We start from the raw sequence: 72,089 nt of genomic DNA, 5'->3' as shown, positions 1-72,089 counted from the left end.
TCAGGGTCTTTTCCCATGAGCCAGTTCTTTGCATCAGGTAGCTGAAGTATTGGAGTTTCAGCTTTAGCATCAGTCCTTCCAGTGAATATTCAGGATTGATTTCCTTTAGGATTGACTGATTTGATCTTCTTGCAGTTCACGGGACTCTCAAAAGTCTTTTTCAACACCACAGTTCAAAAGCATCAATTCTTCAGTGCTCAGCCTTCTTTATGGTCTAACTTCTATATGCATACATGAAGAAAGTGAAAGTGTTAGCTGCTCAGTCGTGTCCGATTCTTTGCAACCTCATAGACTGAAGCCTGTCAGGCTCCTCTGTCCATGGAATTCTCCAGACAAGAATACTAGAGTGAATTGCCATGCCCTACTCCAGGGGATCTTCCCAACCCAGGGATCAAACTCTGGTCTCCTGCATTGCAGGCAGATACTTTACTGTTTGAGCCACTAGGGAAGTCCATAGGAAAAACCATAGCTTTGACTAGACGGACCATTGTTGGCAAAGTAATGTCTCTGCTTTTTTAATATGCTATCTAGGTTTGTCATAGCTTTTCTTCCAAGGAGCGTCTTTCATGGCTGCAGCCACCATGTACAGTGATTTTGGAGCCCAAGAAAATAAAGTCTGTCAATGGTTTCCATTGTTTCCCCATCTACTTGCCATGAAGTGATGGGACCAGATGCCATGATCTTTGTTTTTGAATGTTGAGCTTTAAGCCAGCTTTTTCACTCTCCTCTTTCACTTTCATCAAGAGGCTCTTCAGTTCTTCCTCACTTTCTGCCATAAGGGTGGTGTCATCTGCATATCTGAGGTTATTGATATTTCTCCTGACAATCTTCATTCCAGCTTGTATTATTCATCCACAATGTAGGGTGAAGAATAAGTCAGCTGGCTGTGGACAGAGAGAAGCAAGAGGATTTTGGGTATTTGCAGTATTATACTGATGGAAAATGGAATTTAGGGTAGATAGGAAGGAAAGAGAAGACAAAAATAAAGTGGAAAGGGCACAGGGAAAGCCAGTGAGCCAAAGATCTAGTGGTCCCATAAGACCAATGTAGCATCAGGTGACCAATAGCCATAACAAACACAATTAGATGACGTTTACAGGTTCCAGGGCTTAGAACCTGTTATCTTTGGGGGCATTATTCAGCCTACTACAGAGTACTTCCACAAGGAATTAGCAAGAATGGGAAGCTGTGGTCACAGAGTTGGTTATTTATGTGTTTTCATGACTTCACCTCCAGAATTACAGAGTTGTCATTTTTAGAAGCAATATAGGTTCAGGTGATGTGAAAGGCAAGAACAGGACCATGAGGGTGGTGGCTAAGCTAGAGAAAAGGAGGGGTTTATTGGAGATGAGGTTGAGGAGATTGGAGCCTGGATACCAGATGGATGTTCACACAGACCTTGAAGTCACTTTGGACGATGGCTGGAAAGGCAGTGGTCAGTTTCCAGGTCCACAGAGAAAGAGGAAATGCAATTGTAAGTCAGAAAAGTACAGAGCAAGAGGAGATATTGGAGTGTGGAATAAAACTCAAAGAGCAGAAGAGAAATTGTCTGAAAGCTATTTCCAACCTACATCATTCTCTTTAATCCCATATTTCAGCACTTACCCTCTTGTGATTTTGCAAATGATCACATTTTGGGCAGAAACATTAGAAGCTACATAATCAGTATGCCTTGACATTTGTTTGCCACAGTTAATCTTTGTATAAACTTTGTTTTTTAGCACATACTTTTGATGTTGGTTTATTTTGTCTTTCTTTGAATGATCTCATAAATCAGTTGGTATCAACTTGGATTGCTTTTAAAGATTTATTCTTTTGAAAAGTTTTTTGTTCTCCCCATTGCAAATGACACCAGCCATGAAATCTTGAGCACAAAGAAATATTGCTTAGTTCGCTTCACTTGAATCATGTGCTTTTCATAAGGCATATTCTCTTCTAGGGGCAGTGATAGAAGGGTTCAAATTGAATGTGGAAAATAGTCGACTCAGTTTTTACCTCAGGCCCCATTCTGTCAGTTTTCCTTTCCACCTACCCACACTTGACCATCATCTCTTCCTCCTTTTGGCTAATCCGGGCTCACAGTACCTGCCAAGGACACTAAATCAGCACATCCCTTTCCATACATAGGTCTGGTTAATAGGAGGCTTGGGAGCTGCTAGGACCAATGGAATCTGGTCTCCAAGTCCCGGTCTGAGAGATGAGGGTGTTCGCATGGTTACAGTGGGTGGCCGGCAACCAGGAACTTAGGTCGCTGTGTGTGTGTTAGCTGCTCTGTCGTGTCTGACTTTTTGCGATCCCATGATCTGTCTACGGAATTCTCCAGGCAAGAATACTGGACTGGATTGCCATTGCCTTCTCCAGGGGATCTTCCCCACCCAGGGATCGAATCCAGGTCTCCTGCATTGCAGGCAGATTCTTTACCATCTGAGCTGCCAGAGAAGCCCTGGTTGCTGCAAATCACTGCCTTATTTCCAAGCCACTGTGGATGGGACCCTACTGTTTCTCCTTTTCCTCTCTACAGCATCTCTCAGAAAGGTCATTTTTTCAGGCCCATGACTCTCGCATCTGTCTTTTAGTTCAGAGCTCCGTCTTGTGGTCCGGATGCACAGACCGAACATCCCACCAGGTCACACAGCACACCCTGACTTAGCTTTCCCTTCCCCAGCCAGTTTCCCAGGTGAGCACGGGTTACCATGCTGTCCATGTAGCTGCGGGCCACTTCTCAGGCACCCGCTGCAGGCTGAGCCCAGGCTCTCCTGAAGTTCTTGAGATTCGAAGTAGCTTCTCTTCTGGGTAGCAGCTCTAGAGCTTCCTAGAATCACTGCTAGCCATTCTTGAGATTTCATAAGCCTCTAGTTCCTTGTATTCAGGGCTTCCTTGGTGGCTCAATGGTAAAGAATCCACTTGCCAATGTCGGAGATGCAAGAGATTTGGGTTCGATCCCTGGCTTGGAAAGTTTCCTGAAAAAGGAAATGGCAACTCCCTCTAGTATTCTTGCCTCAGAAATTCTGTGGACAAAGGAGCCTGGCAGGCTACAGTCCATGGGGCCACAAAGAGTTGGACATGACTTAGTGATTAAACAACACCTATAGATTAGAGAGGACCAGGGGAGACTGTTAAGAGCCTGTTAAAAGATGACAAAGATGGCGATGAGTGGAAATGGAACACAGTGGGAGTTTCGAGAAACACTGAAGAAGTAAAAGGGATAAGGGTTGGTCCATAGGGTTTGGGGAAGACGTGGGGGTGAGAGGAGTAAGGGAGGAGCTACAGGCTGCTGGTCTGCTGTGCCAGTAGAGGTTGATGCTACACAGGCAGCCCCATGAAGAGCAAGAACCGACTTTTTGAAGAAGATGTGTTTGCGCTGGACAAGTGAAGCTCAAGTTTGAAAAACAAACAGATACATATGGAGAAACATATTTGAGCATCATCAGTGTAAGGCAGTAAAAATCAGAATCAGCAAAAAATAAAAAAAAATAAAACAGTAAAAATAAATAAATTTAAAAAATCAGAAAAATAAGAATCATCTATTTAGTGCCCAGAGTAGCTCTGTCTAGTAGGAATATATTGTAGGTCACATACATAATTAAGAATTTTCTAGTAGCTGCAATGAAAAGTAAAAATAAATGAGCCACATTAATTTTAATAATGTTTTATTTAACTCATTATCCAAAATATCATTTCAATGTGTGCTCAATAGAAAAATTATTAATGAGTTTCTTCACTTGCTTTTCTTTCTACCTGCATGTGCATGATTAGTCGCTCAATCATGTCTAATTCCTTGTGACCCTTTGGACTGTAGCCTGCCAAGCTCCTCTGTCACAGGATTTTTCAGGCAAGAATATCGGAGTGGGTTGCCATTTCCTTCTCCAGGGGATCTCCCCAACCCATGTCTCTTGTGTCTCCTGGATCTCCTGCATTGCAGGTGGATTCTTAACCTGCTGAGTCATCAGGGAATCCACTTTATACCTATAGTACATCCCATTTTGGACTCATCATGTTTTAAGTGCTTAGTAGTCACGTGTGGCAGGTGGCCACTGTATTGGACAGGGCAGGTGGAGAGCATGACTCCGTTTTGGCTACATAATAAAATCACTTGACAGACTTTTAAATATCCTGATGCCCAGATGCACCCAATCCAATTACATCAGGATATTTGAAGTGGGACCCAGGCATTAGTACGTTTTTAAAAGCTACCTGTTAATTCCAATATGAAGAGGGTCAAAGACATAACCCTGGAGGATGGTATAGAGAGTAAGGGAGTAGTGGAAAGGCGAACTGGAAAAGAGACTGTAGAGAGGCCAGAAAAGAGGAGGGAATCAGAGTGAAGAGTGTTATTTTTTGTTCAGTGAAGAGTGTTATTTTAGAAAGCAAAGTGGGGGACTTCAAGGAGGAAGCTGTCACGAGTAATGTTGTTCAGTGGATTAGCACCAGCTCGGATTGCATCTCTGATGTCCTTGTCAACAACAAAGTTAATTTACTTTTTCAACAGATTTGTACTGAGTGCCTGCAATGTGCAAGGCCACGTGGTTCCTGACTCAGTGGAGCTTACAGTGTAATGATCACAGTGTAAGATATTTTTGAGCACTAATTTAGGAACTTGGCACTGCTTAAGAACTTCCTGTGCATTTACCCACTCACATGATTCCAATAGCAACCTGAATGAGGTGGGTGCTGCTATTCTTCAGTTGTACGGATGGGTTAGGGTTAGTTGGCCAGATATTATGAGCGAATGTACGATTGCTGCCTCATCTGTGTCAACTCATTGGGCTATTGAAGGATTAAAGGAAATAATCCATTAAGTAGTCTGCTCACTGCCTGATATGTCTTAAGAATAAAATTTTAGTTGTTGCTAGTAATTAGGACAATATTAGCTTCTCAGGAGCCACAGGAAACCCGGGTTTGATCCCTGGGTCAGGAAGATTCCTGGAGAAGGAAATGGCCACGCACTCCAGTATTCTTGCCTGGAGAATTCCATGGAAAGAGGAGCCTGGTGGGCTATGGTCCATGGGCTCGCGAAGAGTCAGACATGACTTAGCAACTAAACAACAACAGAGACAGCTTCTACCACCAGCATGATACATAGCAACTAGTAGTAATTATTTTTTCCCCGTATCATTATGAAATGTAGCATGCTGTGTACATTCGGGACACTCACTGAGATTTGACTATGTAAATTATGTGAAAAACATGTAAAATGACTCAAGAGTAGAATTTAGGAATCTTGATGTGCACACTTTTTCTTTGTTAGTTCCTGCAACCATGAATGATAACAAAGACAGGGACTAAAACCTGTAGACCCTTGACTGTAAAATTAGAAGAGGCTAATTAAAACTGAGCTAATGTCTTCTAAGGGCTTGAATAAAAATAGTCAATATAGCAGAAATGCAAACTCTATGTGCTGTTCAAAAGCATGGTGTCCTTGGCATGGAGGAGACATAACAACTGAGAAGAGACTCTTTTATAGCTTAGATCAAAAGTCCTGCACATGTTAAATTGTTGGTGGGAGGTTGAAAGACCACCAGGTCCAATCTTAGAATGCCAAATAAGCTTTTATTTTTAAACTTTTAATTTTGAAATAGCTTTTAAAATTTCTGGCTTCACTGGGTCTTCATTGCTGTACAGGGGCTTTCTTTAGTTGTGGTGAGTGGTGGCTACTCTTCACTGTAGTTCTTGGACTTCTCATTTCGGTGGTATCTCTTGTTGTAGAGCACAAGCTCTAGGCCTTTGGGCTTTGGTAAGTTGTGGCACACGGCCCAATTGTTCCTTGATGTGTGGGATCTTCCTGGGCCAGGGATCGAACATATGTCCCCTGTATTGGCAGGTGGATTCTCAACTAATGGACTACCAAGGAAGTCCTTTGAAATAACTTTAGATTTGTAGAAAAGTTGGAAAAAAGAGTAGAAAGACTTCTGGAGTGTCTTATCCTTATGTGACTATCTTATATAGCCATAGGAGAATGATCAAAACTAGGGATTTTACATTGATACAATATTAACAAATCTAGAGACCTTATTTGAAATTTACCAGTATTCCCTCTACTGACTGATCCCACAGGGCATTTAGTTGTCTTGTCTCTTTAGTCTCATCTGTGACAATCCTCAGTCTGTCTTTGTCCTTTGTGACTTTGACATTTTTGAAGAATACTTATTTTCCAGATAAAGAATCCAAGACCCAGAGAGCACCATACAGTAAGGTAATAGTAAAAATCCTCAACATGTATCTGTCTTATTTTCTTTTTCATAAATAGATTAAAGTTAGGCAAGAAGTTTTGGCAAGAATACCATCTGAGTAATACTGTACCCTTCTCAGTATATGATATCAGGAGGTACAAGATGTTGGTATGTTTTATTCTTATCTCTGGTGAAATTATTTTAAAAATTTGGTCACTTAACTGATGCAGTAGCTTATGTGTGTCTCAAGTTTGTTTCCTCTTTTGCAATAAATGAATACCTTCTAGGAAGCTACTTTGAGATTATGCAAATATGCCTTTCATCATGCAACAACTGCTATGGAATTTGTCTAATAGTTACTTTCTATTTACATCATTCTTTCTACATTTATGAATCAAACTCTATGGTCTCTCTCATGCTATTTATTTATTTGGACTCATGAATATTTATTTACTCTTTGGGTTATAATGCATTACTATTGTAATTTATTGTCTTGCTTAACTTATTCCGATTTTCACCACTGGGGGCTCCGTTTATCTGTTTCTTACGTCCTTTTGACCACATCATTTTTTTGAGCACTTTCTGGCACCACAAAATGTTTCAGGCTCTGCTTTTGTCTTTTTCTGCCCCAACCCTTGAATCCACTATTTTCCTAAGAACCCTACTTGGGTGCCTACCTGCAGTAAAGCTTCTAGCTCACTCTGAGAAGCAAACAGAAATAGAATAGTGCTTTCCAAACAGTGTAAAGCACTGAAAATAGAGTATAAAATTAGAATAGATGATTTCGGCTGACAATTAATTACATTAGCCAAACACGAGTGTCATATTCTATGAAAGTAGCAAAGATCACATCATTTTACAGTAGCATCTTTTAATTCTGCATCTTGTAAATTGAGCTTGGATTAGCATAGCCTAATGTTTTATTTTTTGCTTTCACTCTGATAAATGAGCTCATCAATAAAGACCACACAAACAAGATGGAAAGAAAATATTTATGTCACTTATGCATAATCAACACCACTCATTTTACAGATAAGAGACAAATGTGTAGTTCATCAATAACTTCAGTGGTTATGAAAACCAGGGTCTCCAATCAACAATTGGGCAAACAATTTGAAAAAAGAGAAAAAATGGGTATGTACCTGTATTTGTTTCTTAGGGCTGCCATAACAAATGACCACAAACTGGGTGGCTTGTAACAAGAGAAATCTATTTTCTTATAATTGTGGAGGCTAGCAGTCTGAAATCAAGGTGTAGGCAGACTGCATTCCTTCTAGAGGCTCCTAGGTAAAGTCCCTCCTCATCTCTTTCAGCTTCTGGTGGCTGCAGCCACTGATGATACATTTTGCTCATTTATCCAAGAAGAATCGGAGATGTTCTGTTAGGCGCTCTAATTCAGGCAGCCAATTTTGCTTTGGAACACCCTGAAGAGAACAGAATTCTCTCTCTTGTATTGCCATCAACAGCCTATGTTTTGTGCTTCAGAGGGAAAAAAATCCTTTCTCAATCCTCTTATTTGCTTCTGGAATAAGAACAAATGTCTTTATGCTTTTAGTGTTCTTTATGCTAAATTTTATTGAGACGAATAAAGGTACAGCCCTCAAAGCTTCTCTGTTTGGCTCTGATTTCTTTATTTGTGTTTCTTTGTGTTTCACTGTCTGAAGGAAGCAGCATTTGCCTCAAGTTTCTGCAGGGAAGCCAACTCACAGGCACAAAATTGAAGGAAGCGAAGACATAGAAGCTGGTCCTCAGTCCTAGGGGTTAAGTGTTTTCCTGGGGTAGCCCAAAGATTGCTTGTGTATGTGTGCTTAGTTGCTCAGCCGTATCTAAGTCTTTGTGACCCCACAGACTGCAGCCTGCCAGGCTCCTCTGTCCATGGGGGATTCTCCAGGCAAGAATACTGGAGTGGGTTGCCGTGACTCCTCCAGGGGATCTTCCTGACCCAGGGATCAGATCCAGGTCTCCCGCATTTCAGGTGAATTCTTTACCAGCTGAGCTACTTAGGGAAGCCCCTTTTTCACTATGGATAATCTCAGTATCATAAAATCAGAGACTAAAAATGCCACCTCAGCCTGCTCTGAGAAAACAGTGTGCCTGTGATAACTGAATGCCTAATGTATGGGGGAGATACATGTATCCAGGGAAAGAGATATACATTGTTTTTTGAGGGCTAGATGCATCACAAGACTGGGATATTATCCGCAAACCTACTGGTGTATTACCTGATCTTCTTAGAAATATGCCACACAGTGTGTATCAAAAGCTAAGTCCATAGTCTTTTGCAGAAGAACACATTGTACTTCATAAGGGCAGAGCTCAATGGATTCCATCAACTGGGCATGGAAAGGCAAACTACAGGCATAGCTCAGAGATACTGCTGCAAGTTTGGTTCCAGACCATAGCAATACAGTGAATACGGCAGTAAAGCCTGTCACACGAATTTTTTGGTTTCCCAGTACATGGAAAATGCTTTCTATATAGCATTATGTCTCTAAAAGCCATGTAACATCTTTATTAAAATACTTTATTACCTTTGCACAGCATAAGAAACCACTGACAAAATGAAAAGAATGGGAGAAAATGTTTGCAAATGACATGACCTGTAAAGGGTTAACATCCAAAGTCTATACACAGTTCAAACAACTCAGTATCAAGAAAACAACAAAAATTGAAAAAGAAAACAAAAAAATTGTTTTTAAATGGGCAGAAGACCTGAATAGATATTTTGCCAAAGAGGATATACAGATGGCCAGCAGGCACCTGAAAATATGCTCAACATCGATAATCATCAGAAAAATGCAAATCAAAACCGCAATGAGGTATCACCTCACACCTGTGACAATGACTATTGTCAAAAGACCACAAATAAGAAATGTTGAGGATTAGGAGAAAAGGGAACCTTCGTGCACTATTGGTGGGAATGTAAATTGATAAAGCCACTATGGAAAACAGTATGAAGCTTCCTCAGAAAACAGAAAATAGAGCTACTATGAAAAGTTAAAGTGTTAGTCACTCAGTCATATCTGACTCTTTGTGACTCCATGGATTGTAGCTCACCAGGCTCCTCTGTCCTTGGAATTTTCCAGGCAAGAACTGGAATAAGTAGCCATTCCCTTCTCCAGGGGATCTTCCAGACCAAGGGATCAAACCTGGATCTCCTGAATTGCAAATAGATTCTTTACCATCTGAGCCACCAGGAAGCCCATAGAGCTACCATATGATCCAGTAATTCCTGGAGAGAGAGAGAGATATATATATATATCTGAAGAAAAGAAAAACACTAATTTGAAATGATACGTGCACCCAATGTTCATTGCAGCATTGTTAGCCAAGATATGGACCAACCTACTTGTTTATCAACAGATGAGTGGATAAAAAAGATATGGTATGTGTGTGTGTATATATATATATACACATCCATACATACAATGGAATATTACTCACTTATAAAAAATAATGAAATTTTACCATTTGTAGCAACATGGATGGACCTAGAAGGTATCACGCTTAGTGAAATAAGTCAAACAGAGAAAGGCAAAGCACTGTATGTTTTCACTTATATATGAAATCTAAAAATTAAAACAAATGAATATAACAAACAGAAGCAGACTTATAACAACAAGCTAGTGGCTATCAATGGGAAGAAAGAAGAGGCGAGGGGCAAGACAGGAACAGGAGATTAAGAGGAACAAATTACTATATGTATAGTAAATAAGTTACAGGGATATACTATACAGCTAATGAATATAGCTAACAGTTTTTAATAAAAACAGTTTTTTGCTAAAAAGTGCTAACCATCATCTCTGACAAGCAGGGTTGCCACAAACCTTCAATTTGTAGAACACAATACCTGTGAAATACACTAAAACAAAGTGTGCCTGAGAAGAACCTTGTAAATGGTGGTTTAATTCTAAAGTTAGCCTAAGATGTCTGCTTGCCATGGGGTAAATAAGCATTTCCTCCTGAATTTACCTGATTCAGTATTCATTTCTGACTGGCTGTTTCAAGCGAAACTTAATGCCATGAATCAGAGGTAGAGATGGGGGTTGGGGGGAAATAGCAAAACATGGGGGGTTGTTCCCTCTTCCCCTGGGCTCCCATAGCCCTCCCCAGGTCCTTCAGCTTTAGGAGCTTGCTGTCTCACTTTGTACTGTCACGTGTTTTTCCCTCTCATCAGACCCATCATGGTACCTGGCACATACCAGACTCTCTGCATGTGTTAGCTGATGGAATAAATGAGTGAAGAGCTAAAAATAAAGTGTGACCAAGATAAAGGATGCAGTTCTGTTGCACTTTGAGAAAGGAGATAGGTATTCCTTGCCTTTCCCTGGCTTATGCATTGAGGTTGTTTTGATGTCTTGTGAAAGGCTGTAATGAACTTCAGTCTTAGTTATGTTTGGGTCTGCCATTGCTCTTCACACATCACCAAGGGAGAAGATGGATATAGAAAGGAGAAAATTACTTAGGAAGCATTTTGTTAGAAGGGTATTCAGAAGGAAACATGTGACTGAAAGAAAAACACAGGCGATGTGAAAGTTCAGTTGGTTTCTTTTTTGAGATCTTTCTCATGCAGGATGATTTTCCAGGGGGGCTGGCCTAACTCTGGTTTTTTCTTCTTTCTTAATAAGATCTTCTAACACCTCTGCAAGTTGGAATTCTTCCCAGTCAGCTTGGGAATTTTTATTTGTAAAATTTGGGAATCCGACCCTGACTATAATCTGAAGGGTCCACTTGAATTTTGGCAAACAGCATGCCAGCATTTGGCACAGGGGTTTTGAAGTCTGGCTGGCTGCCCCAGGGCTCTCGGTATCATGGTGATCTGGGATTGTTGGGAAAACATCCTGAGATGGTTTGGCTGGTGTACAGTCAGTCATTCCACTGAATTGATGACCTTTAGAAATCTCTTAGTAATCATAGGTTGCAGTAGGTCTTTGGTTCTGTTTTGATTTCACACAGTGTTTAATCTTAGTGCTTTTGCAGGTAAAAGGGATGCTCAGCGTATCAAGTCCAAAATATAACACACATAAATATCTTCTCTCCTTCACTTCTATGCCTTAGTGCATCCAAGTGCTGTACCTTTTGACCAGTCCATACTTGAAGAAGATCGACAAGGTCTGTACCTGCCATTGTAAGATCTCTGAGATGGGTGGGAATGTTGAGAACATGCCAGAATCCGTTCCAAAGACAACTTGTATAGAACACACCTCTTAAGCTCCAAGTTGATTCATCTGGATTGCATTTAAGGGAGTTCAGAAGAAGATCAAAAGATAGAGTTGGGAAACAGCAACATGTCATTGAAGATAAAGTGAATGCTGACGACGGAGTGAACAGGGGATGAGAGAGGCATGGAGAAGTGTCAGTTGGCAGTGCGCCGAAGCGTGCCGCATACTGTTCCTACCTGAGAAGAGCCGGTTGTCTGACCTCTTTTCTACAATAGATTCTCTTCGCCCTGCAGAGTAACCTTTGCATGAATTTTGAGGAGGTGCCATAGTAAATTATGCATGCGTGCTAAGTCGATTCAGTCATGTCCAACTCTTTGAGATCCCATGGATTGTAGCCCACCAGGCTCCTCTGTCCATAGGATTCTCCAGTCAAGAATACCTGAGTGAGCTGCCATGCCGTCCTCCAGGGGATCTTCCCGACCCAGGGATCGAGTCCACCTCTCTTACCTTATGTCCCCGGCATTGGCAGGCAGGTTCTTTACCACTGGCGCCACCTGAGAAGCCCAAATTATGTATAACCAGATTTAAAAGCAATTTCTCATAATTGAAACGTGGAATCAGACATGATTAAATCAAATAAAACTTCTTATTACTCCGGAAAGGTTTATACAGTTAAACCACGTTTCCCTCTCCTCTGAGATACTTTCATATCCTCTCTCCTCTACAACTGTGGTGTGATTAATATAATTATTTTTAATTGCAATAGCTAACAATGAACGTTTAACAGAAATCTTACAATATTAGTGTTATGAGATATTTCATGACATAAAATATCTCATGTGATAGTCTTATTTTCGCTTCAAATTTTTGCATCTTGCATTTTGACAGGCAATTTCCAACCCACTAAGATTTAAATTCTGATGATAATATGTAATACATTTTTTCTTTATGGTTTGGCCTTCATGATGGATTTATTTCTTGGACACTGACATGCTATGCTTTTTGGAAGTACGAGAGTCTCCACTCTCTTTGGTCCACACATGAATTGTTTTCACAATCAGATGCACAAACATTCCAAGCACAACGACCTTCCCCTGCCCCTTCCCTAACCACCCCTCTGTGACTGCTGTGTTTTTAGTATGACTGATGTAGTTTTGATGGAGTAAAGCTTTCAGCTTTGCTTTTTCAGCTTTCCTTTCAGCTCTCTGTTTTGACAGAGGCAAATTATGGAAAAGTGTTTTTCAGCATATAATGAAATGTAGGATAAAGGTAGATTATAAAAATGTGTATTCTATAATTCCAGTTTAAGAAAAGACTGTTGAAGGAATGAATAATTGCACTCATCTGGAATGATAAGCAGCAAAAGATCAATTAGAATCATTTCTGGATGGTGAAATTATGAGTCATTTAAATTTTCTTCTCTGTACTTTGCTGTGTTTTTCAAATTTTCTGGAGTGAATGTGTATATTGTTATTAGAAATAGTGTGAAAAAATTTATATTAAACCCCCACTGGAGCTTTTGATTTGCAAGAAATTGCCAAGTTATTTGGAATAACTTCCTACCCCCAACTAACTAGAACACTAAGGCAACAATAGTCACTGTTCATCATTTATTATTCATTCATTCACTTAGTCCTTCAGCAACACTTACTATTCATTTGTTACCTGTCAGGCTCTATGTTAGAGGCTGGATACAAAGATGAACACAATACCAGTCCCCCTCCCTTGGAAAGATTTGTCTTCAGCCCATCAGTTATTCAGGTCAGTTTACTGATTTGAAGAAGTCAGTCAAGTTGGGGGGCAGGGCTGGGTGGTGGTGGTAGTTAAGAATTCAACTAGGAAGCTGGTTTTGATAGCAAAGAAGTGTACTGCTCTTGGTACCCAAGAGTATGGAATCCATTCCAATGACAAATGTCATTCAGCATGATTGTATTGACAACTCCATCAGTGAACTGGAAGGGTCATTAAGTACTTGAATGCAGTAGCAACTGTGCTTCCACCAATGTGTTTGCTGATTCCATTATTCTAGAGATTTTTGACAGTTAACTTGTTACTTTGCAATGATTTTATTTGAAATTTTTAAATTTATATTTTATTGGAGGATAATTGCTTTACAATGTTGTTTTGATTTCTGCCATGCAACAACATGAATCAGCCACAGGTATACATATATCCCCTCCCTTTTTGCAGTGACTTTATTTTATTTTATTATTATTATTATTTTTTTTGCAGTGATTTTAGATTCATATGCAGTAGCAAGAAATAGCACAGAGAGGTTCCGTGTGCCCTTTACACAATTTCCCCCAATGGTGACATCTTGCAAAACTATAGTACAATATCGTACATTCTAGAGATTTTAATACCTAGGAAAATGAAGAAGAGGGAAGTACAGCCTCACAACTTTGTATATAGCAGGTTTGTTGTTGTTTAGTCGCTAAGTTGTATCTGACTTTTTTGTGACCTCATGCGATGGCAGCCTGCCAGGCTCCTCTGTCCATGGGATTTCCCAGGCAAGAATACTGGAGTGGGTTGCCATTTTCTTCTCCAGGGGCTCTTCTGGACCCAGGACTCGAACTTGCATCTTCTGCATTGGTAGGCAGATTCTTTACCACTGAGCCACTAACGAAGCCCATATAGCAGGTACCCCTACCTTTCTTGGTGGGATTCTGCAACATTGACTTTTTCTCTCACACTTTAATAAAGGCCTCCCTTAAGGTAGATTTTTCTTTATATCTTAAAAATAATCATTCCTTTAAGGGTTACTTGGCAATCACCTTAAATTCAGATTATTTTCTTGACTGAAGTCAGTATACAAATGTGAAGGACCAGCTTCTAGTCATCAGGTTTTGGGAATTCTGTGAACAAAAAACTTAGCCGATGATCGTTAAGGATGTTTGTAGTGGTGGGAGGAAGACTGTTGGAAGGATTATTCCCGAAGGAGACTGCTGAGCAGTGTGCAGTCTCACAGGGGCCTCAACCGGGGCATATGGAAGTGAACCTAACCTCCAGCCATGGAGCCATATACAAAGAGGCTTCTATTTCTTCTACAACAAGACAAATAGCCATATTCAGAGATTCGAGCAACTTAAATTCAAGGGAAAAATCTGAGAGGGGAAGAGATGGTAAGTTTTCCCAGGAGGAGCCAAACCACATCCCAACTCAGAAGGAAGCAAAGGAGCTCCTTGGATCTTTCCTTAGAGATGGAGAGGTCGGTAAGTCAAGAGACCACCTGGGCATTCAGCTAAAAAGGTTATCCTTAAAGGCACAGTGCTTCCCTGTTGACATTCATAAACTCATTTAATAAATATTATCAAGCACTTTTTATCTGTCCATCCCTAACTGTTGAGTTGGCAGAAAGATGAGAATTAAGAGTGACTTTTAGGGACTTCCCTGGTGGTCCAGTGGCTAAGACTTCATGCTTCCAGTGCAAGGGGCCCAGGTTTGATCCCTGGTCAGGGAACTAGATCCCACTTGCCTCAAGTAAGACCCAGGGCAGCCAAATAAATAAATAATACATAAATAACTGAACAAACAAGCAGGTTTTTTTTTTTTTTTTAAAGAGTGACTTTTAAATATAAGACATTTGAGACAAAGGTGAGAGGGAAAAAAGTATCCATGTCAGGGAAAAGATATCTCATATTTTACTCACCCTGGTTGCCTAGTGTCAGAAAAAAGCACTGTAACCATAAGTCACGTGACTGAGATTCTGTTGCTAACTAGCTCTGTGGTCTTGGGCAAGTTATTTCTGACTCTGGTGAGCATTGTGTCTGACTCAGTCTGTCCGACTCTTTGTGACACCATGAACGGTAGCCCACAGGGCTCCTCTGCCCATGGAATTTTCCAGGCAAGAATCCTGGCATGGGTTGTCATTTTCTCCTCCAGGGGATCTTCGTGACCCAGGGATCAAACCCACGTCTCTTGCACCTCCTACACTGGCAGGCAGATTTTTTGACCACTAGCGCCACCTGGGAAGCCTGTGGGCATGCATGGTTTTCTCAAATGACTGATCCAAATAATTTTTGAATTTCTCATCAGATCAATAATTTATGAGATAATGTGGCTCAAAGAGACCATGTGTAGGACTAATTGTAGAATAATAGGAGCTCCTGGTACTGCCTGACAAATGCTAACCTTTACAGAAGTAGGCTGCCTTCACCAATTGGGAATTCCCCATGAGAGGAAACAGAATTGTTCACATCTGTAGAAAGCAGCTAAATCCTATGGTGGTGTCTCCTCAACATCTCTTCAGTGTCTCTCCCCCAACCACACAACCCACACTGATGGTCCTCCTAAAACCAAAAGTTTGAGGATGTGTTGAGCGTGACCTGCTTGTGAAAAGAGGTTGAATTTATGAGTTTTGATGTCTAGTTTCACCATTTACCATCTGTTTTGAGCTGAACTGTGTTCCCTCCCTGTTTCCCAACAAAACATACGTGTTGAAGTGCTAACCCTAGTACTTCTGAATGTAAGCCTATTTGGAAATAGGATTGTTGCAAATTTAATCAAACGTAAGATGAGCTCATGTACTTCCATGGTAGCTCAGATGGTAAAAGAGTCCTCCTGCAATGCAGGAGACCTAGGTTCGATCCCTGGGTCAGGAAGATTTCCTGGAGAAGGAAATGGCTACCCACTCCAGTATTCTTGCTGGAGAATTCCATGGACAGAGGAGAATGCTGGGCTACAGTCCATGGGGTTGCAAAGAGTCGGACATAATTGAGAGACTAACACTTCACTGGAAAGATGAGGTCATGCTGGAGTAGGGTGGACCCCTAGCCCAATATTCCTGTGACCTTATAGAAAGGGACATTTGGACACAGAGGCACACAGACACAGAAGTAAGTAATTAGAGCTATGTGAGGACTGGAGTTAGGTTGCCACAAGTCAAGGAACTAGCTGAAGCTGGGAGAAAGTCTGCAAAATGTCCTTCCCTCTTGCTTTCAGAGGGAGCTCGGCACCCTGATCATCACTTCAAGAACTGTGAGACAATACATTTCTGCCTCTCAGTTTGTGGTACTTCATGTGAAAGTAACCAATTCAAGGAGGCCATTGGTCTGAAGTGGCTCTAATGCTTTGGTCGTCTGTGTAAGCGAATCAAAACCCAAGCCAGGGTGAATTCCTGTAATAGCCTCAAGGTTAAGGAACAACCAATCACAAAACAGCCAACTATGCTTTACCCCCCAAACAAAACCACTTAAACTCTAACCAATCAAATGATTTCCTTGCTTTGTTTCCACAGCCTCTCTATAAAAAAACCTTGCTCCCAGCTCCTGTTCGTGGAGTACTCCTAATCACTTCTGGTTTGGGGCTACTCAATTCAAATTGATTTTTGCTTAAATAAACTCTTAAAAGTGTAATATGCTGGGACTTCCCTGGCTGTCCAGTGGTTAAGACAGCGCTTTCAATGCAGAAGGTGCAGATTCAATCCCTGGGTGGAGAATAAGATCTCACACATGGCATGGCCAAAAAAGAAAAAAAAATATTATGCTTTAGTTTATCTTTTAACAGTTTCTTATGATAACAATAGCAAGCTAATATACCATTTGTGTGATGTTGAGCAACTCAGACAAATTCTATGAGCTCAAATTTCCAAGGTGGAAACTGAAGGCATAGAGGATGGTGTATTTTTTTTTTTAACGTAGATATTTTTTGAAGTGTGTTTTACTCCCTAACGCTTCACCCTCTCTAGTTCCCAGGCCCCACGTGCACTATGACTTTGCGTGTTCTCTTATAGCTTTGTATTTCCTCAAGTCTTCGGTGAGGACAAACACATTTCCACTGAGAAAACTCTTCACCCTTCTATCGTTTCTGCATCTTCTGCTGAGTTTTGACTTGGGCTTCAAATCGTCCTACTCAAGATGAAATTCATTTCTGTGGCATAAATAGACAGTTGGTGTTCATAAATTTCAGTTTATATTTGTTAGTATAAAAATATTATGTTATCATAAGCACCTCTTATAATTGAAGTAAACCAAAATCTCCAAGAAATGATCTTGTTTTGCATACTTTTCAGTCTGTTCATCTTATGCTAGAACAGTTTTTAGAAATAAAGAATTCACACCAGCAAAATTTACATTTAGTAGGTAGCTGTCTGCCATGATTTATAAGAACATATTTCTTTTTTATAGCTTATAAAATGAATTGGAAGTTTAGAGTTATTCTTGTGGGCTGTGTGTGTGTCTGCACACACTTGGCCTATTAAAAGTAACTGAATTAATTCAGATGAGATTAAACGAGAAGGAATCATTTCCAAAGACAGTGTCAAGCACCATGGTTAGATGCTTTTTGACAGCGGTGATAAAATAATGAGCTTGGTATAAAGCATCAGATTCAGGTCAAGTATTTTTTTGAAGAAGATTTACTTTTTATTTTATGTTTCTTATTTTTAATGACAGAATTCATCTTTGTCAGCTCTTGAAATTAATGAGTTGCCTCAAATCTGGTTTACCCACAGTCTCTGGGACTTATTTAACTTTTTGTCCACATTTCTGTTATAATTAAGGATGGAGATTCCTAAGTTCTAAGGCTAAGAGACAATAGCGTACCTGAAAATACCACATCATCATTTAATTAATTCAGCAGAATCCAGATAAGAAATGTTAACCTCCATTTCTGTGTAGTAATGTTACATAAAGGTTAAGAATATTTTCCATATACTGAAGTTAGAAGTACTGATTTGGTTCCCAGAAAGAAAACTATTTTGAAAAGTACTTCTAATTAGATTGTTGGATTAGAAGTGTGTATGCATGTCTGAAAAGGATACCACATTGTTCAAGGCTATTGAACTAGTAAGTAGCAGGAGCAAGATCAAGAAAACAAATCTGAGTTGTGCCAAAATCATATTCTTTTTAGTACTTACAGGAAGTTCCTTTATATAATGTCAGTCTCATAAGTACCCATCATTCTGAATTTTTAACTTAAATTTTTAAATTTATGAATAAAAATAAATATGTTCTTGGCTCATTGTTCAAGATGTGTAAAAATATGGAATGAAAATAGATCTTCTTTTTTCTCTAGTTCCCCAGATCTTTAGGCCCCCTTCCCAGAGACAGCCACTCCACCAGTTTCCTGTATATATTCTATATGTTTACACATCCAGACAGGCAGGTGTGTGCACACGTGCACACACTCCTTCATTATGTTAGCACAGGGAATTCACTGTAATGTATCTTATGTTTTTCTCTTGATATTATATTTTGATGATCTTTCTAGATCCCAAACTTCCTTAAGTTTATAAATTGCACACTTATAAACTCTGGTGGATCTGTGTTAGCATAGTGAATTCAGTTATGTATCTTGTTTTTCTCCCGACATTGTATTTTGGTAACCTTTCTAGGTTCGAAATTTTCTTTTGTACTTATTTATTTTTTAAAATATTTATTTATTTATTTATTTTTGGCTGTGCTGGGTCTTTGTTGCTGGGAGGGCTTTTCTCTAGTTGCAGCAAGCAGAGGCTACTCTCGAGTTGCAGTTCATGGGCTTCTCATTGCAGTGGCTTCTCTTGTTGCAGAGCACAGGCTCTAGCCACATGGGCTTCAGTAGTTGTGGCTTGCAGGCTCCAGAGCACAGGCTCAGAAATTGTGGCACATGGGCTTAGTTGCTCTGTCGCATGTGGGATCTTCCTGGATCAGGGATTGTACCTGTGTCTCCTGCATTGACAGGTGGACTCTTTACCACTGAGCCACCAGGGAAGCCCCAAACTTTCTTAATTGCACAATTTATAAACTCTAGTGGACTAAAATGGTCTAAAAATTACATTTTCAGGCCATATAACCTCTTTGTAAATGTATAGGTGGTATTTGCTAGGTTTGATCAGAAGTGGGTGGAGAGGGGAGCGAATCCTCTCTTCCACAGATCTGTATTTTGACGTAGGAGTAACTATATTGTTTATCCAAGTCAGTCATTAAATTACAGGGGTATGTATAAAAAATTCAAATTGAATACTCATGACCAGGATGAAGGATAAAAACCAAAATGATAAAATTAGAATTATAAGGCACAGGTGTGCATAACAAGGAATGGAGATGGATATAAAGCTCAGTGATGAAAAATCTGAAATCAAAATGGCTGTTTGATGTATAAACACAGCCTTAAGAACAGACTATCAAAAATGCATGCAAGACAGAAAAAAATGCATCCAATTGAAATACCAGAAGCCACACAACCCGTTCCTAACCCTTGATTCCTCTGAAGAACAATTTACAGCAACAAGAAGAGAAAAGCTCTTAGATGGAGAAAGCAAAACCCTTATCAGGAAACATGCCCAGCATTTAGGAAACAATTTAGACACAAGGAAAAGAATAATCTCTTTTTCCTATGATGTGACTGCAGAGAATAGATCAAAAAGCACTGGACAGAGGAGTCCAGCAGGGCTAGAAACCAGGAGGGTTTTCACATTCAGCGGTGTAGAGAAAAGAGCAGGAACTTGCTGAAAAGCAGAAGTGAGAGGCAGATGATTGATTTCTTTGTATTATTTTTAGCAAGGGCTCTAAAATGTTTACTACCCCATTAGGTTGCTCACCAGGCTCTGAGCCATCACTTTCTCTTTTGAATATAGGGTAGGCACGGCTGGCATCCTGCCTCCAAAGTTTTCCATGTCTACCCAGCATGGTCCCCTCACAGATTCTCTAAAGAATTGTACACTGAATCCTTCTTGAAAGCAAGATGGTACAAGATGCTGAGATGCAAAATCAAACTATACAGAACATCTCTTTTCATTCAGAATCTTTCCTCAGTGGTAAAAGGACAGGGTAAAATATATTGTTTTCTGATAAGGCACTTTTCTATTCCAGATTACTCTGCGCTGTGATACACAGGTGCCTCTCTTTACTGGCTTTCAGAACATTCCTTAGAATAATAGTCTTTGATCTTATGGCTTTCATTGTCAATGGTGGGCTTCCCTGGTGGCTCAGTGGTAAAGAAACCGCCTGCCAAAGGAGAAGACGCAAGAGACGCAGGCTTGATCCCGTGGGTTGAGAAGATCCATTGGAGGAGGAAATGGCAACCCACTCCAGTATTCTTGCTTGGAAAATTCCACGAACAGAGAAGCCTGGTTAGATATAGTACAGGGAGTCTCAAAGAGTCAGACATGACTGAGCATGCGTGCGAACATGCACACAGACACACACACAGACACACACACACACACACACTGACAAAAGTGGTATTTCCTCCTGGATTCTGCTATTGGGTTTTTTAGCAATGACTTAACCTTTCATAAATAAGGCACTGTTTAATTATAGCCATACTCATGATCTGAGCTCCTCTAGGCTTATGCCCTTAGATTTCTGATTACGTACACTTACTTCTCAGAAATTCTTTTTGAATTCTTCTCTAAGCCCCCAGCTTGCTTACAAACATTTTGGCTAGGAGTGTACTATGCTGTACTTATGAAGAAATACATGTGTGCATGTATATATTTCTCTGCCTCCTTTTTCAAACAATTTGAGATACATAAATACATAAATTCACAAAAGGATGAACTAAGAATTCCCATACCTAGGAACATGTGCTTAGATGCTCAGTCTTGTCTGATTCTTTGTGACTCTGTGAACTGTAACCGGCCAGGCTCCTCTGTCCATGGATTCTCCAGGCAAGAATACCAGAGTGGGTTGCTGTTTCCTTCTGCAGGGAATCTTCCTGAACCAGGGATTGAAACCTGGGGTCCTGCTTCTCCTACTTTGGCAGGCAAATTCTTTACCACTAGTGCCACCTGGAAAGCCCATCTAGGAACATATGTAAGGCAACTATCAAACAAAATAATGTGTGAATCAGTTGCTGGACATGGAGCTGTGAATTTGGTTCCAAGCGTCGTAAACGGCCAAGGCCAAGAAAGAAACGCTGTCCTAAGATTCATAAGATCTAGATGCTACGGGGGAGCACAGCTTTTCTAGTTATTGAACTGAGAGAAATCTCTCCCCTGGTTCCTCATAAAAATGACATTGTGATGTATATTAGATGACATAAAAATGTCTTACAAGTTTCACATGATACTTCTCCGTGACACGCCTTAATGTAGGCCGATGGCTTGATATTAAAAGATAATTCAGTTAGTGTAAGGGGAGGAGGGACCCCAAATTATTACTTTATCCAGCCTCCTGTAGCAAGATGGGGATTTCTTAACTCTATTCTGAACTGCTTAGATCTTTCACCTAGGGTAGCAATGTTAAAGCACAGAGAGGAGGCGGCCATGCACTGTGGCAGAGATTGGGATGATGTGGGCTCAAACAGAGGAAGCTGAGAGATGGCTGCAAGCCACTGGAAGCCAGAAGAGGCGAGAAGGTTCTCCCCTAGAACCTTCAGAGGTGGCCAGCCCTACCGACGACACACTGAGCTTGGACTTGTGGCCTTCAGAACTGTGAAAGAACCCAAACCACCCAGTTAGTAGAAATTTGTTAAGGCACCCTGAGGAAAGCGCTAAGTCTCTTTAGTCACGTCCGACTCTTTGCGACCCTATGGACTGTAGCCCACCGGGCTCCTCTGTCCATGGGATTCTTCAGGCAAGAGTACTGGAGTGGGTTGCCATGCCCTCCTCCAGGGGATCTTCCCAACCCAGGGACTGAACCCTCGTCTCTTGTGTCTCCTGCCTTGGCCAGGTGGGTTCTTCCCACTAGCTGTACCTGGGAAGCCTAAGGAAACGAATACAAGTGGAATATTTCAGTTGACTTGATGCCAGCATTTCCTTTGGATCCATGCTTTATTCTGACCCAGTGATTCTCACCTTGGACTGCCCATTAGGATGGCTTAGAGAGCTCAGAAAAAAGGCTGAAATCTGAGCCACACCCACAGGGATTCCACTTCAACAGGCTTGGGTTATAGGCTGGCGATGGTAGTCAGAGTTAATGCTGCCATTTAATCAGTCACAGCAATTTAATGTCGTGAGGGTGACACAGAAGTACATAGGGCCGGAACAGCTGTATAAAGTAATTTTTAACTTAGGAATTTGCTTTGGAGCATAACATTCTATATCTCTATTCTGAAATAGAAAGCATTCTTAGACACTGCCTGAAGCAGTTTTGCATCAGCTATCTGCACTGACCTTATGACACTAAGAGAATCCTGTTTCCACCATGAGAGAATACGGATGCTCTGACAGGTGAACCACTGTTGCCCATCTGGATGCTTCCCAGAAGGACCGGCGAGGCATTGCCCTCTAGATCGAAGTTGGACAATGCTTAACTTTAACATAAATCAAAAGATGTCACGTGTGGGCCCTCACTCCAAATTGTCCACTGCCTCTTGACAACCAGATAATTACAACTTTGAATCCCTGATGGAATGGTTTGCTCTTGTTGTTCAGTCACTAAGTCGTGTCCAACTCTTTGTGATCTCATGAACTATAGCACGCCAGGCTCCCCTGTCCTCCACTCTTTCCTGGAGTTTCCTCAAATTCATGTCCATTGAGTTGGTGATGCTCTCTAGCCATCTCATCCTCTACTGCTCCCTTCTCCTTTTGCCTTCAATCTTTCCCAACATCAGGGTCTTTTCCAATGTGTTGGCTCTTCGCATCAGGTGGCCGAAGCATTGGAGCTTCAGCTTTAGCATCAGGCCTTCCAATGAATTGGGAAAGGAATACGTCAAAGTTCCAAATTGGAAAAGGAGTACATCAAAGCTGTATATTGTCACCCTGCTTATTTAACTTATATGCAGAGTACATCATGTAAAATGCTGGGCTGGATGAAGCACAAGCTGGAATCAAGATTGCTGAGAGAAATATCAATAACCTCAGATATGCAGATGACACCACCTTTATGGCAGAAAGTGAAGAAGAACTAAACAGCCTCTTGATGAAAGTGAAAGAGGAGAGTGAAAAAGTTGGCTTAAAGCTCAACATTCAGAAAACTAAGATCATGGCATCTGGTCCCATCAATTCATGGCAAATAGATGGGGAAACAGTGGAAACAGTGGCTGACTTTATTTTGGGGGGCTCCAAAATCACTACAGATGGTGACTGCAGCCATGAAATTAAAAGACGCTCGCTCCTTGGAAGAAAAGCTGTGACAAATCTAGACAGTATATTAAAAAGCAGAGACATTACTTTGCTGACAAAGGTCCGTATAGTTAAAGCTATGGCTTTTCCAGTAATCATATATGGATATGAAAGTTGGACCATAAAGAAAGCTGAGCACTGAAGAACTGATGCTTTTGAACTGTGGTGTTGGAGAAGATTATTGAGAGTCCTTTGGACTGCAAGGAGAAAAAAACCAGTCAATCCTAAAGAAAATCAATCCTAAATAGTCATTACAAGGACTGATGCTGAAGCTCCAATACTTTGGCCACTTGATATGAAGAACTGACTCATGGGAAAAGACCCTGATACTGGGAAAGATTGAAGGCAGGAGGAGTAGGGGATGACAGAGGATGAGATGGTTGGATGGCATCACTGACTTAATGGACATGAGTTTGAACAGGCTCTGGGAGTTGGTGATGGACAGGGAAGCTAGGCGTGCTGTAGTCCATGGGGTTGCAAAGAGTCAGACACGACTGAGAGACTGAACTGAACTTCCAGTGAATATTCAGGATTGATTTCCTTTAGGATTGACTGGTTTAATATCTATTCCCAGTCCAAGGTTCTCTCAGAAGTCTTCTCCAGCATCTCAATAGGAAAGCATCAATTCTTTGACACTCAGCCTTCCTTATAGTCTAACTCTTACATCCTCTGAACACTACTGCTGGAAAAACCATAGCTTTGACTATATGAACCTTTGTTGGCAAAGTAATGTCTCTGCTTTTTAATATGTTGTCTAGATTTGTCATAGCTTTCCTTCCAAGAAGCATGTGTGACATGGTACTTTATGTATTATACAAAGAAAAACCTGCTGCAGAGATGCACTGAATAGAATGGGTGCTAAGTCACTTCAGTCGTGTCCAACACTTTGTGACCCCACTTTGTGTAGCCCACCAGTCTCTTCTGTCCACGGGATTCTCTAGGCAAGAATACTGAAGTGAGTTGCCATTTCCTTCTCCAGGGGATCTTCCCAACCCAGGGGTCAAATCCACTTCTTTTAAGTCTCCTGCATTGCCGGGCAGTTCTTTACCACTACCACCACCTGGGAAGCCCTGAATAGAATAGGACATTATTATTTGAAGGGAAGAGGATCCCTCATTGTGAATTGTGGAACAAAGCAATTCCTTGTACATCAGCCCTCAATAAGTGTTTCTTTATTTGTGAAGTTGTGTGACGGCCTGTAGCGGTCTTTGGAATCACGTCAGGGAGCAGTCAGGAGTGAACGGCTGTTAGCCGATCTCTGAACGGCTTTTGACGACAAGCTCACTGCATCTATTGACTCCCTAGGAAGTCTGAGGTCACAAGCTTGGCCAGAGCACATGAGCCCAGATAATGAAGACGGTTTTGCCCTCTTGAAACAAAGCCAGAAATTTTATCTACTTCATTGTGCACTCTGGGTCATGTGCTAACGATGGGGATTTGTCTAATACTAATCCCGCTAATGACGGCTTCTCCCAGCCCTTACACAAACCCCACCAGGCCCCGTGATTTGGCAAGCCAGACAGAATAAAGGCAGCATAGCATTTGGCTTTTGAACTGAGTTCAAGGCAATTAAAGTCATGGACTAAGAAGGGAAGGGAGGGGGTTCAGAAATACCAGTATAATAAGTAGTATGACTGGAGCGCTCCGTCAATTAACTCAATTAGACAGAGCCTGTTTTAACGGGGGAAGGCGGTGAGAAGCGCTCCCCTCATTAAATCTGGCTGTTAGAGGCGCTTCTGATGGAGTGAAATTTGTTTTAGCGGTTTGCATCACATAAAGTCGTCTGTGCGTGTGCAGGTACACACAAGCACACATGTGGGTTCTGTAATTTTTGTGGGTCTTTTTTTCAAGAGGAGAGGAATAGAAGAAGGCGGATCCAGAATATACCCCCTAAAACGTAAATTTCCCCCAAATCAAAAAGCGGGTGAATGCTCAAGAGCCCAAGAGTGGAAGACCAGGAGAAAGCTGGAGAGAAGCAAGGAGTGGAAGGCGAGAGGGAGTTCTCCCGGTTCTAAAGCCATGAGCCCCCTCGGGTGGGGGCTTCTGCTCGGCTGCCTGGGCTGTGCGCTCCCGCTGGGGGCCCGGGCGCAGTTCCCCCGGGTCTGCATGACGGTGGGCAACCTGCGGGCCAAGGAGTGCTGCCCGCCGCTGGGCGCCGACCCTGCCAACGTCTGCGGCTTCCGGGAGGGCCGGGGCCAGTGTGCAGAGGTGCAGACCGACACCAGGCCCTGGAGCGGTCCTTACGTCCTGCACAACCAGGACGACAGAGAGCGATGGCCCCGGAAGTTCTTCGACCGGACCTGCAGGTGCACAGGTGAGGGCGGCAGGCGGATGTGCGCATGCGCCCAGCTGGGTGGGGCTGGCCCGCTGATGGAGGAACGCCTTCTAAGGCAGAGATGCTCAGCCTAGGCTTTGAAAGGCAAACCAAGTTGGTCCATTGGCATTAAGTAAGGCCGATGTCTGGGTATATTCTGCACACCCTTTAGTAGATCTAGTTATGAGAACTAAATAAATATTCTGTGGGCCACGCTTAGTTCTATGAACGCGTGCCAGCACACCATGGGCTTGTCTGTTGGAGAGGGAAGCTAAAGAGCCCCAGAGACAGCTTTGAAACTCAGAACAAGTCCTTTCAAGATGGATTCAGTGCCTTCTCCTTCTGAGATGGGTTGGCACTTGTTGAAGAGTGAGGGTGGGTGATTCTTGGCATCGGTAAGACAGACGTCGGGGGGGTAGGTGTTCTGTAGTTCGAGTCTCTTTCTGACGATCTGAACAGGTCTCAAGCAGGATATATCTTGCTCGTGAAGGTTGTGACTGGCTTGTAACTTTGCCAGCCTTGGGGAGATGGAAGGACAGAGCTGAAGAAGAAAAGGTAGTTTTTAGATAGCAATGGCTTTTTTCACTCCTGTCTGGGTGTGATGTGAGCATTTCAGAATTTGTGTAGTATCCCTCTTTTAGGCCTTATTAGACCTCTCTTCGGAGAAGGCAATGGCATCCCACTCCAGTACTCTTGCCTGGAGAATCCCATGGATGGAGGAGCCTGGTGGGCTGCAGTCCATGGGGTCGCTAGGAGTCGGAGACGACTGAGAGACTTCACTTTCACTTTTCACTTTCATGCATTGGAGAAGGAAATGGCAACCCACTCCAGTATTCTTGCCTGGAGAATCCCAGGGACGGCGGAGCTTGGTGGGCTGCTGTCTATGGGGTCGCGCAGAGTCGGACACGACTGAAGCGACTTAGCAGCAGCAGCAGCAGACCTCTCTTATTATCTGTTTCTTTGAAATCTCTGTGCACTTCTTACTTCTCCCACTCTTCTGAGCCTTCTCAAAGCCTCTTTAGTGGGGCTCCCCTCCAGTGTTCAGCAAACATGCACAGCAGTGATAAGCACTCAAAGGCTGGCAGGGCATGTGAAACACACACACACAGACACAAGCAGCAACTTCAGCAAAGCCCTTGGAAACTGTTCTAGAGTATCCAGCTGCCTAGAGGTTTTCCTTTTTAATTACGTTTTTATTGATGTTCTTATATGATGCTAGAACATAGGAGAATATAGATAATTGAGCTTGGTAAGGACATAAAAGGTAAGCTAAGAGAATGTACAGAGGGCTGTGATGTTGATGTAAGAATGAGATCAGATTTCTTTTCTAACTGAAAATTCTGAAGCTATTTTATAGAGAGTGGATAAACAAGGCCCTTTGTATAGCACTGCTGCTGCTACTAAGTCGCTTCAGTCGTGTCCGACTCCGTGCGACCCCATAGACGGCAGCCCACCAGGCTCCCCCGTCCCTGGGATTCTCCAGGCAAGAACACTGAAGTGTGTTGCCAACTATATTCAATATCGCATAATAAACCATAAAGGAAAAGGAAAAATTCTGGCTTTGTAATCATTATTTTGTCATCATATTTTTAATTCTGTAATTCAAAGGATTTGTTAGTTTTGTCTTGGGGTATTAATTGTGACAAAATGTTTGTAATAGCATGTTCAATGTATACTATTCATTTTTTTCAAATCTAATTGACCACTTGCTTTTGTAGACATCTCATAGATTCACATGGCTTTTTTAATCTAATGAGATGCAGCAGGTTTCATATTACTTGTGGGATTGGAAACCACATTACACAGTGACTTCTTTGTTGGTGACTCAAAAATTCTTCTAGAAAGCTTATTTTCAGGTCAGTCAATGATAGAGTGTCACAAGTTAGAAACTTTGGGAGTCTCCATTTTATGGGATCTTGGCAGCAGAAAACATTAGGAACTCAGGTATAACTGATAACTCTCCTTATCACCACCCATACCCGGGCTTCCCAGGTGGTACAGTGGTGAAGAATCCACCTGCCAATGCAGGAGGCGCAGGTTCAATCCCTGGGTCAGGAAGATCCCTTGGAGAAGGAAATGGCAACCCACTCCAGTATTCCTGCCTGGAAAAACCATAGACAGAGGAGCCTGGTGGGCTACAGACCATGGGGTCCCAAAGTGTTGGACAGAACTGAGGACATACACACACATCACCATCTACTCTATCTTTCTGACATGACTAGGAAGTTTTTAAAATTTTTTTAAGTGAGATGGAATGAATCAGGGGTGGCAGAATAGAAGAGATAATTGCAGTCTCCCTGTCCTGAGAGAGTACTTATAAATATTCCCTCTAGAAGTGGCAGTAACTTTGGGTCACAGTGACCTACTTTCAAAATGTTCACAGAAGGATGTGTGCGCTCAATTGCTCATTCGTGTCCAATTCTTTGCTACCCCATGGACTGTAGGAGCCACCAGCCTCTTCTGTCCATGGAATTTTCCAGGCAAGAATACTGGAGTGGGTTGCCATTTCCTACTTCAGGGGATCTTCTTGACCCAGGGATTGAACCCGTGTCTCCTGTGTCTCCTGCATTGACAGGTGGATTCTTTACCACTGTGCCATCTGAGCTTCCCAGGTGGCACAGTGGTAAACATAACTAAGAAGGCAGTGGGCCAGAAACAGGGCCTGACCTGTAAGTCCAGAAGGACATCATGTATCTGTAGACCAATCAAAGGAAGCAGGGTGTATGGTCTCCATCTCCAGCCATTGTCAAGGCCAGTACTGCTTCTTAGAACCCCTTGTCTCTCTCCGCCAGGATTTGATCTGTCTAGACTCATTCAGGACCATAGCTCTTTCCATCCCAGCTTTGGATTGACTGCACTTAGGTTGGCTAGATGGTCTTTTTCTTTGAGCCTCAGGACACCAGACTAAGTCCTTAGTGATTGGGCTGTACAGGTATTTAGTATATCCAGTAATCACTGTGATGTGTCATATGCCCCAAAGCAAGACACATGTTTTTCAGTTTATTCTCCCTAAAGAGTGAATTGCTTGCTTTCTTAGGCTAATTTCTTCATGATTTAGGAGGCAGTCTTCAGAAGTTAAACCTGATCTTCAGTGCCCAAAGTACTCCCCCCGCCCCCGCCACCGCCATAACCTCAAAATTCTTTGGCAAGTAGATTCTTCTAGTGTCACCACAAATTTATTAATGAAATGTAGATTAGCAACAAGACTGTTGATGACCTTGGAATTTTGTTAATTTTGTGGAAATATAAACACACAATTCATCTGTTAATGGACATTGAGATTGTTTCATCTTGGTCATTGGGAATAATGCTGAAATGAACATGGGAATCTCACTATCTTTGTGAGATCCTTATTTACGTTCCTTTGGATAAATACTCAGAAATTGGATTGCTAGATTGTATGGTTGTTTTATTTTTAATTTTTTGAAGAACCTTCATACTATTTTCCACAGCAGCTGCATCATTTTGCATTTCCATCAGTAGTGTGCAAGGGTTCCAATTTCTTTGCATCCTAGTCAGATGGTACTTATTTGCAATTTAATGCTATTCAGCCCTAGAAAAGAAGGAAATTCGGCAGTATGCAACAACATGAATGAACCTTGAGGACATTGTGCTAAGAAGATAAGTCAGCCACAGAAAGACAAATACTGGATAATTCTATGTACGTGAGGCATCTGAAATAGTCGAATTCATATAATCAAAGAACAGAATGGTAGTTACCAGGAGCTGGGAGGGAGGGGAAATAAAGATTTAGTAATCAGAGGCCATAAAGTTTCAGTTAGTGAAGACGAATAAGATCTAGAGTTCTGTACAACATTGTACCTAGAGTCAGCAGTAATGTTTTAAACACTTAAACGTGTGTTAAGAGGGTAGATCTCATGGTAAGTATTCTTAGCACAGTAAAAAAAAAACAACAACAAAAAAACACCCGTAGTCTCCACGATCTTGCAGTTGGTAAAGGATTTTAGCTCAATAAAAATAAATAAATGTGAACTCTAATGGAAAAAAAACCTAAGTTATGTACTCAAATTCTCTAGAGAGAACTTGGTATTCTCTGTGGGGATAATTTCAAACTGAAAAATTATTGAACTTAATTTTCAAGAAGAGCTTAATTTCAGGAGATCTTGGCATCAACCATTTACCTTCCAAATCTTACCTGCCAATTGGCATTCCTGAGAAAAGACCAGTTGCAGCTGTGTCTTTGGACTTTTGAAAAACATGTGCACCAAATGGTTTTTGAACAATTGTCTGAGAACTTCTTGTCGTACAACTAAGTGCCTTCATCTTCCAATCTCTAAAATGGGGATAATGATGAAACCACACTTGTAAAATCCTTTTGAGCTCGGTAGATGAAAGGCCTCATGTGAGTGTAAAGTATTGTTATTAATATAATAGAATCTCTAATTAAAAGGAATAGGCTATTTAGAGCTCCTTGTAAATTCACTAATCGGTGGTCTTTAAACTTATTTAGTCTAATAGCCTTTGGAGGTTGAGCTGATGTGGTTCATGCAGGAACATGCATTGTTTCCTTGTTCTCATTCTTTTTCCATTTTTATCCTAGTCCTAAGTAGGTATAAGACTTTGTTTTTTTAAATTTCATTTTTGCTCAAGGACATACTAAATAATAGATAGACTGATATCTAGGGACCTTTTACTTTTTCTCTCTCCATTCCCCAGTGAAATAATGCAATCCTTCCTAAAGGGCATCCTTTTTTTTTTTAAACTGTTGCTATTAGATTAATGGAAAAACTCAACTCATTAAATTAGCCCCCAACTAAAATAAATAAATTTATAAAAAAAAATAAAAAATAAAAAATAAATTAATGTAAGGGACTGCTAGGAAATCTGAATTAAAGAAATAAACATTTTGTGTGGTAAGCTTTTATGTTACTGCATTTTTCAGTTGTCAATATTTAACAAATTCTTTAGACCAGGTTTAGAAGCACAAATATGAAAGGGAGCTGACTGCAAAGCTGTGGGGTGTGTTTTCTCTGCGACATGCTGGAAAAGCAATTTTGTAAAAGTCAAATATGTTTCTAGGTAATAGGTGAGCTCAAATCCACACAAACACTTTCTTATTAGCATTTCTGCATTGCTTTGGGGGGACAATTTTGACTTTGTGAGAAGAGATGGCTTTGTTCAACACAATTGTGAACCATCTCTGATCTTCTGAGTCAGAATGAATCATTTCATCTTCTGTCATCCACGGTGCTCAGTTAATTCTTGTTTTCACTTTTCCCATAGTTAGGCTGGTGTTGATATTTCATCGCACTCATGTTCCTCATACCACTGGATGAAGGCACTGAGCCTGATTTATATTTATATCCTCTAGCACTTAATGCCTTTCATTCAGTTATTCATGACTCCTTCATCAACCACCTAACCAATGTTTATTTAGCGCCAATTATGTTAGGTCCTTCAGATACTAAGGGGAAAACCCCAATGTGATTTTTAATACGTCCAAATGTGCTGGTTGAGTAAGACAGATATGAAAACAAATACTTAAAGACTATGAGATTTGATCAGTGGTAACTTCTAAAACTAGTAAAGGTAATGCTTCATATAGAACTTACTATGTACCAGTACTGTGCTATGTTACCATGACTGCTTCCTGTAAGAAGCCTTTATTCCAATAGGACAGGTTTTGAGAGGTCAAGTCCACAGTAATCGAGTACGGCAGTTGTATGAATGTACATAAATATGTGGGTGTGCAGAGAAGGGCATGTTTAATTTTGACCTTTCTTTAGGTAATAGGTGCTAATAAATTATTTGTTGAGTAAATGAATGAGGGAGATAGTTATTGGCAATTTAGTTTCCAGCAACCAAAAAGAATATTGGTAGAGAAAATGCAGAGATCTTAAAACTCATGGCCTAGGTTATGAATTACTCAATTTTAATAACGAGACAGCAAAATTCAAAGACGAATTTTATTCCTTTAAATCTAGAAATGTATTGAATTTATTATTTCAAAATTTGTGCATGCTATTTCTTAGCATTTAGAAAGAAGCAATTGCTCTCCTGTTGCAGAGTTGTAACTGCATATTCACCTCTGATCATCTGGTCTTGGGGAAACAACTGGAAGTTTGGGTATTCAGTATTCTTCACATGCATTTTGTTCAATCACTTCTCAAAAAATACTCTGCTCCTATGCTGCTGCTGAGCCACTTCAGTTGTGTCCAACTCTTTGCAACCCCATGGACTGTAGTCTTCCGGGTTCCTCTGTCCATGGGGATTCTCCAGGCAAGAATACTGGAATGGGCTGTTATGCCCTCCTCCAGGGGATCTTCCCGACCCAGGGATGGAACCTGCGTCTCTTATGTCTCCTGCATTGGCAGGCATGTTTTTTACCACTGGCACCACCTGGGAAGTCCACTCTGTTCCATTAGAAACTGCGAAAGTGGAGGGATGTATTTCAATCAAGATGTTTTAAAAATAGATATGATTCAATTATAGTAGGCACCCCAAGGGAAAATAGATAGACTCTAAGTTCCACGAAGACTGAAGTACCTTGCATAATATCTGATACTGTAGTAGCCATTGAATAAGTATTGATTAAATAATTTATATTTAATAGCTTCATCTGAGTGATCAACATAAATTTTAATGTTTAATGTAAACTGTTCAAAAACTTGACTTCCCTGGTGGTTCAGACGGTAACGCGTCTGCCTACAATGCAGGAGACCCGGGTTCAATCCCGGGTTCAAAAACTTAATTTTCAATCTTGGGACTAGTAGAATTTTTCCTTTTAACTATTATTTTAAACTTATTTTTTTTCATTTGGTGTTGAAACAGGAAAATGCAAATAAAGCTAAGTAAGGGTAGGTAAGGGGCTTCCCAGGTGGTGCCAGTGGTAAAGGGCCCGCCTGCCAATGCAGGAGACATAAGAACTGTGGCTTCTATCCCTGGGCTGGGAAGATCCCCTGGAGGAGGGTATGGCAACCCACTCCAGTATTCCTGCCTGAAGAATCCCATGGACAGAGGAGCCTGGTGGGCTACGGTCCATAGAATCGCAAAGAGTCGGACACGACTGAAGTGACTTAGCACATACGCACGCAAGGGTAGGTAAAATATTTTGTTTATTACAAAGAACATAGGACTACCCCCCCCTCAAATTCTTCCTACTTATATTTTTAAGGACATTTCTTTTAACCATTGAAAAATAGCAGACTGTATTTTCTTTATACAGGACACATGCTCATTTTGTTTTCATGCTGTTGGAAAATTTTCTTTTCCTTTAGAGATCCAAATAACCCTCTTTTTTATATTTTGATTTATGTATTTGGCTGCATTGGGTCTTAGTTGTGACTCTTCACTGTGTCATGTGAGACTCTCGAGTTATGCTACACGGGCTTAGTTGCTCCTCAGTATGTGGGATCCTAGTTCCCCGAATAGGAATTGAACCTGTGTCCCCTGCATTGCAAGGAGGATTCTGGGCCACCAGGGAAGTCCCTAACCCTCTCTTTACCGTGGTCATAGTATGTTTTACTTACATGTATTTTGGTACTTGCAGTTTATCAAAATTACTTGCAGGGCCTGCTTTTCCTTCTAATTCACAAGGACAGGGAGAGAAAGGAAGAAGAAAATTGAGGATTATTGAATCCATCTGCTACATGCTTTTTATATCCTTTTTTTAATTTAAAAATTTTAAATGTCAACTTTATTGACGTATAAATGGCAAATAAAATTGTAAGATATTTAAAGCATCCATTGTGATGATTTGGCTTTTTGCTCCTTTCATTCATTAAATGAAGATGCATTCGTCCAAGGCCCAGCATAGGCCTAGGCAGCAGGATAATTGCCTTCCAGGTGCCTGTAGCTGAGCCAGTAGATGTCTACGATCGCCACAATTGATTCAATGAAAAAAGAAATAAGAGGTGTTACAGGAGCACAGCTTGGGGGTCATCTGACCCTGATGTGTGGGATCAGGAATGACCTTGTAGAGAGCCCATTGTGCAGCTTAAAGGAGGAATAGGCAAACCAGGTGAAAAGGAAGATAAGAAGACTATGAGGGAAAAGTGTTCAAAACAGAAGGAAGAGCAAGTAAAAAGATCTGGGAGGAAGAGGAGGAGGAGAAGGCAGGGAGCTGACATGTTAAATGTTTCACACAACCCCTAGGAGGTAAGTTATTGCCCTCTTTTGTTTCAACACACAAACAATATTTAAGTGTTTACTCTCTAAATTTCACTACCTAAGGAATGAGGTGCTGGTCATACCAAATGCAATGAAAGTGAAAGTCAAAGTGTAGTCACTTAGTCATGTCTGACTCTTTGTGGCCCCATGGACTGTAGCCCACCAGGCTCCTCTGTCCATGGGGATTCTCCAGGCAAGAATACTGGAGTGGGTAGCCATTCCCTTCTCCAGGGGATATTCCTGACCCAGGGATTGAATTGTGGTCTCTGGCATTGCAAGCAGATTCTTTACTGTCTGAGCCACCAGGGAAGCCCAAATGCAATAATCAAGGCTAAACAGGGAAAAGTCAACCTAAAATAATTTCAGTTTTAGACGCTAATCAGAAAGAGGCCTGGAGCTTAGTATGACTAGTACTCAGTCCCCGGGATGATAAAATGGAGGAGCAGTTTGTGCAGAGATGGGGAACCCTGCAGTGATTTGCACTTTCTGACACTAGGGCCACTAATTCACCTTTATGACCTGCCAGCCTCCATTGATTTTGTCTTAACTCTGTCTCCTTTGTAAAATAAACCAGCTTTTTAAATGTTGGATTTCACCTAAATTCCTGGAAATCAGTTTATTTATTTTGGTTCCCCCTTTAGCTTGGTGTATATTCTCTTCCTTCTGTAAATCAATAACCTTCTGCATGTGTTTCAGGGGAGAGGGGCCCAGCAGTGATGACATTTGCGGCTGCAGCTCTGCCCCAGGAAGGGACACCTGACATGATCCATGAGTGGAATGGATGGCAGCACTTGTCTTAGTCTCCCAGGGCTTCCATAACAAAGGGCCACAGACTGGGGACCACACAGAAACTCATTCTCTCACAATTCTGGAGGCCTGACATCCCAGATCAAGCTGTCAGCAGGGTGTGTCTTGAGGTCTCTTTTGTTGGCTTGTTGTATCCTGACACCCTTCTCTGTGTCCAAATTTCCTTTCCTTATGAGGACACCAGTCATGTTGGATTAACCACACCCCCGTCCCTGCCCCATCACAGTTCAGTTCAGTTCAGTTCAGTCACTCAGTCGTGTCCGACTCTTTGCGATCCCATGAACCGCAGCTTGCCAGGCCTCCCTGTCCATCACCGACTCCCGGAGTCCACCCAAACTCATGTCCATTGAGTCAGTGATGCCATCCAACCATCTCATCCTCTGTCATCCCCTTCTCCTCCTGCCCTCAATCTTTCCCAGCATCAGGGTCTTTTCCAATGAGTCAGCTCTTCGCATCAGGTGGCCAAAGTATTGGAGTTTCAGCTTCAACATGAGTCCTTCCAACGAACACCCAGGATTGATCTCCTTTAGGATGGACTGGTTTGATCTCCTTGCAGTGCCTTCATTTTAACTTACTTTTTTAAAAGACCCTATCTCCAAAAATAGCCACCGAAGTGCTAGGGGTTAGGACTTCAGCATATGAATTTGGTGGGGATTCAGTTCAACTCATAACACCATGGAATTCATTTCATGTCCTGTATCTTTGCTGGGACTATTTCTAGAAACTCTCTGGTGTTCAGTCCCCTTGGAGAGACAAACATTTCAAGCAGAGTGCAAGGAAAGGCAACTGACCTTCTCTTCCGTTCTACTCCAGAAATTTCTTCCAAGCTACATAAGCTTACTTCTTCTTCCATCTTTCCCTTAATTTCTCAAACGCACTAGGAAACTTCGCCGGCTATAACTGTGGAGACTGCAGGTTTGGCTGGACTGGCCCCAAATGCGATCAGAAGAAACCACTGGTTGTCCGGCAAGATGTCCATTCCTTGACCCCGCAGGAGAGGGAGCAATTCTTGGGCGCCTTAGACCTCGCAAAGTACACTCCGCACCCCGACTACGTGATCACCACCCAACACTGGCTGGGCCTCCTGGGGCCCAATGGGACCCAACCACAGATCGCCAACTGCAGCATTTACGATTTCTTTGTGTGGCTCCATTACTATTCCGTCAGAGATACATTATTAGGTGAGCTTTTCCCCCTTTACCTTAAGGCATCTTAGGGGCGTCCTAGGTGGTTCTGTGGTAAAGAATCTGCCTGCCAATGCAGGAGCTGCAGGAGACTCAGGTATTCTGAAATTGTGCTCTGTTTGCAATTATCCTCACTTTTGAGGCTCTTCATTGGAGTTAGGGTGAGTGAAGACACAGAGCTCACTTTGAATAGTAAGATTCTGATTTGGAATCGGTCCTTGTGTTTGGGCTTTCCTGGTGGCTCAGCAGTAAAGAATCCGCCTGCAATGCAGGAGACTTGGGTTCCATCCCGGTATTGGGAAGATCCCCTGGAGGAGGGCATGGCAACCCACTCCAGTATTCTTGCCTGGAGAATCCAATGGGCAGAGGAGCCTGGCGGGTTACAGTCCATAGTGTCACGAAGAGTCAGATGCGACTGAGCACAGCACAGCCCTTGTGTTTATTGCTCATTCCCCCTCCTCATTTTGTTTTGAGAACTTTAAACTTTGTTCTGCATTAAAACATTTACAAAGGGCTGTCTAGCCAACAGCAGCAATAGCAGTTTTTCCCCTCAGTGTGCGTCTTTTTAAAACATGCCTCACAGGTAAGCATCTGTCTTTCTGTATCGATAGATACGGAGGCTCTTCTGGTTATAAACCTTTATAGTTTTCCTGTCATCACTCTGAAGAATTTTTGCTTTATGAGAAGGTAGTCTCTCAAGAGGAAAAGAAAACTATAGTTTCTGGTCGCATCTAGGAATTAAATTTATATTCATGTCTGTTCATCTCTCTGAAGTTATTATGGGGACTTCGAAAAAGAACTAAAGTTAGCTCAAGTTTCTACATAACAATCAAAAGCTGTTATGAGATGGAGAAGAAGGATTGGAAAGGTAGTAAGGAGGTCATTAAATCGCCCAAAGCTTTTCACTAAAATTTGCAGTTCCAGAGGCCAGCCAAATTGGTTTCAATGTATTTTCCCTCTCTTATGGTCTCAGCAACCATGCTTGTCAGCTAATAATTGTAACTGATTGATGGCTGAGGCAAAACCCGTGAAAGTTCCTTTTGATTCCAAATGCTGAATTTGGACTAAGTGTAGTTGAAGTTGCTTTGTTATACATTAATCCATTCCTATAAATGCAGGCATTTGTAAGGAATAGGTTATAAAATGTCTTTCAAAATATATTTCATTTAGATCTTAATGATCTCTTCTTTGGGATACTTATTTTATCTTCCTGAAGCACTGGTTAAAAATTAAATTTATAACAGGAGCTCTTAAGATGACCTGAGTTTCTCCAGATCTCTGCTGTCCATCAGACTTTCGAGAGATAAAGGAGAATTTATCCTGAAAGTGCTATTTGCCTCTGAGATTGTTTTGTTGTGGTTGTTCACAGGGATAAATGACAAAAACAGCTGTTTTCCCTTATGATTACCAAAGAGGAAAGGTGGGTGGGGAGTAAACTAGGAATTTGGAATTAACAAACACACACTGCTGTATATAAAATATTAATAGATAAACAATAAGATCCTACTGTATAGCACAGGGGACTATATTCAATATCTTATAATAAACCACAATGAGAAAGAAGAAAAATACATATATATGCTTCCCAGGTGGTGCAGTGGTAAAGAATCTGCCAATATAAGAGATGTGGGTGCATTCCCTGGGTCAGGAATATCCCCTGAAGAATGAAATGGCAACCCACTCCAGTCTTCTTGCCTGGAGAATCCCATGGACAGAGGAGCCTGGCGGGCTACAGTTCATGGGGTCCCAGAGTTGAATACGACTGAGCATGTGGGTGCATGTGTGCACGTGCGCGCACACACACACACACACACACACACGCATTCAGCAAACTGAATCACTTTGCTTTCCCTGAAACATTATAAATCAACTATTACTTCAATAAAAATTAATTAATTAAAAAAATCCAGTTGTTTTCCAACTAAAACATCATGGACTTACTGGCTCTCCAGAACAGCCCAGGTAAGGTTTACATTAAACATTCTATTCTGTGACCTCTAATATGCTTCCCAATTGTTTTAGGACCAGGGCGCCCATACAAGGCTATAGATTTCTCACACCAGGGACCTGCCTTTGTTACCTGGCACCGGTACCACTTGTTATGGCTGGAAAGGGATCTGCAGGTTGGTTAAAAGTTTCTTTTAGTTTTGCTATGTATTTGGGCAAGACCTGTATAAGTCTTTGCCTCCTGCATTTTCTTGTTGTTTCTTATGACATGAATTGAATGTCTGGTCATGCCCTTTGCTTTTAGCGTCTTACTGGCAACGAGTCCTTCGCTTTGCCCTACTGGAACTTTGCCACCGGCAGGAACGAGTGTGACGTGTGCACAGACCAGCTGCTCGGTGCAGCAAGGCAAGATGATCCGACTCTGATTAGTCAGAACTCCCGATTCTCCAGCTGGGAGATTGTCTGTGATAGGTAATGACATGGGTACCTGCTGTGGAAATCCAAGAGACTGTATTTCCTCATGTCTGAGAGATGGACAGTCACTTTACAATTCTGTTACTAATGCATGTTGAATTCTGTTTATATGTTTCTGAAAGTTATTTTCCTGCAGGAGGTAGGAGTTTTAAAAATCCTGAGTCCTCTATTAAAAAAAAAATATAGAGGTATGGAAATCACACTTATAAACTGAGTAAGCTTGGCCATCACTTTGAGATCCACTGTTTTAAAATGAGAGGTAGTTTCTGTATTCAGCCAACATGTCTAAAGCTCCAATCATATTCTAAGCAGTTTAATAGTGCTGGGAATACATGGATGAATAAAATACAGCCTTCCTTTGGAATATCGTTTTATACTTGCAAAGGTAGATGGCTGGCAAACAAATTACAGTACAACGTGAGAAGCTATTTTAATAGGTGTGTGTGCAAAGCCAAGAAGAGAATCAGGGAAAGTCTTTAGGAGGTGGAGATGATTATCCTGAGACTTCAAGGAGGCACAAACCTCTCAGCCAGAGGTGAGGGAGGGTTGTGTGTCAACCAGAGGTGAGGAGGGAACATTATCTTATGAAGATGGAAAAGCCTCTAGAAGCTGTCTGGTGTGGCTGGACCACAGGGTTCTGGGGAATAGAGAGGAACAGGAAATGCAGTGGGGAGATAGGTCTCTAAAGTACTAAAACTGGGTCATGTGCAGCTGGTGTAGGAACTTTTTTTATACCATAAGTTATACCAACAAATGTTGGTTATTAAAAAAATAAAATACTAAAGTACACACAAGCCACCAGTAGCTCATGAAGAATTCTGTCCTTAGTGATTCCTTGAATATGTCTCTTTCCTAGCACACATCTCAGGAACAGATTCCCCAAGCAGCTCTTCTGTCTCCCTGTTTTTGTTTGTTTCCTCCACAACCCTCCTTTGTTGAACCCTGCTGTACTAACGCCCTTGTCCTGTGTCTTTGGACTGCTCCAGGGCACAGAGCATTGCCATCCACACCCCAGGCTGGGCATGCGCATGTTTTCGGGGTCCAGCTCACAGGGACCCCATCTTCTCCATCCTGAGCTTTTCCTACAGCCCTCCAGACAGTGCCCATGGGGATGTAGTAAGTGCTATGCATGTGACTCTGAGTCATTCTATTTCTCATAGTGTCCTGGGATATTAGTGGGTGGTATGTGAAAAGAGATTTCTCTGATCAGATAAATTTAGAGAATGCTGAGCTTAAAAATTCTTTAGAAGTTTTAGAATGTCTCAGAGCCTTTAGGTAACCGTATTCTTATTTTTCAAGAGGGGCTTAAACTTACCTGACCCTGACACCCTTAATTTCACAGGCCGTCTCACTGGAACGCTCTGGGAAAGGCAGCTTTTAGAGGCTGTTTCTGCCTAGTCTTTAGGCACCAGCCTATTTCATCTTCCTGTGTGTGCTGATTCTATTCTCACATACTCAGTATGATCCCCTCACCCATTAAAATCCACACAGGAACATCTTTAAAAATTTATCTCTACCGAATGAAATACTGCTCTGATGGTGGAATTCCAGGCCACAACAGGCACGTGGGATATAATCTTCCAGGCAGGGGTCCCCAGCCTCTGGGATCTAATGCCTGATGATCTGAGGTGGAGTTGATGTAATAATAATAGAAATAGAGTGCACAATAAATATAATGTGCTTGAATCATTCTGAAACCATCCCCCCACCCCCACCCCCTACCCCAGTCTGTGGAAACATTGTCTTCCCCGAAATCGGTCTCTGGTGCCAGAAAGGTTGGGGCCCACCTTCTCAGCCTCCATGTTTACCAAGTAACCATCCCGACCTTAGAACATTTTCTAACACGGCATTTCTCCTAATTCCTCTCCTCCAAATAGTATCACCTGTTTTGACTCTGACCACCTCCATTTTTCTTCAGTTTGCCTGGAATGCTTTCCTAGCTTCACTTCTGCCAAACTGGCTTAGTGAAAATCTCTCAGTCGTGTCCAACTCTTTGTGACCCCAAGGACTATACAGTCCATGGAATTCTCCAGGCCAGAATACTGGAGTGGGTAGCCTTTCCCTTCTCCAGAGGATCTTTCCAACCCAGGGATCAAACCCAGGTCTCCCACATTGCAGGAGGATTCTTTTCCAGCTGAGCCGCCAGGGAAGCCCATGTGTGCTGGATGCTTGAATTTATCAGATCAAACTGGCTTAGCTCACTGTTAATACAGTCTACCCTGGTCTCTCTTCAGTTACTCCAGATTCAAATGCATGTAAGATAGGAGTCACCATCTTGCCTAGTAAACCATCTTACTGTCTTTCCAATGGAATGGTAATTTTCCTCGTTATTTATGTGTTGATTCATATTTCATGCATCTATGTTTTCAAAACTCCTTCATCCATAACTGCTTTTGGAAGCAGTTCTTTTATCACATATGTTTGACCCTTGTAAGGTAACTATAGTAAAGTTTTACCACAACTATGACCTTGATTGGTTTGTTGGGCTCAAAGTTATGATAGTATCCATGAACTAAGAGGTATTATTTCTAATCTCCTTACACATTTTAGCTTGGATGACTACAACCGCCGAGTCACCTTGTGTAATGGAACCTATGAAGGTTTGTTGAAAAGAAATCAAGTGGGAAGAAACAGTGAGAAATTGCCAACTTTAAAAGACATACAAAATTGCCTGTCTCTCAAAAAGTTTGACAGTCCTCCTTTCTTCCAGAACTCGACCCTCAGCTTCAGGTTGGTGCTCTGATAACTATATTTTATAGTCCTTTTTAGATTTCCTTGCTTGTAGTTATAATGAATGGGAAGGAAAGCTAGATGTTGGGAGACATCAAAGCTCAGTAATAGGGAAGCACTTTGTAAGAGGATAGCAAGGCGTAGTGTTACCTATCATTAATTGTGGTATAGTTGCTTAGTCGTGTCTGACTCTTTTCGACCCCATGGACTGCAGCACGCCAGGTTTCCCTGTCCCTCACTATCATTAAGAGCTTAGTTTTTATATCTTCTAACTCAGCTATTCAAAACCACCTTTTGCATTTCTAATTTCTATACACATATAAGTACAGTCTTCAGAATGATTAAATGGAGTATTTTTTAAATATTTTCTTGTGTTCTTTCTTTTTCTTTTCTGCCTTAATGAAATTTCAGTCATAGACCTTCATGTTTGGTTCTGAGATCTTAGAGGAGTAAAGAATCTGCCTGCCAACCCAAGAGACAAGAGACTCGGGTTTGGTCCCTGAGTCAGGAAGATCCCCTGGAGAGGGAAATGGCAACCCACTCCAGTATTCTGTATCCAGACATTATGATACTTGATACTTGATACTTTAAAGGCCAACTAATACTTTTCTCCCTCTTTTCTCCCTCTAAAAAGATTTTAAGTATTATGAGAAATATATATGGCTATGGGCTTCCCTTATAGCTCAGTTGGTAAAGAATCTGCCTTCAAGGCAGGAGACCAGGGTTTGATTCCTGCATTGGGAAGATACCCTGGAGATGGAAATGGCAACCCACACCAGTATTCTTGCCTGGAGAATCCCATGGACAAAGGAGCCTGGCAGGTTACAGTCTGTGGGGCTGCAAAAGTCGGACCCGACTTAATGACTAAACCACTATGTGTGGCTATAAATAAGATTTTTTTAAAAATTTGTTTGTTGTTTATTTGGTTGCACTGGGTCTTAGTTTGGGCATGTGGGATCTAGCTCCATGATCAGGAATCGAACCCAGGCCCTGCATTGGGAGCGTGAAGTCTTAGCCACTGGACCATCAGGAAAGTCCCTATAAATAAGATTTTAACAAGCATCTTTGAAGATCCAGAAAGGAATGGCAGATAGATTCATGGTTTTCATGACTAAACCCTACAGTAACTGTTCAACTCTGAGCCCCTTGTGTTGCTCAATTGTGTCCGACTCTCTGTGACCCCATGGACTGTAGCCCACCAGGCTCCTCTGTCATGGGATTCTCCAGGCAGTACTAGAAACTGTGTCTCCTTATGCATTTAAAAGTGTGTGAATGCTCAATTGTGTCCGACCCTTTGTGACCCCCTTGACTGTAGCCTGCCAGGCTCCTCTGTCCATGGAATTTCCCAGGCAAGTAATACTGGAGTGGGTTGCCATTTCCTTCTCCAGGGTATCTTCCTGACCCAGAAATCGAACCCATGTCTCTTATGTCTCCTGCATTGGTCCCATTTCCCTACACAATCTGAAATTAGAAGACTGTTACCTAGGCTGGAAACAAAAAGGGAGCTTTCTTTGTCAGTTCATGACTGTAGTTGCTGAAATGCTGATCTCTCTCAGGAATGCCCTGGAAGGGTTTGACAAAGCAGATGGGACCCTGGACTCTCAAGTGATGAGTCTTCATAACCTGGTTCATTCCTTCCTGAATGGGACAAGCGCTTTGCCACATTCTGCTGCCAATGATCCCGTTTTTGTGGTATGTTCAAAGACTCAGACCAGATGAAAAATGTTCTAGATCATGTGTTGGATTTACTTGCTTTTCAACAAGATTAAAGTTTGGTGTTTTATTCTCTGTGTGAACAATGGGATGTATGCATATGTCAATTAATTTTAATGTACATCATGTGGGTGGTTAGATAGTGTTTGAAGTCCCCTCAGCTGTGCTTTAGAGATGGTTAGCTTTGGGATGACCCTGGATGGGAGTTTACAGTCCAGAGGTGGATTCATAAATTAGCATAATAAGGTTATTCGTGCATGCATGCTAAGTCGCTTCAGTCGTGTCCAACTCTTTGCAACCCAGTGGACTGTAGCCTGCCAGGCTCCTCTGTCCACAGGATTCTCCAGGCAAGAATACCCGAGTGGGTTGCTGTGCCCTCCTCCAGGGGATTTTCCCAACCCAGAGATCAAACCCATATCTCTTACATCTCCTGCATTGACAGGTTGGTTCTTTACCACTAGTGCCACCTAGGAAGCCCTAATAAGGTTATAAATTATATCATAACTTAACATGAGCATGAAGAGGAAGGATTTTTCATTGGTAGAATGAGCAGTGTTGAAGGTAAGTGATGGACTAGAAGGACTGTGCATATGCCATGATGCACATACATGATGCCCACCTACCTGAGGTCCAAAATTCTGTATAGTGTTTGGTCCTGGCCCCCCTCACTTCGCAAAGGACTGACTAAAAATGAGCTGCTGTTCTTGCCATCAGAGGATCAGAAATGTGGACTATTGGTCCCCACTTCTAATAAGGAGAGGGGTTATCTGTAAATCCTCCATTGTCATCTTTGCTCTTCTGTAAGATGCCTGCCTTGTTCACTGGTTCTATTGATATCTCACATTGCTTTCAGGCTATCATTTCAGCCATCAGCTATGCCAAATAGTTGCATGTCTACCTTCTTTGCTATCTAACTATTTATCAATACTATATATCTCTAAATTTTTATTAAAACATGCATTTTTAATTTGTACATAACAACCCTTATTCATAAGGAAGAATGTTACAGTACTCTTAATGCAGTACTCCAAAATATTATGAGAACAGCAGTCCTCTGACAAATTGAAGATTAAACCCAAACCTTTCACTCCTACCAAAGGTAATAGTGGTGATGGCTAGTAATTTGATTTTCAGTCCTAAGTTTCAACGATTGCCAAATCTTATCTCCTTATTACGAGGAAACCCAATAAGTGGGCTTCTCTGGTGGCTCAGTCAGTAAAGAATCCATCTGCAATGCAGGAGACATGGGTTCGATCCCTGAATCGAGAATATCCCCTAGGGGAGGAAATGGCAACCAATTCCAATATTCTTGCCTGGAGAATCCCATGGACAGAGGAGCCTGGCAGGCTACAGCCCTGCCTCAGTGGGGTCTCAGAGAGTGGGACATGACTCAGCAGCAGTATTTTGAGGAAACCCTACTAAGTCTGCAGGGCTTGACAACATTTTTCCGCCAGTGACCAGATAGCACATGTTTTAGGCTTTGCAGACAAGATAGTCTCTGCTGTAGGTGTGCAGCCTTGCCGCTGTAGCATGAAAGGAGCCATAGACAATACATGAACAAGTGAGTGTGTTAGCCAAAACTGGGGTCATCTCTTGGTGGGTGTTTAGCCAGAAAACATAGCCAAGCCAAAGATCAATCGGGAGAAGGAAGGATTTACTACTTACAGCAAGTAAGGAGAACACTTGGGGTCTTTCCCAAAGCAGCATCTCCTGGAGGAATAGCAAAATTGGGGAAGTTTTAAGCTAAGGGTACATGAATATTCATGAAGGGGCTTGTGCATAGGAGAATTCAGCATGAAGTGAAGTGAAGTGAAAGTCGCTCAGTTGAGTCTCTTTGCGACTCCATGGACTATACAGGCCAGAATACTGGAGTGGGTAGCCTTTCCCTTCTCCAGGAGATCTTCCCAACCAACCTAGGGATCGAATCCAGGTCTCCCGCATTGCAGGCAGATTCTTTACCAGCTGAACCACCAGGGATTCAGCATAGAATTGGAGCAAAGTTCGACAGAGTCCAAGCTTTAGGTGGACTTAGCTTTAGTCCAAGCTTAAGTTACAAGTGAGAAAAGGTTAACATCATCATCTCCTAGGTTCCACTCATCTAGTGGTTGAGGGCTTTCAGAAGAGGGTTTAGATTCTTCAGAACAGCTCAAGAAAGTGCTTCAGGATAATCTTTAATATTGAAACAGAACAGAGAGTCTTTACAACTGATTTGTTGTCTTTGCTGTTGTTACTTCTCTTGTCTAGTAACAGTCAGTTTGTTCTTTTGTTCATTTAAAATCCTTATTACTGAGGCTTGTTCAAGGGCAAACATTGTGGCCAGGCCTAGATGGCAAAATGGCTTAGGCTTAAAATGGTCTTTTTTATGTCAAAAAACTATATTTGGTTCTTTCCTTTCAGACCATCCATCTCCTATCTGCCTACAAGTGTGGTGTTCTAATAAAACTTTATTTACAAGAATTGTGAGCCCTGTTTACCCAGCAGGCTTTAGTTTGCCAACCCCAGCTAGTACAGATATCTTTAGTCATCCTTCTCTTCCTGCTCTAGCTGGAAGCCTGCATTATGATTTTGTGGACTTGGGATTCCGTGACTTATATTAGTTCAAAGACACAAGATGTTTTATCATCCTTGTCTTTATTACTTTTAATACCTTTAATGTTTAAAATTTTGTTTTCCTTGCTACAAGTTATGTACATATAAATAGACAAAAAGCCACAGCCTTTCTTTGAAGGCACAGAAGGAGTAATGTTTTGGCACCAATTCCAGAACTCACAATTCCTCAGGCTATTGACAAAGAGTTTCATGTTGAAGCCAATTCAGCTTCAACAATATTGAGAGCCAGGTGAAAGCACTTAAGTTTACAGAGTTATGGCTTCTGGAATTTCAAATTTATGCAAACATATTGCATATGACATTTATTAAATTTGTTTTTTCTGAAATCTCTTCAAGCAAGGGAAACATACATTTGTATTCGATCGAAATGAATATAAGAAGGTATGATGTTAAAATGCAGGAAATACTCTGAACCAATCTCTGAAATTCTAATTTTAAGGTAATTGAAGGAAATGCACACATTTATCATGGAAATTAAGATTAGGTCACAAGAATGCTAAATAATTCTGTTTTCAATGTCAAATTTGGGTATAACCTAGGAAACAAAAAATGGAGGGAAACCAATAGACTGTAAAGTTAAATAGTTAACTGCCATAAAAGAAACTATGTTAGAGGATTAGTGACTTTGTGCCCAATTCCTAAAGAAAATATTCTTAACGATTTATTTGGATGTTATCCTCTTAGAAAAGGTACCTTTGGCAAGTTTTAATTCTTGGCGGGAGATTAATAGGTTGCACAGTTAATATTTACTGAATAGCTCATGTATCTGTTCTTCACCTTTTACATTAAAATTCTAAATGGAATTAAGACATACCAGCAGCCTTATTACCATTTATATTTCTTTTTTCATTGAGTTATAGTTGATTTATTTACATATATTATTGTGTATATTATTGGCTTCCTTGTGGCTCAGCTGGTAAAGAATCCGCCTGCAATGAGGGAGACCTGGGTTCAATCCCTGGTTTGGGAAGATCCCTTGGAGAAGGGAAAGGCTACCCACTTCAGTATTCTTGCCTGGAAAATTCCATGGACTGTATAGTCCACGGGGTCGCAAAGAGTCAGACACGACTGAGCAACTTTCATTTTCACTTTGTGTATGTTATATATGTAACTGAATCTCTTTACACCTGAAACTAATACAATACGTGTGTATATGTGTATATATATATATTCTTTTAAGACTCTTTCCATTATAGGTTATTAGATTATTACAAGAAGTTGAAAATAGTTCCCTATGCTATACAGTAAATCCTTACTATTTATTTATATTTCTTAATAATGACAATCATTTGGATAAGAAAGAAATTTAAGAATATAAAGCAAGAAAAGAGAAAATGAGTGTTTTGTTGTTGTTGTATTCCGGCCATGTCATGCATCTTGCGGGATCTTAGTTCCACAGTCAGAGATCTGACTTGTGCCCCCTGCAGTGGAATTTCAGAGTCCTACCCACTGGACCACCAGGGAATTCCCAAAAATGAGTTTCTAAAAATGAAGATCTAATGGACTACACCAAGTAAAGCCTATAAGACCTTGTCTGACTCTATTTTCCTAAACTGCAATAAAATTAATAGGTCACAATAGCAAGTATAAAATATTTCTGAATTATTATGAGTTAGTTGAAATTTTTTAAAACAGTATATAGGGCCTTGCTTTTCTCCCCTCAGAAGCACTTAAAAATGGATCTACTTTATTTATCTTTTTTAAAAAGAAAAGTTGTAATTAGGCAAATACCTTGAGTATTTAAAATAATGTTGTTTTATGTCAATTTAAAATTTTTTAACCGTTCAATGATTTTTAACAATTTATAATTGCAGATATATTGGCAAAAATATTTTAAAGTGTCTATAATTCCATTTCAATATTCTTGCTTATTTCCTTTCATATTCTTATATGTTTTACAGTAGCCAATATAATGCACATATTTTCAGAATGTTATGTAGTTTCCTAAATTTTTTAATTTAAAAAATTTATAACATATAATGCACATAAGAGGTTCAAATGAAAAAGGCATGAAATGAAGTCCCTTTATCAATACCAGCTCCCAGCTGTCCATTGTCATTTTTCTTTATTCTTCCAGATGTATTTTATAAATATACAAGCACATTATGTATTTCTTTATATATTTCATTATCCAAATGAAAGCATACTATAGACACTTCTGTGACTTTTACTCTTTATTTGTTTTATTTATTTTAAACACTTTTCTTTTAAAAGGCTGCATGGTGTTCTGTGGGCTTTCCAAGTGGCTCAGTGATAAAGAATTTGCCTGTAATGTAGGAGACATGGATTCCATTCTTAGGTAGGGAAGATCCCCTGGAGGAGGAAATGGCAACCCATTCTAGTATTCTTGCCAAGAAAATCCCACAGACAGTGAAGCCTGGCAAACTACAGTCCATAGGTTCACAAATAACTTGGACATGACTGAGCACACACGTATGATATTCTCTAGCATGAATTCACTGCCAAATTGGTCTCCTACTGATGGATGTTTAGGTGGTTTCTCATCTTTTGGTTTATGAATAATACAGCAATAAATGAACATATAGGATAAGTGAGAGGATAGAATCACTGGCTGAAAAGTTAAATAAATGCATTTGAAATTTGGTAGATATTGCCAAATTGCCCTCTGGAAGGTTGAATGATTTTTTTCCTTTACCCAGCTACATAGCAGAGGGACAGCTCCTCCAATCTCTCTCATTAGTCCAGTATATTATCACACTTTTTCATTTTTGCCAATCTGATAGGCGAAAATATTTCAGTGAGTTTAGTTTTCATTTCTTTTCTTCTAAATGAAGTTCAGCATCTTTTCACATATTTAAGGAATCTTTTGCATTTTCTTTTCTGTGGTCTGTCTGTTCACATAGGATAATGAGCTCTGAGAAGAGAAAAAGAATTAGAAGTTCTTAAGAGAGTTAGGACTTCCCTGGTGGCTCAGCTGGTAAAGAATCCGCCTATAATGCAGGAGACCTGGGTTCAGTCCCTGAATTGGGAAGATTCCCCAGAGAAGAAAACAGCTACCCACTCCAGTATTCTGGCCTAGAGAATTTCATGGACAGAGGAGCCTGGCAGGCTGCAAGTCCATGGGGTCGCAAAGAGTCGGACACAACTGAGCGACTTTCACTGTCACTTTCAAGAGAATTAGTGAAATGCTTTGTTCTCTATGTAGTAAAGTGAAAGTGACTCAGTCATGTCTGACTTTTGTGACCCCATGGACTATACAGTCCATGGAATTCTCCAGGCCGGAATACTGGAGTGGGTAACCTTTCCCTTCTCCAGGGGATCTTCCCAACCCAGGGATCAAACGTAGGTCTCCCGCATTGCAGGAGGTTTCTTTACCAGTTGAGCCACCAGGGAAGCCCAAGAATACTGGAGTGGGTAGCCTTTCCCATCTCCAGGGGATCTTCCTGATCCAGGAATCAAATTGGGGTCTCCTGCATTGCAGGCAGATTCTTTAACAACTGAGCTATGAGGGAAGCCCCCAAAGTTAGCAACAAATACAACATCCTCTTTAAATATTTTATTTTTCTTAGAAACCTAATACTCTGTTCATATAAAAATGTGTTTTTAGGGGACTTCCCTGGCAGTCCAGGGGTTAAGACTTAGCCTTCCAATGCAGGGAGTGTGGGTTCCATCCCTGTTGGGGAGCTAAGATCTCACATGCCTCAGGCTCAAAAATCTGGAACATAAAACACAGAATATTGTAACAAACTCAATGAAGATTTTAAAAATGGTCCACATTAAAAAAAAAATCTTAAAAAATGTGTTTCCTAGGGTTCACTAGCTTAAGGGAAGCTAACGTTATCACTAATACCACATCCAACCTCGGCATCAGTGGTTAGGTATGTAGGTTAGTTAGTGGTTAGTACTCGGTTGATGTGCAGTAAACTTCTGTGAGGAGAATGTCAGATTATTGAGCACTTATTACTGTGTCCTTACACTAGATGCCACGTAAACATCTTTTAACTTCACAAAACTGTGTGGTAAGTATGGGGACAATAAAGTTCAGAGAGGCTAAGGGGAGTACAACACCCTATGTAAGTGGCCGAGCAGAGATTATAAGAAAGCTTTCTATTCAACAATTTCCCCATGTTGAATATTCCAGCGACAATTTTGCTTTTTGTCAGTTTATACAGTTCATTTGATTCCTTCACAATTGCTTTCTTGACCACTGAGGACATATTATCCTGTTAGATCATGTTGATGGGAATTAACACTAACTGGTGAAGAGGTAGGTCTAAATGATTTTGCTTGACTTTTCAAAAGGTAGGGCATTGGTTTTATCATGAGTAAGGATTCATGTTTTTAAAATGTCACATTTATTTTATTTAATCTATGTGTTTTTAAATACCTGAGGTAGACAGCCACTAATTCCTAACATCTTGGTGAATTTTACAAGAGCTGAGGTACCAGCAAGGGTGTCTGACCACCTCCTTGGGGCAGGACCTTCCAGGGTGTCAGGGTTTCCATAGGCTCAGTTCTGGGCAGGGGGTGATTTTATTTTTCTCAACAATTGAAAAGTTATAATAATGTTTCATTAAGTACAAGAAATACTCTTGACTAAAGTGTATATCATGTATTCTATCATGACATACTCTTATTTATTTTCTTTATTGAAGTATACTTGATGTACAATATTGTATGTTACAAGTATACGAATTAGTGATTCCTAATTAATTTTTTTTTAATTATACAGAAGTGGGTTTCTTTTTAATATCATTTTACTTTATCTTAATTATTATTTATTTATTTTTTGGGGCAGCACCATGTGGCATGTAGGATCTTAGTTCCCTGACCAGTCATCAAACCTGTGCCCCCTGCATTGGAAGCTCAGAGTTGTAACCACTGGACCATCAAAGAAGCCCTGATTCACAATTTTTAAGGATTATACTCCACTTAGAGTTATTTAAGAACATTAGCTATAGTCCCTGTGTTTTACAGTATATCCGTGTGTCTTATTTTATATATAATAATGATTTGTAGGGATGTTTTGATCTTTAACTTGCACATGCTAAATGGTTAAATGGAGCTGAAAGGGTTCTTTTCAATTCTAAATCTTATAAGGATAAACACATACTCTATGGAGAAGAATTAAACCTAAGAGATGAACTATAAACACTTCATTATTGATGAATTATGGAGAAGGAAATGGCAACCTACTCCAGCATTCTTGCCTGGAGCATCCCGTGGATGGAGGAGGCTGGTGGGCTATAGTTCATGGGGTCGCAAAGAATTGGACATGACTGAGCGACTAAGCACATTGATGAATTAAATAATATAATGGCAAACCATAATATATGTACATATCGAAGATGGTTCTAGCATTGATTGGAGTTCCTCTCTCCTAGAGCTTTGGAGGCTCCTTAGCCTCGAATGGCCTGGGAGTATCTCAGTTCTTATCTAGAATCTCTTCTAACATCACCCTGGTCCTCTCTTTTCAATCCGTATTGTTTGCCTATGATGTATGCTGAACTGGTCACATCTTTTAAAGTTGACATATTAACAGCAGAACTCTCCTGTAGTCCTCTGTTTGCATCTGTTCAAAATTTAATGCTTAAACTACAAGCTTTCTTTCTCAGGGATATCGCAGCTGAATTCCTAATGCTCTTGCTATTTCTTTTATATGCATATTATTATATCTTGTATACAATGTATATGGTATAATTTTATGTATACATATGTGTATTTTGTATACAATGCTATCATACAAAGCTATGCAGAAAGGGTGCTTTCCTTAGGTAACTCTTCCAAAATGCCTGAAAAAATACCTTCCATTCTATCTGCTCAGGGTGCAACAAGAGAGTGGGTAGAAAAGGAGAGGGAAAGAAAATTATAGTAAAATGAGAAACACCATCTGGGCTGAGAACCACCCAGGAGACTCTATTGTTATTCAAATGCTGGTTGGTTATTCTCTGTTGGTTTCTTGTCTCTCACTAAATGTGCTGCCTATGGAGTACTCACCTCCCTGTGGGAGAGCTTAGTAGTCAGCTAAGTAGAAGTTGGGTGTTGTGTAACTATTTCAAGCCTATTCCATATGGCTTCTTTAGGTATATAAAACCAACATCTTGGCTATACATTGCTTCAAATCCTTGATAGAAGAAGGCAAGAATAAATACATATTCCATAGCAATCTTTCTGTAGTCACAAATACTCTTCTTGTGTCAGAGATTCCACGTGGCAGGAATCTGAATTTGCAGTCCCCTAAGTGAAGGTTGGCTTCCTAGGTGGTTCAGTGGTAAAGAATCTGCCTGCCAATACAGGGGACACAAATTCGATTCCTGAGTTGGCAAGATCTCCTTGAGAAGGAAATGGCAACCCTCTCCAGTATTCTTGCCTGGGAAATCCCACAGACAGAGGAGGCTGATAGGGTACAATCTATGGAGTCACAAAAGAGTTGGACACAACTTAGCTATTAATGACAACAATGACAAGAGAAGGTTGTTAGTAACTTTATCCTCCAGTGGTCTTGAGAAAGATATGCATGCTTTCCCTGTACTTTATTAAGTTTCTTTATGCCTCTAAGCACAATATTTGTTGATCAATTGCTTTCTTCTGCAGGGTTGCATTTAAAAAATTTTACCTTGAAAGCCCATGTAATCACATTTTCTTCAATACTGCCTTGCAAGTTGAAATTTAGCGTGTTTTTTTTTTTTCCCTTCCTATACCTATCTTTACTTTGTTGGAATAAGATAGGCTAAGTTTGTGTACCAAAATTTGTAACCTCATTTCTGAGGCACTCAATTATTAATGCTAAAATGTAAGTATAAATCTCTGTAGCAGATATAAGGCAACAACAGTTTACTCTCACTTTGCTTTTGCTTTTATTTATGCCATCGAATTACATTTACAGATATAGCAGCTTATTTTCAACCTGTATTCAACAAAGATGGGGCTTCCCTGGTGGCTCAGATGGTAAAGAATCCACCTGCAGCGTAGAAGACCTGGGTTCGATCCCTGGGTCGGAAAGATCCCCTAGAGAAGGGAATGGCTACCCGCTCCAGTATTCTTGCCTGGGAAATCCCATGGACAGAGGACCCTGGCGGTCTGTAGCTCACTGGGTCACAAGAGTCAGACATGACTGAGTGACTAACACTTTTCAACAAAAATACGACTGATTTGTCAAAAGCAATTCAGGTTATTTCATTTAGGAACAATGTTCACAACTTTAACAAAAATACCTAGTCTCCCTGTTGCCCTGCTTCTCTTTCTAGCCTCTGGGTACATTGTTGCTCACAGCATTTTGTCTCTTGCCTTTTTGGCATCTCCTTTGGCATATGCTGGCCTTTTTTTTTTTTTTACTACATTCTATAAATTGGGTCGTCTGTATGTAGTTCCTATTAGAGCTTTTATTGTATAATGTTTAACGGCTCGTCTGAGACCTATAATCTTCTCCTTATTACTCTTCCCCTGTTCTTTTCCTCCAAATTATGAATTTCTTTAGAGTTTCATTCCCCTAACCCTAATTGTTTACACTTTCACACCTGGTGAATTCTGGTGCTTTCACCCAGTTATTTACCTCTTACAGCATTGAATCTACATGTTTCTCTGCCCTGAGATTCTCTTATCTCTTTTTTTTTTTGAATCACAGTTTGATCTCCGAGGTCGACTCAGATGTTTTCTAAAAGTTCAAAAGATATTGTGCGGCCTTCCTTAATACATTCTGATACATCCTTTTTTCTGTGTATCAGTTAGCACTTGGTTCGACTGCTTAAAACAGAAAACCAAAATTACAGAAGTCTAAACAACAAATAAAGAGGTTTATTTTTCTCTTTGTGTGAAAGAACTCCAGTGGCAGGTGGTTCAGCCTTGGTATAGTATCTCCATAGGCATCATAAACACCTTCTATCTTTCTACTTAACCATCCTTGGTGAGTGGCTTCTTTTCCTAGCTTTGCTTGTGGGCTGCTAATTTAGCTGCCGCAGCTTCAGCCATCACACCCATGTTCCAGGAAGCAGTGAGGAGGAATGGAGAGGGAAAAGGGGACCCTTTTAAGCTGAGACGACCACCTTTAACAAGAATTTCTAGAAATCCTATCCAGTGATTTCCAGCTAAATCTCATGGATAACTTGGCACATTGCTTCACCACAAACACCAAAGAAGTTACTGAGAAAGACGAGGAGAAAGGCTATTGGGTAAGCAATCAACAGTGCTTGCTACTCTTAGACACTGCGCATCTATTGCTTGGGCTCCACACTTGAGGCAGAACTTCTGTTTGAGGCTGGCAGGCTCCTGAGTTCAGACCTGGAGCATGGAGCTCTCTCTGGGAACCTTCTAACCTTATCTGGAGCTCCCAGGATTTTACGGCACGTGAGATCATTTTCAGGGACCTACACCAACAGCTAATGCTCAGCTCCTATTCCAGGGTTAATGCCCCTTCTCACAGAAGAACTTTTCCTGAGCTCTACTTGTGAGAAACATGAATCACTCGAATTACCATATATTCTTCCAAAGTTGTTGCTCGTTCAGTAAACTCTATGCCTTTTATTCCTTCGGGGCTTAAATTCTATGACTCAAGACCAAGACTTCAGAACTCAAAAAATATTTTCTCTCTGTGAAAGCCCAGGTCTTACAATTTGATGTTTTGGTTTTTAACCTGTATCTTGTGTTGACCAAAAAATACAGTCACAACTTGGAAGTAGAGAGTTATTTATTTGGTGGGAATGTTTAGGACTCCGAGCCCTGGAGACAGCATCTCAGTAGATCCAAGAAAACCGCTCCAACCAGGCAGGAGGGGAAGTCCTGCTGTATACAAGTTTGCAACAAAGGAACAGGCAGTCTTAACATCAAAGATCAGGTATCAAGTTAAGGAATTTAGCATTCTGTGTATAGGAAGATGCAAGCCTCCGGGCTCATTGAATACATTCCTTTCATATGCCCCTCAGCTATCTGGGGCCAATCTTGTTTCCTTGTTCATCTTGCTTCTTGCATTCTCCCAGCTCCTCAGCAATCACCATGTGTGGCAGCAGTTTCAGGAGCCCTCATGCCTATTTGGAGGCCAGAAATTGCCGATGGTTGTGACATTTCTCGTTTGTTAATATGGCAGGAAATATTTTCATTTCACACTTGACATGAACTTTAAAAATCCATTCAGGAAAGAAATCCTTTCAGTAAATCACTTGATTCTTTTCACTATCATGAATGTAGACACGTGAGACAATTCAGGTAGAAAGCTCTCGCTGTTGCCTGAATAGGTGAACTAGCTACAAGGAACCTCGGGTAAAATCTGAAACTATTATCTACTAAGTAAGCAGCAGTAGTGCAAGCCAGAAAGTGAAATAGTTAATTGCTCAGTCGTGTCTGACTCTGTGCGAGCCCATGGACTGTAGCCTGCCAGGCTCCTTTGTCCATTCTCTAGGCAAAAACACTGGAGTGGGCTGCCTATGCCCTTCTCCAGGGGATCTTCCAAACTGAAGGACTGAACCCGAGTCTCTTGCATTGCAGGCAGATTCTTTACCGTCTGAACTACCTGGGAAGCCCCACAAGCCAGAAGAGCTTTAGGGGTTAGGAATTAAAAGGGTTAGGAAGTGCAAAGAACTAAAAATTCAGACTGAGGGCAATCAGGGAAGATGCCTTAGTACAGGGACCTTTAAGTTGGTCTTGAAACAAGACTCTGAAACCAGAAAAGAGAAAGAAGGGTATATCAGACAGAGGGAAACAGCGTCCACTAGAAAGGGGCCTGTTTGGATGAGTTGTTGCTGTTGTTCAGTTGCTATGTCGTGTCCTACTCCTTGTGACCCCACAGACTGCAGCACGCCAGGCTGCCCTGTCCCTCAGTCTTTCCTGGAGTTTGCTTGAACTCACGTCCATTGAGTCGGTGATGCCATCCAATCATCTCACCCTTTGTCACCCCCTTCTCCTGCCCTCAATCTTTTCCAGCTTCAGGGTCTTTTCCAGTGAGTCGGCTCTTGACACCAGGTGGCCGAAGGATTGGAGCTTCAGCTTCAGCATCAGTCGTTTCAGTGAATATTCAGGGTTGGTTTCCTTAGGATTAATTGGTTTGATCTCTTTTTGTCCAAGGGACTCTCAAGAGACTTCTCCAGCACCACAGTTTGAAAGCATCAGTTCTTCAATACTCAGCCTTCTTTACGGCAAGAATACTGGGGTGGGTTGCCATGCCCTGCTCCAGGGGATCTTCCCGACACAGGGATTGAACCCGGGTCTCCTGTATTGCAGATGGATTTGTTGCCATCTGAGTCACTACGGAAGCCCTTGGATGAGATGTACAAAATATAAAAGTACTTTGCATGGCACTGTCATCAGCCAACAGAAACTTATTAAACATGAACTCTGTTCAAGTTATAGACTAAGCCTAAAACTCGAAAGGTGAAAAGACCTTATCTCTGACTTTTAGGAGTTAGGAGTCTTGTTACGGAAAATTGACAAACAAATAAGTGATCATATAATTTCACCAGTGCTATATTGGTGAACAGATAAATGAATTCATTTAACCTGTATTTACTGAAGTAAGTATCTCCTTTCCCCCATGTGACAAGCCCTGGGGTGACAGGCCCTGCAAACACAGAGGGAAGGAAAATCAGGCGGAGTGCCTGGGCTCCCTGAACTATTAGGAATGGACGAGGACCTCTAACAGCCTGAGCTGAACAGTCATGTTTATGTCCTGTTACAAAATCAGGGCTATAAATGTGAAATTTTACTGTTAATATTTTAAAACACGTAATAATTGCTGTCTTTGAAAAGGACTTAAACAGCTTTCGTGAGAAAATAAAACAGCACTATGCACATTACAACGTTTAGATTTTCTTTTGCTGGCGTAACACTGAGAATTCAAATGAGAGGCTTATACAGTGAGCACAGAGAAGGGTGGTCCTGGTGGGAAAAATTTGAAGACCCATTTTGGATGTTTTCTTTCTATCTTTTTTTTTTTAATTATCCATTTGTATTATAATATTGGTAAACACAATGTCTCTTTTCTTCCTTGTTGAAAGCAAAGCATCTGAATATTGGCTGCACTATATATCTCATCATACTTGCCTTTTTTTCTGAATGTAATAATTAACATGAATTTGTTGAAGCCCTCAAATATTCTTAAACCAGTGCTACATCTGCAACATGAACCTTACTTTGTTCACTTAAAACCAAAGAGGTTTATGGAGTGATATGCCATACAGCCTTGAAAGTGAAAAGCAAAGTGTTAGTCCTCAGTCATGTCCAACTCTTTGCCCCCATGGAGTATAGTCTGCCAGGCTCCTCTGTCCATGGAATTTTCTAGGCAAGAATACTGGAGTGGGTTGCCATTCCCTTTTCCAGGGGATCTTGCCAGTTAGTATGTCACCAAGAAGGTCCTGATGTCAAGAAGAAGCAACTTCATTTCATTTTAGAGAAAGTTCCAATTAGATTGGTCTGTTTAGAAATGACCCATCAATGTTAGCAGGGCTTCCCTGGTGACTCAGCAGTAAGCCTGTTCCTGGGTCAGGAAGATCCCCTGGAGAAGGAAATGGCAACCCACTCCAGTATTCTTTCTTGGGAAATCCCATGGACAGAGGAACCTGACAGGCTACAGTCCATTGGGTCACAAAAGAGTCAGACACGACTTAGTGACTAAACACACATCCATCAGTGTTAACACTGTGTTCGACTGTCTTGCAGGTCCTTCATTCCTTTACCGATGCCATTTTTGACAAGTGGATGAAAAGATTCAATCCCCCCGTGGATGCCTGGCCTCAGGAGCTGGCACCCATTGGTCACAATCGGATGTATAACATGGTTCCTTTCTTCCCTCCGGTGACTAATGAGGAACTATTTTTAACCGCAGACCAACTTGGCTACAGTTATGCCATTGATCTGCCAGGTAACTAGTGCAACTTCTAAATGCGTGATTCATTAATCTTCTAAAGAGGCTTTCTTTTCTTTTTTCCTTTCTTTTTCTTCTTAATCAAGACCTTAAATTGAAGTGCTCAGATCTAGTTAAGTTTATTGGCAATTTTTTAGAGTATATATAGTTACAAAATGAGCCTTTAAACTACCAATTAAACATCAGAAAAGAGACTGTTGGATGACTCTTGATTTAGAAAATTGAAAGTTGTTAAGAGAACTTATTTCAGGGCAAGTATCTACAACTGCACCTGATCTAACAATTGAAAACCAGCCATGGTTTGAAATGCCTAACCAACAAAATCAAAATGCACTAGCCACAGATGGATGGGGACTAGCAGGACCTCTTAGAGATCTTTACTTAAAGGCAAGGCTGGGTTTAAGGTGAGGCAAATGCAGCACTTGCCTCAGGCACAAAGTTCAAAGGGAAGCCAAAAATTCAATAATTAAGCTAAGTAATAATATAATGCAATATTATCAAAAGCCCAAATTAATGCCCCCCCAAAAAAATCCATGGTGAATACAGTATCAAAATTTTAAAGCCAGGCTGTTGTTTGTTTCATATCCTTGCATTAGTTGGTAAGTAGGACATTTATTTTTTTCCCAGTTAACCCACACCACCCCAGCCGGGGGTGGGGGGTGGGGGGGCAGGTTTATAAAAATGACAGTGACCTGCCAGTAGATTGGGCTGTGTGGGACTTCATGGGAACACTTTTTTTTAATGAATTTTTTGAAATCATGTTTTTCTTCTTTTTTAAAAAATAGTTTTACTTATTTATTTTTGGCTATGCTGGGTCTTTGTTGCTTTGTGAGGGCTTTCTCTAGCGGCAGTGGGCGATGGCCATGCTTGGATGCGGTGTTCAGGCTTCTCACTGCAGTGGCTTCTCTTGTTGTGGAGTACGGTCTCTCGGTGCATGAGCTTCAGTAGTTGTAGCACTCTGGCTCAGGACATATGGCATGTGGAGTCCAGAGTACGGGCTCAGTAATCGTGGCACATGGGCGTAGTTGCACAGGCATGTGGAATCTTCCTGGACCAGGGATCGAACCCGTGTCCCCTGCATTGGCAGGTGGATTCCTAATCACTGTACCACCAGGGAAGTCCTGAAGTCATATTTTTAAGTTATAGATTTTTTTAATTAGCTTTTCCATTTGGTTCAAAATACAGAAAGATATTTTGATAAATGTAGGGGCATACTTTTCTTTAAAATTTGCCCAGGCCCCAGTATAGCTCCATGTGCCATTTAAAGAACCTTTGGACAGGTTGATAAAGGAAAGGTAAAACAGTAAAAAAAAAAATCTCTTAATTCGTCAAGAAGCTGAAAAACACACAGCCTTTGTGCTGGTGGCATTTTCCCATTAATGTCTGTTTTGTCTTCTCTAAATCTCAGCCTGTAAAGTAATCAAGACCATTTCTGAGATCACCTCTCTCTCTCTCTCTCTCCCCGTGTCTTACTCCCTCCCGGCCCCCTTCTCTCTCAACTTTCAAAACCTTTCAGACCCTGGATTCTGTCCTCTGTTTTTCCTTCCAGTTCTACATCTACTGCAGCTTGTTTTCTTTACTGATTTGAAGTTTCTCTTCTTTGGGCAGCTGAGGTGAGAATGTCTCTATGAAACTTTTCCCGTTTCTCTGGGATTGAACATAATAATAATCAGAAAGTTTGGCATGTGCTTCTGACTGTGCTTCCGTGTCCTTTGACATCGGTCAATTAACAGGTATACCCTGAGAGTCTAAATATGCCCAGAATGCATTAACTCATTAGAAGGTACAAATCACATTCTTTTATTGGTTTGACAAAAATTTACATCCTTTCTGAGGAGACATAACTATAACCCAAAACTGAAGAAGGGAGAGAGGGATTTGGGAAAGGAGCCGGGTCCTGAACTGGATTAAAGAGATGGAGGGACTTCCCTGGGGGCCCAGTGGTTGATGCCATGCTTCCAATGCAGGGGACTCAGGTTCAATCCCTGGACAGGGAACTAAGATCCCGCATGCTGTGCCATGTGGTCAAAAAAAAAAAGTTTTTTAAAAAAAGAGATGGTAGGTTTTAGGTAGGTTGGGGAAAAGAAAGCGACATTTTAGATTGAAGACAGGCAGGGAACAGGGCTGTGAAAGGCACGTGTCGTCCATATAGAGCACCGTGAGAAGAAAGCCTGGCTGTAGTGAAAGGCTTGAGTAATTAACTGTGAATTGAGTTTGGATCTGAGAGAAGGCCTGGTTACCAGGGACTGTGAAAGTTGGGCAGAAACCACAATAAGATCCCACTTTGTACCCATTAGGATGGCTGCTACCAACAAAGCAGAAGATAACAAGTGTTGATGAGAATGTGGAGAAAATGGAATCCTCGTGCATTGCTGGTGGGAATGTTAGCATAGGGTCTGTGAAAAACAATATGGTAGCTCCTCAAAAAATAAACACAGAATTACCATGCGATCTAACAATTCTGCTTCTGGGCATAGACTTCAAAGAATTGAAAGCAAGTACTCCAACAGATATTTGTATACCTCTATTCATAGCAGCATTATTCACAACAGGCAAAAGGTGGAAGCAGTAGGAGGGAGATATAAAAGGGAGAGGACATATGTATGCCTATGGCTTATTCATATTGATGTGTGGCCGAAATCAACACACTATTGTAAAGCAGTTATCCTCCAATTAAAAACAAATAATTTTTTTAAAAGGTGGGAGCAACCCAAGTGCCCACTGACAGATAAGCAAAATGACAACAGATAAATTATGGTCCATACCTACAATGGAATATTATTCAGCCTTAAAAAGGAAGGAAGTCCTGACACATGCTGTAACATGGGTGAATCGTGAAGACACGCTAAGTTAAATAAACCAGTCACAAAAGGATAAAACCTATATGATTCCACTTATATGGGACAGCTATAGTAGTCAGACGGAAAAGGCAATGGCACCCCACTCCAGTACTCTTGCCTGGAAAATCCCATGGACAGAGGAGCCTGGTAGGCTGCAGTCCATGGGGACGCTAAGGGTTGGACATGACTGAGCGACTTCACTTTCACTTTTCCCTTTCATGCACTGGAGAAGGAAATGGCAACCCACTCCAGTATTCTTGCCTGGAGAATCCCAGGGACGGCGGAGCCTGGTGGCTGCCGTCTATGGGGTCACACGGAGTTGGACACGACTGAAGCGACTTAGCAGCAGCAGCAGCATAGTAGTCAGATTCATAGAGACAGAAAGAGTGGTTGCTTGTTGCTGGAGGGTGGGAAGGGATGGAGGACTAGAGAATTATTATTTCAATTTTGCAGGAAAAAAAAGTTCTATGGATAAATAGTGCTGATGAATGCACAACAATGTGAATGTATTTAATGTCACAGAACTTAAAAATGGTTAAGGTGATAAAATATATGTCATATATGTTTTCCCACAATTAAAAAAAAAAAGTGATTTTTAAAAAAAAGCTCGGCAGAGGAGTTTGGACAATAACAAAAGGCAATCATTTTTGGCTCCTGAACAAAGAAACAGCAAGATAAAAACCTGTATTTTAAGAAGATGAGGATGGCAAATGTTCCAGGAAAAGACAAATTAAAATCCTTTTGGAGAAACCCCATCAGGATGAGTCAGGGTCCTCTGTGGGCCTGGAGAGAAAGGACTAGAAGGACAGTCTTACATTTAGAGAAGTATAGAGTACAGAACAAGAACCCACTTCAGAAAAACTGATGTTAAGAACAACTGACCAAGGATAATTTTTAAGGAAATGACAAAAAGGCATAAATATATTAAAAATGAAATCCATTAATTTTGTGGAAAAGTGCTTATAAAACATATTTGAATAGAGGATTGGATTCATCATGTGACAATTCCAATTTTATTCACAACTATTTAAATGGGTCCAAATTTCTTCTACCCTTGCTCTTGAATGTCCCCTGTTATCATCTCCAGTCTCATCTGTCTTACTCACTGCTCACTCCATAAAAAAGGTAGAGACAACAGCAGAATTTCTAGACCTAACTGTTGTATATTTTGCAGTTCCCCAGATACCATTTTAGCATGCACTTTTACAAATGAGTTTCTAACTCACAAAAGTAGTTATATACTTCCTTGGAGGGTTTATTCTGTATAAGTATTTATTGTAAGAAATTTTTAAAATACAATAAGCTATATTCAAACAACAGAATGCCATTTTCCACTTCCACTAAAAAGTTATGGATATGATAAATAGTTCTTAAGGAAAGAGAAGATAAATTTTATTCCAGTCAATGTAGTTTTGCTTTATCAACAAAAGCACACATGAAAGACAAATTGGTTTATTCTTCCCTTTTCTAAGAGTATTCAGCTGATGAAAACCCCAATTGTAAGACTCTTTTCTTCTCCTTTAATTTCAGTTGAAGAAACTCCAGGTTGGACCACAATGCTCTCAGTGGTTACGGGGATGCTCGTGGTTTTGGTTGTCCTCTTTGCACTGCTGCTTTTCTTTCAGTATAGAAGACTTCGCAAAGGATATACACCCTTAATGGAGACACAGATAAGCAACAAAAGATACACCGAAGAAGCCTAGATGCTCACGCCTTGCTCTGGAGAAAAGGCTGACCAAGCCATAGTTCTGACTGACAATCTGCAAATGAATCCTCACTGTTCTTCCTTTCGTTGAAGAGCTTTGGCATAGCCCCTCCTGTTATGGTGATGATCCCAAGTACAGAAGATACTTCACTCTAGTTTCTGGTTTGCTTGTTTATTTAACAAACAAGCTGAAGTGCTTGAAGTTATCTCTACCATCAAACAAAGGTAGAGCTGATGACAACTGGTGGTATCTGATAATAATTCCCTGTACTGATTAAGCCTCCTCCTGTTCTGACCCCCCCAAATTAATAGAGTGGACTCACTGAAATATGCATATCAGTGTAATTTGAGAACTGGACCAGATCATGGTTATATCTTTCTTAATTCACATGACTTCCTTTGTAAAGGGGAGCAGGAAGGTGCCAGGTGCTACATGAGTCTTCAAGGTCTCTTTTAGGTGCAAACATCTATGCTTTTAGGTGACTTCTTGATCATCTTCCCAAGGCTTCTTTTTTCTTCTTTTCTCTTTTTCTTTCCAGTCTTTACAATGGCCTTGAAGATGAAAATAGGCCTTATTTTCCATATGGGAAGAAGAATGAATGAATGAATGATCAGTTTGGTTCTCTTTTATAAATTATATGTTACAGAAATTGTAAAGACTCTGCAGTTCTTAGTAGCAGAGCTCTCACAAGAATCACTAGCTGAATAAACATTGATCCTATAGTGGTAAGTGAATAGATGAGGATTAAATTAGTTTAAATTAATCTAGTTGATTAATATACTGTTTTGAACTTATTAACGAGTATATCATCACTCTTTCCTGGAAAGTCTGAGTGGAGAAGGCTGGTGAGCCTCTAAGCCTGAACAGGAGACAATTTGATTAGGATTCCATTGCCCTGAAGTCTCATTTGGCTGAAAGTGAAAGTGAAAGTCACTCAGTCGTGTCCAACTCTTTGTGACCCCATGGACTGTACACTCCATGGAATTCTCCAGGCCAGAATACTGGAGTGGGTAGCCTTTCACTTCTCCAGGGGATCTTCCCAACCCAGGGATCAAACCCAGGTCTCCCTCATTGCAGGCAGATTCTTTACCAGCTGAGCCACGACCCTGAACCAATTCCTTTGCTGGGTAACCTCAGATGAAAAATTGTTCAAGCATTGACTTATTTTAAAGAGTTTACTTTAAATTCATTAATGCTGCACTGTACTAATGGTTACTTACAAATGTTAACTGGTTAAGTCTTATAATTTGAAAGCGAACCATCCATACAAAATGTAACAATTCAGAATTAAATGGTTATGATCCACTAAGTAACCATCAGATTATGAGAGATAAGAATGAGGCAATCTTTACAAAGATGTTTATACTTACCAAGATGATCCCCACCTCTGAGATGTTAATGGCTTTTGAGATTTTTAAGGCAATTTCATCTGTTCATATCTGGTACCCATGCAGTAGGAGTGAAGCCATAGGAGTGGCCCTTCTGTCCTACTCATTTCAGCTCCTCTCTACTGGAATGGATGTGTGTGAATGAGGTTAAGAGGTCTCTGTAGCCTTCTCCACATGGGAGCGCTAGAAGGTGCAAGGTTCACCAAGACCCTGTGTTAACCCCTGGAATAAGACTTCAGAAGTGAGAGAAAAGGACAAAGCTCAATCTGAACTGAATGAAGTTGAGTGACTCTCATAAAGTATATCTGAGAGTAGGCTCAGCAGGTAAGAATTAAGACAGCCCAGGCTCCTGAATGGGGTGAAACCTTGCCTGGACCTCTAACCGGTGCCACATGTGTAGATCTCAATGCCTCCCTTTAACAGAGTTCATGGAAAACTCATCAATGAGTTATTAACATGGTCCACTCTGGAAAGTTTATGCTCTGACCTCAGAGTTGTTGGGGGACTAATTTTTACATCCTGTGTGTAAACCAAAAGAGAAATATGTTAAGATGAAGATATAAACGTGCATGGTAGGTACGTTCCTGAAAAGTTGTGTGTAAATCAATTATACATTAAAAGCGCCAGGGGAAATTACTTTTTATGGATGAACTATTATGAATAATTCTGTAAAGCACATAACCACCTCTAGCTTATCTTTCCAGTATATCAGAATTTTCATACATCGTATTCTCATAAGATTTGTTTAAAAGCAAGATCTATCTGCAGTAGAAATAAAGACTAACCACTTATACTTAGCTCCTTTTAAGTATAGTGTGTGCAACTTTTCATAAATATTATGTTTTATGATGCCTTCCTAAGAGAAATAATTTCCTAATTTTGTAGCTCATATTACAAGAGTAAATTTTCTAGCATTTTCTAACATTACAATAAATCAATGAAGACTGCCTTTCAGCAAATCTAAAGGTAGAATAAACCTGTCGAGTAAAAAGTTGCTATTTACTTGCAGTGAATACTATGCAAATGAACTCAGAAAATATCATTAAGCATTTTATGGCTATACATCTCAATGATGGGGGGAAAAATTCAACCTTGAAGAAAATGAATAGATTGGTTTATATGCTTCTCTCTGCAGTATAAGAAAACTTGTATGTATATGAATTATGATTTTAAAAGAAATGCTTTTTTGAAGCTAACATTCAAAAGTGAAATCCAATAACATCTTTCCTTTGTGAATTAAATTCTCTTCTAATTCTAAAATTCATTGACATAAATTTGTGTCTTGCTTAGGATTTAACATTATTAATTATAATAATCCTAGTGAAAAATTCTAATCTCACATTAACAAGAAGTAGAAAACTATTAAAAAGGAAAATAAAAGTAAATGTTTTGCAGATTATTATTTGTCTGTTGGTGGCTATTGTTTTTTAATTTGTGAACATCAACTCACATCTTTTTGGCACTCAATATATACATAAAAATTTATGTATATACATAAAATACATGAGTAACTGCTTCACTTTGGAACATAAGTCCTTAAACTTGGAGGGTATTATGCTAAGTGAAATAAATCAGGCAGAGAAAGACAAATACTGTATGATTTCACTTAACATGTGGAAATGTATATATTCATTTATAGTGAATGTAACAAGAAAGAAACAGATTCACAAATATCAAGAACAAACTAGTTACCAGTGGAAGAGGGAAGGAATAAGGGGTAGTATAGGGGTGGGGATTAAGAGGTACAAACTATCAGGTATAAAATAAGCTACCAGGCTACATTGTACAGCACAAGGAATATAGCCAGTATTTTATAATATCTATAAACAGAGTATAATAATCCAGTATAATTCTGAATTGCTATATTGTACACTTGTAACTTATATGATATTACATTCCAATTATACTTCAGTTTAAAAACAATGAAAAGAAGTCTTTAAATAAACTGATGTTTCTACTTTCTATTGAGTTTCTAAGCAGCTACTACTTCCTAGCTCTCTATTTTACAAGCAGGAAAATTAGCTACTACCCTTTTCTGCAGGTAAAGAGTTACCTCTAATGTCCCTATAGTCTAAAGAGTGAGATTGGAGAGGGAGGTGAGTAGGGAGGCCACTTGAAGTCATTGCCCAGGGAGGCAGGCTCCTTCTGGAGAGCCTATTAGCTCAGTGAACTTGCTGGAGACGCCCAGAAGAAGGAAAGTAGAGCCAGTGAGGTCATGGTTACGTGGTGTTCACTTCTACTTCCAGACCTGAAGCTTCTAGAGGTCAGGTTGTACAGCTCTCCATACAGCTCCGACGTTATTGTATCCGAGCAATTTAAGTACCTAGGAAATGTGTGTGTGCATACATGCTTAAGTCGCTTCAATCATGTCCTACTCTTTGTGACCCCACTGACTGCAACCTGCTAGGCTCCTCCGTCCATGGACTTCTCCAGACAAGTATTCTGGGGTGGGTGGCCATGCCCTCCTCCAGGGGATCTTCCCAACCCGGGGATCGAACCCAGGTCTCCTGAATTGCAGACGAATTCTTTACCAAGCCACCAGGGAAGCCCATGCTCATTCTGAGTACTCTGTAAATATTTTTTGAATGAATAAACTATTTTTAAAGTAAAACTTTTCATTCAGGTCTCCTGGCCTGTTTGAACATGTTCTGGATAAAACATAGGATAACAGGGTCACGTATCCCTGTCGTGAAATGAATAGCAGCCTATCTTTCAGATTGTGAGTTGTACATCTGCCAGATAGAATTTCACTCCGTACAACCTAGTACAGGGGAACACTTTTCAGCTGCATTTTCTTCTTGGATGTGCCTTTTCTCCACCTTTTGTTGTTGTTATTTAGTTGCAAAGTTGTGTCCAACTCTTTTGCAACCCCATGGACTGTAGCCCATCAGGCTCCTCTGTCCATGGAATTCTCTAGGCAAGAATACTAGAGTGGGTAGCCATTTCCTTCTCCAAGGGATCTTCCTGACCCAGGGATCAAACTTGGGTCTCCTGCATTGCAGGAAGATTTTTTACCATCTGAGCCACCAGGGAAGCCCTCCCCACTACTTGTAGGCCTTAATTCTGCCATTTATATGAACAAGGGTGGAAAGTTTAGACCTCACCCTATCATTATTCCATCATCTGATTTCTTAAAAGCTTTGTTTCAGCAGAATGAGTTAGTGGGCAAAATACTTAGCCAGGCAAAATCAGTGCCTTTCTTACCTGGGTGGACCCACTGGTGAAGTTAAAGAACCTCTTAAAGATGACATGATACTTTACTTATAATGGCAGTTCAAGATGAAAATAACTCCTGTTAATTTAATTATGCTTTGGCAGGTAGTTTAATGAAATCTTGGAAAAAAAAACACACAAGAAAATTGTGAACAGTAGAATAAAATCTTTGAAAACTAAACAAAACAAACAAAAACACAAGCTTCCCATTCAAGGATTGAACACTTTGTGTATTATCACTATGCTATTTTTATTAGCAGAAACCATTAACTATTTGGCCACTTCCTAGGTGGAGCTAGTGGTAAAGAATCCACCTGTCAGTGCAGGAGACACAGAAGACATGGGTTCGACCCCTAGGTCAAGAAGATCCTCCGGAGTAGGAAATGGCACCACACTCCAATATTATTTCTTGGAAAATTCCAAGGATAGAGGAGCCTGGTGGGTTAAAGCCCATGGGGTTGCAGGGAGTCAGACAAGACTGGGTTAGCGCGTGTGTGTGTTGGCATGTGCGTGTGCACACACACACACATATTAACCTACTTGTGTTATTAACCACATAATTCAAGCCATAGTTCTTGGATGTAATATGACTAAATTTGGTCATTTCTTCTTCTAGCCATTCTCTGCTCCTTTGGTGATTCATAACAAAGCTTAAATTATTACAATGTCTCCCAGACATAACTGTTCTCTGTGTTTTAAATAATGCCACATACAGAGAATTAAGCTTGTCCTTCTTTATTAAAATACTAGAGATTTCACTGCCATGGTAGACATTCTGATTGCTCATTCACTTTGTATGTTATTGAATGCTCCTGAATTTGTAATGAGCACAGTGACCAGCCTGATTAATGAGTGGAATTAGGCTCACAATAAAGCAAAACGTGCCCTCTTGTGTTTTAATAGAAAATTGCACAATTTTGGTAAAGTTTTCCTCTACTGTGGTTAATTGCCTGGGGTCAGAGAAAAACAAAAATGCTGGAAGATTTGCCATGAATTCAGAAATCAGAACAGTTAAAATATGATATTTAGAAGAGAATGACTTCCTGTTCAGGCAAAGTGATCATATAATTAAAAGTCTTAGACGTTCCTTTCTAATATGCTTTGAAGTTAAATGTTCTCCAGCAAGTCATAAAAAATCTAGGGGAATATTTCAGGCCACTGGGCGAAACTCTTATACGCTTGTCAAATACACAGAGGATATAATTTAGTTAAATAGATTTATATCATCATACTGCAGTTGGAGATTGGGGAGATTTCTTTTTCAATTAAAAACTTATTGATGAAGGGATAGGAGGGAGGTTCAAGAGAGAGGGCATATATATATATATATATATATATATATATATATATTCGAAGAAACTAACACAACACTGTAATTATACTTCAGTTTTTAAAAATAACTGATTGAGAAGCTGATAAATTCCAGAAAAGCTTTTTTTAAGAAAAAATATTGGATCAGTGAATTAAAACCAGATACAAATATCTGATTTTGGGTTTGGGTGTGAACAGGGTCAGAAAATGTCCATTACTATGGAAAATTCACTTTTTAAGACTGGATTATTGGTATGATGGAGCCAAAAGAAAATGTTTACCTGGGTGCCTTCAGTGTCTTCTCTTACATTGCGTCTGTGTGTGCTAAGTCACTTCAGTAATGTCTGACTCTTTGCGACCCCATGGACTATAGTCTGCCAGGCTCCTCTGTCCATGGGATTTTTCAGGCAAGAATACTGGAGTGGGTTGTCATGCCCTCCTCCAGGGGACCGTCCTGACTTAGGGATCAAACCCACATCTCTTAGGTCTCTTGCACTGGCAGGCAGTTCTTTACCACTGGGGCCACCTGGGAAGTCCTCTTTTATATTAGGTAACTGAAAAGAGACTCAAATAGTAAAGAAAACATGGTTTCTATCAAGTTTGTGTGAAGCTTTTTCTTCTAGTGTGTGTACCCAGGGCAAGATTAGAGCGGGGGAAATGGGCAAGGCATTTGTTTACTTATTCTGAGAAGGTCTATTTTATTTTAATTTTTTGGCCACGGCGCGCAGCATGTGGGATCTTAGTTCCCTGACCAGGGATCGAACCCGTGCACCTTACAGAGGAAGTGTGGAGTCTTAACCATTGGATTGCCAGGGAAGTCCCCTTATTCTGAGAAGGTATGTTTAAGTGAAAAATTCAAAATTTCCAGCTGGCTCTATCTATTACATATTCTCCTTCTTTGGTAGTTCTCTCTGAATGGAGTTTCAGACCCAGTGACAGGAGCTGTTTTTAGAGACAGTAGGGGAAAGGAAAAGAAAAAAAAACACCTCAAAGCAGAAATGGGGAGATCAGATTCAAGATACTTAGATTGCCACATTCTTCCCCGGAGAAAAATCATTCACTTACTCCCTACTATTAAATATACTATTATGTGGCACACTTTTCCTAAAACGTAATTTCCAATGCAGCAAATTTATTATTAACATTTCTACTTAAAGTCTCATTTCCAATATTTTTATTTGCTTCTTTGTCTTGACTATTGCCACTAATCAGCTTCAGTTCAGTTCAGTTCAGTCGCTCTGTCGTGTCCGGCTCTTTGCGACCCCATGGACTGCAGCACGCCAGGCCTCCCTGTCCATCACCAACTCCTGCAGCCTACTCAAACTCACGTCCATTTAGTCAGTGATGCCATCCAACCATCTCATCCTCTGTCATCCCCTTCTCCTCCCACCTTCAATCATTCCCAGAATCAGGGTCTTTTCTAATGAATCAGTTCTTTGCATCAGGTGGCCAAAGTATTGGAGTTTCAGCTTCAGCATCAGCCCTTCCAATGAATATTCAGGACTGATTTTCTTTAGGATGCACTGGTTTGATCTGCTTGCAGTTGAAGGGACTCTCAAGAGTCTTCTCCAACACCACAGTTCAAAAGCATCAATTCTTTGGCGCTCAGCTTTCTTTATAGTCCAACTCTCACATCCATACATGACTACTGGAAAAACCATAAGTTTGACTAGACAGACCTTTGTTGGCAAAGTATTGTCTCTGCTTTTTAATATGCTGTCTAGGTTGGTCCTAGCTTTTCTTCCAAGGAGCAAGCATCTTTTAATTTCATGGCTGCAGTCACCATCTGCAGTGATTTTAGAGCCCAGAAAAATAAAATCAGCCACTGTTTCCCCATCTATCTGCCATGAAGTGATGGGACCGGATGCCATGATCTTAGTTTTCTGAATGTTGAGCTTTAAGCCAACTTTTTCACTCTCCTCTTTCACTTTCATCAAGAGGCTCTTTAGTTCTTCCTTACTTTCTGCCATAAGTGTGGTGTCATCTGCATGTCTGAGGTTATTGATACTTCTCCCGACAATCTTGATTCCAGCTTGTGCTTATTCCTTCTTAAAAGAATATTTGTCTTTCAAAAATCTTGCAGTTCAGTGCTGGGCCTGGAAGGGTGTTGTGGCTGGTGCTTCGCCAGCCTCACAATGTCTGCCATTTTCAATTTTCAGTCTGTTGACTGTAATCTTGCTGCTTATATGTACCTGTGTTTATATCCAATCCTTGGCATCCAGCCTCCTGGACAGAAATAAAACTGGGTTGTTGGGTGTGTTTTGGAAGTGTGCCAGAACTGGTGAACAGAAGAGTCCTTATGTTGCCGTGTGCCATATTGCGATGGCCTTCAGCATCCTTTTCATACAGTAGCTTGGAAAAAGGCCAGAATTCAGTTTCCATCAGATTTAAATATGACAAAAAAGGACTTATCTGCAGAAAATAATGGAAAGAATGGTTAACCCTTTTATCTCTGAACATTGAATGAGCTACACTTTCAGCTGCTGTTCTCTATTTTTGTTACTGGACCAATGTTCTATATAAGTAATTAGGATGCAACATTTAATACTCAGAGTTTAAATAAGTCTGTAACAATCAACCTCATTACTGTCACTACAATATTACATTCTGCATATGTCATTCTGATGTGCCAGATGCCAGTTTTAGTAGTGAGGTATCTTTAAGGCACATGGTAGAAAACAAAATTGATAAATTATTCAAGTTCCTTTCACTGTGATTTGGAAAAGGTAAATCTTTATCGAATGAAAAAAAAAAAGTCTTGCAGTTCACACCAAGGAGAAATGCTCAGTTAAACCACAGGTGTTGATGCTTTGTCTCAGATCTGCTTATGCAAACCAACGATCAGCCTTGGAAACAGAAATGTAATCTGAATCGCAGACCACGCAGTTCTCTCTTGTACTGCTTTCTGTTCTTCATTTGTGGCCAACACATCACTTTCAGCCTTCTCAGCTCTGAAACTTTGATTTGAGCTTCACACTTTCTTTTCCTTTCAGGCAGAATTTTACAATTCTGAAGCTCATTAACATTTTATAAACTCAAGGTTTTCTTCCTTGCTGTGCCTTTCTCTCCTCAGCTACCTCCTCTTATCAAGACACGGGTGCCTTTGTGTTTTTAACACTCTTTCTTGAGATAGTCCCAACTCTTTGATCCTGGGCTGACTTGAAATTGTTCGCTGTCAGCCACCCAGAGCAGACATCTGGTGCGTCCCAGCGCTGTTGTCTGCAGGCTTCTGACAGCATTGTCGAGCCTCCCTGACAATCAAAGAGCTCTTCCAACCCAGTGACATGCAAACTTGTCCCTTCTCTGCTCCAGTTTGTCACAGCCCACATTTCTCAACTTAGCTGCACAAAGGCAGGCAGGGATAAAATCATTCTGAGGTTGACGCTGCAATGGATATAAATTCATTGTTTTTGAAACAAGAGCTACTCAGAACATCAAATTACTGTGAACCTGCCTTGCAGCTAGATGGCAGGAAACTACCTGCTTTTCAGGGCTTTCTAGGTTGCGCTAGTGGTAAAGAACCCGCCTGCCAATGCAGGCAGACGTAAGAGGCAATGCCCAAGATTCCCTGGAGGAGGGCATGGCAATTCATTCCAGTGTTCTTGTCTGGAGAAGCACATGGACAGAGGAGCCTGGTGGGCTGCAATCTATGGGGCTGAAAAGAGTCGGACATGACTGGAGCGACTTAGCACGCACACACCTGCTTTTTTGCTTGCTGGAGAAAGGATGCTGCCTAGCGGCTTTTATCACATGTGCTCATCTGTGTTGGAGGTCTCAGAGGGTAAGCGCTGTGCGCTCTGGAAGTTTTGCTGAGACTTCTGGGCATGGACCTAACTACACAGAGTCACAGGAGGAAAGGCAGACTCTACAGCTCATTTCCTGTTTTATCTGTCATCTTCCCCCCGGTAGGACTTGTTCCCTTCACACAAAAATATGCTACTTAAAAAGCCCACTGCAGTATTTTCCCCCCCATTCAAACCACCAGTAAGTGATCTGACCTTAATTATCTCCCTGCATGAAATCTCTGGCAGTTGAAGATAAGGGTTCTCAGCTCCCATGAACAGCACCGTGTTTCCTGAGCCTGGTCGCAAGTCAGCATTCAGTACAGTCTGAACATAATTCTGTCTCTTGACCCTTAGCAGGTACCTTTTCATGCCTGTTGGCCTTGACACTGGTTCAGTGGTTAGACAGGGCTCCCAAGGGCTATTTTCAATGGCAAAAGGGCACTTTGGGGATGAAATGCGAACTGACCTCAGCTGGCGTGGAAGTGAAATGTGTTAAGAAAGTTATTTTATTTTTTTAAATCTACTTTTGGTGGAAAAATATTTAAAACATAAAATTTGTCATTTAACCATTTTTAAGTGTACAATGGGCTTCCCGGGTGGCTCAGCAGTAAAGAAGCCATCTGCCAGTGTAAGGAGATGTAGGAAATGTAGGTTTGATCCCTGGAGAAGGAAATGGCAACCCGCTCCAGTATTCTTGCCTGGAGAATCCCATGGACAGAGGTGCTTGGCCAGCTACAGTCCATAGGGTCACAAAGAGTTGGACATGACTGAGCATGACAAACGCACAAGTGTAGAATACAGTGATGTTAA

At 40.9% G+C, this 72,089-nt stretch overlaps 1 protein-coding gene and 1 pseudogene across 1 annotated transcript; both read left to right on the top strand.

Moving 5' to 3' along the window:
- The first annotated feature begins 25,337 nt into the window (after positions 1-25,337).
- Positions 25,338-61,579, top strand: DCT (dopachrome tautomerase). Its single transcript, XM_081551102.1, has 8 exons — positions 25,338-25,632; positions 35,451-35,750; positions 37,776-37,876; positions 38,005-38,171; positions 40,725-40,904; positions 42,461-42,596; positions 56,832-57,033; positions 61,401-61,579. The coding sequence occupies exons 1-8, from the start codon at positions 25,338-25,340 to the stop codon at positions 61,577-61,579; spliced, it is 1,560 nt and encodes a 519-aa protein (XP_081407228.1).
- An 8,050-nt stretch (positions 61,580-69,629) lies between these two features.
- Positions 69,630-69,846, top strand: LOC145528927 (protein kish-A pseudogene; annotated as a pseudogene).
- Positions 69,847-72,089: the final 2,243 nt, after the last annotated feature.

Source organism: Giraffa tippelskirchi, chromosome 12, assembly GCF_054371585.1.
Source record: "Giraffa tippelskirchi isolate mGirTip1 chromosome 12, T2T-mGirTip1v1.2.pri, whole genome shotgun sequence".
Taxonomy (NCBI): domain Eukaryota; kingdom Metazoa; phylum Chordata; class Mammalia; order Artiodactyla; family Giraffidae; genus Giraffa; species Giraffa tippelskirchi.
Note: the sequence above shows the minus strand (reverse complement) of the source record. Positions and strands in the feature narration are given on the sequence as shown.

What these genes read in the sequence shown, in the direction of transcription:
- DCT (XM_081551102.1), top strand. Translation starts at nt 25,338, where the DNA reads ATGAGCCCCCTCGGGTGGGGGCTTCTGCTCGGCTGCCTGGGCTGTGCG. An exon ending in GGCTGGAAAGGGATCTGCAG is followed by an intron (nt 37,877 to 38,004) that starts GTTGGTTAAAAG and finishes CTTTGCTTTTAG; the next exon opens with CGTCTTACTGGCAACGAGTC. An exon ending in AACTCGACCCTCAGCTTCAG is followed by an intron (nt 40,905 to 42,460) that starts GTTGGTGCTCTG and finishes GATCTCTCTCAG; the next exon opens with GAATGCCCTGGAAGGGTTTG.